Source organism: Adelges cooleyi, unplaced genomic scaffold (assembly GCF_023614345.1).
Source record: "Adelges cooleyi isolate 19-005CV unplaced genomic scaffold, UGA_ACOO_1.1 ACOO_flye_CR_arks_rails_tigmint_CR_PRNA_651, whole genome shotgun sequence".
In the NCBI taxonomy this organism is placed as follows: domain Eukaryota; kingdom Metazoa; phylum Arthropoda; class Insecta; order Hemiptera; family Adelgidae; genus Adelges; species Adelges cooleyi.
The window spans coordinates 2472723-2544811 of NW_026096352.1; the positions used below are offsets into that span (position 1 = coordinate 2472723).

A 72089-nucleotide genomic window follows, 5' to 3' on the forward strand; every position below is an offset into this window, starting at 1 on the left:
CATTAGTATAATCATATTATTATGTTTTGAGTAGACATGACAATCTATTATAGTAATTTTCAGTGCGTATTTTACGGAGAACCGCCATAAGGAAGGACGCGCCCATAGCAAAATCATTTCTGTTGTTGACCGAGACGTCGGAAAGAGCCGTCAAGTATACACACCCTGCACAATGATAATAATAATAATAATAATAGCTGACGACACGAGCAGTTATGGCATTTCACGCCGTAGTGTTGCTCAAAATCGTGCGAATCGCATGTAATGGATGTGGGAAAATATGTATATGTTGACTCATTATATTTTTGTACAATATGTATAGGTAAAGATTTAATTCTGCAAGATCAATGTCGTATATCCGACCGCTCGCGGTAGCGCCCGGAAATGAATTCTGTTTTTATCAAATAATTGTATTAAATGTCTGCTGCTCCTAACGGTGTTAAATCGATTTCGCTATACCTACATAAGTGTTTGGTTTATCCTCGACAAAACTGGTATTTATATTTTACTCGGTATAACATCGCAATAGAATATGTTATAGCATAAAAGTTCCTATGCAGAGCGATCGGTTTAAAGTTTTACCCTCATTTCTTTTGAAAATATTTGCAGTTTTGTAGTTTTTCTTTTTGAAGACATTTTAGTTGTACATATTATTTTATAATATAAAATTACAAAAATTCTGTTTTTTTATATATTCCATATTTAATTTAAATTAATTTTGAAACTTTTAAGGGTAACGCTCATATTTTTTTCACCTTTTTAATTCAGAATATTTTTTTTAAAAATGGTCGATAACCAATTTTGAATAATTATTTTTATAGTTATATAAAAGTTTTAAGTTTCAAAAAGGGAGTAAGGTAGAATCATTCAACCTAAAAGTATTTAACCTAAATTATTAAACAGTGCTTATCGACCAGTAACATTTTTCAAAAAAAGATTCTTATTATAAGTAGTTAACTAGATATAGACGTTATCATTTAGATTACAAAAGTTGATGGCGCTATCTGGAAAATACTAAAAAAGGTAAGTATGTTGCAATATCAAAATATAATGTTGTAAAATAACATAAACAAAAACGTTTTTATAATCATTGGGTGTGTTACGTTAAATGGACCTTTCTATTACGTTAGCTGTATTTGTTTTTATCTGCTTCGTTCTAATTATTATAATAATCTATTATTTATAATCAGCGTGTTTATCGTGTATCAATACAATAATAGATGGAAATACCGAGTTAAATAAGTATAATTATTTCACGAAAATGGAAGGTGGAAATAGTAAGTGCATATTATATTCTATTAAAATTCACAATAAAAAAAATGTTATACCTATCAAAGATCGTCATTTCTTTAATACATGTTACATTTTAGCGGTAGTCACGGTACGTTTTTATCTCACAAATTAGGATCTTACCGAAAAACAAAATTCTTATAAGGAAAAATACTGTAAGACAACTTTTTAGATTCTAGGTAATATAATATGTTATTTTGTCTTTGTGCTTTTCCAGTCAGGAAAAGCTTTATTGGCAAGTTTCGAGAATCGGCTATTATGAAACGCAGTACTTCGAAAAAGACCTAGTCACGATAGTGGTTTCGTTTAAGGGTCAATATTTTAAAAATTTGCTTGTACTCCCTTCTGGAATTTCTAAAGAGTATAGCGCACCACTGAACAGTTTTAATTTGTAATTGTTATATTCTATGAAGAGTATTAAAGAAGAAACGTTTTAATTATGATAGTTTGCGAGCCATATTATAGCTCTATGCCATTGTTTATACTATTTTATGTGCAATACCTATTATAGCTTCAAAATAATTATGATGTTGGTGTTATACAATTATTTTAAACTGTAGTTAAGAAGCTTTATTGACATGTATTATTAATTCTATTAGTCGATTAGTTTTAACAGTCGATAATCAACGAAAAAATTAAAATAATTTATCGTATGTTATTTATTTGTAATTTACTATTAAAAAAATCTACTTATCCTATCAAACCAATTGAGCTCATTACGAATGAAGAAAACACATAATTATTTTCACCCACAAAACAAAAATAGTATTTTATTAATGTCCTTTTATCCATAATTAAATGTTAAAGCATATAATATAATTAATGTTGTTATTGGATTAAATTATGAAATTCATTTAGTATTTATTTAATATTTCATTTTAAAATCTTGCCATTTTGTTTCACTTTCATCCATGAAATTTTTAAAGCCTGGATTTAACATCTAAGACACCCCCTAAGTACTGCAGCACTGGATAGTATTACATTTGAACTATAATTTTATTATAGCCATTTTTATTTTGTACATGGATGACTTAAATATTTATTTATAAGTGACTACCTACCAACCATAGGTCCACTATATTTATATAGGAGATCGCCGGGAAACGGTAGGGTATTAGTAGTGTATTGGTATAATGTCGTTTAAATAAATAACTTTGACTTTCGTTTTGTTATTATATACGGTTCACTTCACTTAAAAGAATATTAATAATAAATTCATTCAGCAAATATTTCTATTTCCACAAAGTTTCGGTCTTTAGATAATAAAAAAACAGTTTCAAACATTCTAATAAATTATTTTCATGTTTTTTACTTAGGGTATTATAGTTTTAGAAGTAACCGAACTAAAAAATTGTCAAATGATTCAGTTAAAATATACTGGTAGAAGTGGTTTTAATTTTAAATATAACTATAATTTAAAGAATAGTTTACAAACGCAATGTCTATACCGTATAACGAAGTTTTATTGCCTTTTATTTGTTTTTACTGTAAAGCCATTAACGCTATAAGGTAATTTACATTTACATTTAAATTAGAATATTAGACAATCAGTTAAGATTTGACTTGTTGTTTATACCTATTTGGTGTGATCTAGAGATAATGCTGGTACGGGGTACCGCTTATTAGCGATCCGTTTGGCATTATTGTAATTATTTTATGTGTCTACTGACATTAGCACATTGGGCCACTATTTCGGTTAAGTTTTTTTAAGCATTTTTGGGTTTTAATAACGCCGAACTACATACAGCCCGATAGACGTAATAAATTGTATGTTATTCTACATTTCAGTCGAGGATAATGTTGTTGCAAACGAGAAATTCGGCGATTAAAGTGGGTAATATATTTAAATTAAGAAACTTTCAACTTTGTGTAGTATCGGGGAGGGCTTACATTTCGGTTATCTAAATACGCCACTGGTTTTTAGAAAAAGATATCCTTTCGGCTATAAAACCTTTTAACGAAATGATGTAAACGGCAAAAAAAACCCAATATGTCGCTGATAAAAATTGACGTTGCCAAGCGTAATCTCACTTCGTCGTCCATCAATTCTAAGCTTTTGCCGTCTAACCTGTTTAGAAAACAATTTTTCTCTCTTGATCCTATTGCGTGTCGTCCAAAGTGATGGAAACCAAATTATGGTTATGCCAAAAAGGAGATACGGGTAGATCCGAAAAATCCCGATACTTCCTCTTCGTGTAATAATAAATCGTTTTTTATTAGCTAAAAATAAAAATACGTTTGCATCGGTGTTTGATTTTTAAAATACATATAGGAATTGAATAGTATATATAGAACTGATTGATGAAATATTGTAGTCTTATTGTAATATTGTATAAGTATTGAAAACGCCTAACGTTAGTAATTATAATATGACATAAATGTGCCGAGTCTAGATTTCAAGGCATCCACTGCATGGCAATTGCAGAGAACGGTTATAATTTTCACTTAAAATTGTTTAATAGCTCATAACGATATAGATATATTCATTTATAGATATAGTAAAACCTCCAAAGAGTGAGTGAAGGGAGGGGTTAAGGTACACTATGACTCTCGTTTGAAAATGCTCTACCTACAGACCGTTGTGGTATGATATTTAAATATAAAGACTATTTTTTAATTGTTGTCTTAATTAATATTTCAGACACTTTAAAGTAGATGTAATAATGGAAAACCTTTGAGCTAAAAATGTGTAGTGGGTTTTTTATGACTTTATTTACTGAAACTTGTCGGCTGAATTCGTTGAGATTTTAATTTAGTTAGTAAATAAGCTGCCTCTCTCATCTTGTATGTAATATTTATACTTTTTATCGGGCTTTTAACCGCTTGTAGATGCTAAATGTATTGACATCGACCGATGTATGTATACAAGCGATATAATAGCAATGTAATTACTGATCATAAAAAATAGATAGATTTACATTTTATTAGCATAATGACAATGCATAATAATAATCTTTATTGCAATGTGCTGTATTAAAAATATAGTGTTATTATACATGATTTTGTGCATTAATCGATTGTATTATACAATTATCAAAATATTATTGTCAAAACTATAACAGTGTATTCAAAATAATAATATGTATTTATTTTAGATTTTGTTCTAAAGCAGAATAATCGTACAACATTATGATAATAATGGTATAAATGTATACAACATGTTTGCCAAACAAACATGTTGTTGATCAATAGGTACAAAATATTATACCGGTTGATCTGTTATTTTGTGCAGATAAGAAATAATATTTATAATTGTAATAATATTAGTAATTAATAATTAATAAAATAACAATTAATAAGTAATTAATATTAGTAATAATAATCGTATAGGTATATTTCGTATTTAAACTTAGGGTGTTCCGGCACCAGACTAAACTAATATATGGGTGGACATCAGTGAGGTATATAAATAAGCGCCTAGTTATCTAATTTTGACTATCTCAAAAATTAAAGACTTAACCTCTTAGGTTCGAAAATTATAAATTAAAAAAAATTTCAATTGTAATTTCGTAACCTGTGCAAAATCCTCAACTTTAAAAAGAGGTCACGTCATTTTCAATATCTTACGCTTCCAAGTTTAAAAATAAAGTGACTCCTCTTTTTAGATGAGTATTTAATACCAATAAACAATATTAAATGTCAAAAGATTTCATTTTTTTTTCTCAATTATTTTAGCTAATAATTACATGTTTTTCCTTACACAACTTGTATTATGTTAGTTATTTATGAGTTATGACAAATTCATTTATGGAATTAAAAGTACCTGATATTTTGGGCTTTTAATGCATACAAATTGTACAATATCCATATTTATAATTTATTATCATTGTTTAAATTTAATAATAACAGGTAACCAATAACCTTATACATAATTATTGTAGCTACGTAGTAACATCCCTTTTTTGTTACTTACTTTACTTTAAGTGCGCATATGTTGTAGTAATATTTATTATTTGTACTTAATTTTTAGAGCATACTTAATAATTAGGGTGTCGAACAAACTTCATGGATTAACACAAGCATTTAGTCAGTTTCGTTTAAATTTAATGGCACACAACCCATATATTAATTTAAATTTAAAAAATAAACGGTGTACTTAAACGGCAGTATAAGTTTATTATCTTGATAATCAGTTATTACGAATGTTACATATTGTAGTTTTTACCCTTCAGTCAATATACTGAAATATACACAAAGCTGTATTTCATCTTGAAGGTGCTAATGAAGAATTAACTACTTTGAAGTCTAATTATGATGATATTGTTGGAATAATTGCCAAGAACCTTTAAACAGAAAATATATTTTTAATTTAATTGTGGACATAATAGAATGGTAATTCATTATTATGAAGAGGTTGATAGTGCTCGAAGACTAAAAATGACTTTAAAATAAAATAAATTTAATAATTTTAAAATAAATGATTAGTTAGATTTGAAATGCTGCATGGTTTTGGGCTTAAAGAAAGGTTTAAAATGATAATAATTTAGTTATATAAAACCAATAAATCGAATTATAATCGATGAAGAATGTCTGGCTAAACCATTATACGATTTCGGATTTGCACATACAATATAACAATGAGACAAGCTCAGATATCACAAGCAATTTTTAAGATTAAAAATGGCTTTAGTCTTAATAACATAATGTTATCATAATGTTATAACATTTAGTGGAAACTAACTTGAACGTCATTTTTGGTTATTAGCTTATTCTGATCATTAATGAAATAACAGCTCATGCGAATATATACATTCTATAGTTTTATTTTTCTATTAGGAATAGTGAATAAGTAAATTATTTAACTTAAGTATACAAAAACAGCTAACGTTGAACGAATAGTAAAATAAACATTAAATTGGTTTTTTCTTCAGTTTTTTGCATTTAAAATGTACTAGGTAATCTATACTTCCATTAAAAATATGTGCTTATTGAATTTTAATTTTATTTATTACATATTAATTAGAGTACTTTGTTAAGTACGAGATGTGCGGTGTACTCTTAGACATTTTTGAGAAGCAAATTTTAAATTAGATTTTAATTTAAAAGCTGCCAGTCAATAAAAAACGTTGTGCCTGCAAAAACTAAGAAAGCGACTTCAATCTTGTACCTAATTATTTTGTTTTTTTATGATTACGTTTTATTAATTATTTATATCGAAGCTTCACGAACGTCTATAGAATAATATTAATTAATAATTACAGTTTGAGTCCAGTTTACTCTTTTACATTTTAAAGGTACAAAATGAAAGGGTTTCGTTAAAAAAAACTTATACCCATTAAAAATAACAAGAGAGATATTTCTCGCTATTGTAACAGAGGAAGTCTGTATATTATATGTATAGCTATATATTTTTTATAGCAATTAAAACCCCACACAAAAATTCCGCGAGCCCACACTGCCATTATAATTATATTGTCGTTTGACAATATTCAAAAGTAGAACTACACGATCAAAAAAGGTTGACCGGATAAACCGAAATATTTTCTTATTTTTCTCATTTTTTCCCCAAAGTCTTACTAAAAGTTATTAGCAAAACCCTTATCGACCAAAACTAGATGAGTGTTATCTTTACATTTTTCTTTTTGTTTCCACACAGACAATGTTAAATATATGGAATCCTTAATTGTAGGTTAAACTAAATCTAAGGTGAGTTTACATGGCGATAATAAACGGACCTTAGTGAATATGGACTTTACACCATTTACCAATGTTCGATTGTTCGAACTTATTCTACATAACTAATTGAATTTATGTACAAAATATTTCCATAGATACTGAGGTTCTCGGATGACATAAACCTTATACCAACAATCAGTAATAAATTTGGTTTTTTTTACGATAGTGTTCACACAATTAGTAAGTTAGTCTTTTCCTTGGTTTTTTTTATCTAAATTGACAACTTCTCACACAACATATGAATTTCAAACCACGGTAATTTAATACATGTTTAATTTGATAACCGCAATTTAATAGCATTTAATAAAAATTGTTATTGAAATATTTATAGAATCATATACATAATAATGTAATAATTATAGAACCCGTTTAGAATAGTAGCGAATTAAAAACATTGTATTGTAGTCGTAAGTGTAAAAGTAATTTTAGATAAACATGTAATTAAAATCGACATTTCCTCACGCTACCATTTGTTTATGCTCGTAATCCGAGAAGTAATTAATTCAAAATTCGTTATTGGCCAGTCATTGTTTTCATTAAGCAGCTCGCTATATATTGTATATACTTTATTTATTTTGCATACCATTTACTTAAACATAGAAGACCGTATTATTATATTATGAATAAGTAATGTGGTCTGTGGATTTATTTATTTAATGTGTTGCGGCTATAATTTTTTTTTTAAATCTATCCAAAGTCATTTTACTGACATCCGAAGAGTGTTCTACGGTTTTCATTTAAAAATTCACTATATAAGTAATTAATACGGAATTATCAATAATAAAACATTTGAACGCGACCAAAAAATGTTGATAGCAGACTGAACTGAAACCGCTTATAGTTTAAAAATGAATAAAAATTAACTGGATCTTCGGGTATTACGAATTGTTCCGTCTATTGCGGTGACTATAAACGCTATCAGAAATGCAGGTACGTATAAAACATATATATTTATATGCCATAGCTGTGCACTGATATAGGTACTTTGAGGCGAACGATCCCGAGTCGACTAGTGTTGGATCGTGCGGTATGCGCGGCTGTTGTGATGCAATAGGAATTATATTATGCATGCAGTCTGAGATAGTATAGGTATAGTGTAGCACACGACACGTTTTCGCCGTCGATTGTATATAATATCAACTTATATATATATATATATTGTAATATCGAATAGTCATAGACGTCAGAATCAAGCGAAGCTGTTTTTTTATAAATACATTGAATCCCGCATTTTTTTAATCGTTTCAGACCACAACCCGCGCATAACGACGCCACGTGCATTTTTTCAATAAAATAAAATAATAATAAATTATAAAAATATATACCATCGTACGGCTACTGTTAAAATACAAATAGCGGGTTCTGTAAAAAAACAAAAAAGGTAATTGTGTATCTGTAAATCGTTTTATATTTTGTTTTCCTTTACATTGAATATAATATAATATAATTAATAATAATAATCATAATAATTAATAATAATAAGTAAGTATAATATAGTCATAGTAATAATATTGATAGTAGGTGTAATAAAGACAAACCAACAAAAAGTAAGAGAACCGCGTTGACGGCTGAATTTCTAAGCAGAAAGGATGGGTGGTCAACTTACATTGGTTATCCAAAGATGATAATAATAGAGTGTACTAGAAATGCAACGACAGTTTACAGAAAAAAATAATAACAAAAATAAATTATATACATAGGTACAAATGTTTTTGTCTTAAAACTGCTATAATACATTTAGGGTAAGTATACACACAATAAAACAATATTTATTATTCTAAGACTAGATTGTTTGAAAAAAAAACTATCGTCACGTTTTCACAGAATATTTGTCGATCTATAATAATACACGCGCTTTTACAATAATATGTATATCGCGTATAATATATAGGAAACAGTCAGTTTTTTCGACGCCCACGCTTTGCAATCGATTCGATGGCTTAGAAATAGTTAAACGCGACAATAACAACACAAACAGCAACTTGCCCGTAAACCGAGACGATAATAGTCAATAATCCGAATACACAAAGTGAATCAGTATAAACTGAAACACGGCGAATTTCATTCTGATCCGAATTGTCAGCGATACACATTGGCGTTTGCGTTGTAATGTTATATTTACTATTCTAAATAATTGTTGTAATTATTAACTATATGTACATTGTTCGTACACGTATACTATATTTTATAATGTCATTATGACATACAATTAATAGAATACAGTAAAATTCTAATATAAATCAGGGTTCGGGGGGGGGGGGGGGGGGTAATAACTCGACTTAACCCACAGCAGACCGTCGAGTTACTAAATAGTTATTATAGTAATAATAATAATAATAATAATAATAGTAATCCTATTAAACCTAAGTGTTGAGAGAAAAAGTGAAATCCGTGATGGGAGGAACTTAGGGTATGGGCGTGGGGGCGGACCCACGACATAAGAATCAATTTAAGAATCACGAAAACGGCGTAAGGAGTGTGGATGGTAAACGCGGCAACCGGATGACTGTTGCTGGTGTTGAAGTGATCTCTGTTTGCTATTGGAATGACTCAGGGTTTGGACGCCGTTGTTGTATTTACAGATTTCGCCAGAAATGTAGGAGAACCCGGTAACGCTAGTGGTCCCGTCCGACGAGGAACCGCCACGGAAAAATCGCCTGTCGGCGGCGGCCTGTTCGGCCGACGTCGAGGCGAAAAGCTCTAGCTATAGCTCTGTCACCGGTATAGTGTTGTCGTTGCGGTGGGGCAAGGTATTTTGCTGGTGGTAGAACTGCTGTTGCTGCTGCTGCTGTAGCTGATGGTGGTAGAGGTTCTGCTGCTGGTGGTGATGGTGGTGGGCATAAGGCTGTAAAGTCTGACCGCCGTGCAGCTGGTGCGGTGTTTGGTAAATATGCTGGTTGGGCGGCTGCTGGCCGTGGTGGAGATGGTGGTGTTGACGGCGATCGACGGTGCCGGATACGCCGCTTGCATAGGGTCTGTGTTGGCCATGTTGAGCGGTCGAGTTCCTCACTATGTACTCTTCGTCTGAAAATGTCTTCTGATACTCGAGATCCTTTCGGTTGACCACCGTTTCCTTGGACCAGAACGTCTTCTTCAACGAGTGGTGCAACCGTTTGCGAAACCGGTACGCCAGAAGCATCATGAGCGCTATGAACGCCACGGTGCACCCGAATACGGCACCCACTATAGCCTGCTGTTTGGTGTAGAACTTGGCACACGACAGGTCTTCCGAGCTGAGCGAATTGAGCGACTTTCCTTTGAGCGGTACCGGACCGGAGCATACCATTAGGCTTGTGTTCCGACGGACCAACAGTTCCTTCAACCACAGCACAGAGCACTCGCACACCACTGGGTTTTCGGTAAGGTCGATCTGCTGGAGTTCTTGCCAAGTGACCATCGATTCGGAAAAGGACGTAAATGCGTTGTTGCGCATAATCAAGTTCTTAAGATTGGGCAATCCTATGAGAGCGCCGCTTTCTACGGTGCTAAGTTGCTTGTTACTGCTGAAGTTTATGGTTTCCAGATTCAAGTTTTCCGTGAAAACGCCCTTTTTGATTATCGACAGTTGAGCGGCGCCCGATATGTCTAGTGTCCGCAAGTTAGACAACCCTTTAAAAGCGTTGGGTTCGAGAGTCGTGAAATCGTTCTGGCCGATGGACAGTTCTTCCAGACGGTTGAGCTCCGACAGTTGCCGAGTGGGTATAGCCGACAACCTGTTGTCGGTCAATACCAACCGGCGGAGCGCGGTGAGGCTTTTGAACGCGTCGGTGCTGATATTGATAAGGGCGGCACCAGTGAGGTCCAACACGGAAAGGCGACTTAGGCCGGTAAAGCAGTCGTTGTCCAACGTGGTGAAAGCGTTTAGGCCGATTCGCATTTCGGCCAGGTTACCGAGGAATTTGAAGGAAGGCGTAGGCACGGCTCTGAGTTGATTGTCGTCTAGGTACAGCACTCGGAGTCGGCTGAGACCTTGAAACGCTGCCGGATCGATGCGAGATATACGGTTTTCTCCCAGGTCAAGTTCTTCGAGTTTGGGCAAGGCCGCAAACAGCCTGTCGGGTAAGTCTTCCAAGTAGTTGCCTCGCAGGTTCAAAATTGTAAGCGAGACCAGACCGATGAACGTTTTATTGTTGATGGACGAGATCTTGTTGTGGTTGAGGTGCAGTTCGATGAGCTTTTCCTGTGCCTCGAACCCTTTGTTCGGTATGTTGACTAGATGGTTGTGCGATATGTCCACGTACTGGAGAGCCCCGTAGAATTGGAAAGAGGCGTCGACGATCTTAATGCGGTTGTGCATTAATACCAGCCTCTGAATGGACGGGTTCAACGTGATAGGGATGACATCCAGGTTATCATCTTTGCAGTACACCACTAGCGTGTCGTCGTCGCATGAACAATTGGACGGACAGTGGCCCTGGATGACTACTACTGCGGTCATCACGATAATCAACCATACCGCAGTCGCGGCACCGCGGCTAAACATCATTGTCGTTGAGGTACGTCTCATTGGGGTTCACCGTCGGCTGTCACACGCCTGAAACACACAAAAGCAAATCACACATTAAACCCACGGATTGATTGTAGTTAATACGTTTAATTTGTCAATTATAAAAAAAACAGGCTCCTAATATTAATATGGTTCTTTATACAAAGTTATGATTATGATTACACAACGAATGCGTGACAAAATAAAAATTAATATTGCTCGCGTTTTTTTTTAAGTTCTTCATTTATAGTCACAAAACGATTACAGTATGCTTATTTGCAACGTTGACGGTTAGATATTGTTATAACTTATAACACACTGTTATTGTACAAATTGTATCTCAACACAGCCACCGTTAATCGTTAAGAATCTTATCTCAACGGGTTTTTTTGCATTGACCTAACCTCTTGAGACGATCGCCGGTTAAAGTGTAAACAGATAATGATAGTAATAATAATAATTTATTTCAATAATAACGCCACAACGCGTACACATTAAATCCTTTTTCGCCGTCTCATTCTACACAAGAGGGGTCTGCCACCCTCATTCTCGCCATCCGCCAAGCTTCCCTAACCATTCGTCATATTATTCTCGTGTACTATTGCTATCCATTTACCACCCCTACTACTTGGTTTCCATTGCTTTGAACCTTTTTAAAATTTCAAATTCTTTTCTCCCGCCCCAGCGAGCCCAAACAATAATCTCAGCGGTATATTCCTTGCTATTGTTGCTCAGCAATTATACTCCATAAATTATATGAAATATTATATAACTGTAATTCTAGCTGAAAATTATGTGTATGTATAGTGTACACTCATACTCATACATATGGAGGGTGATGAAATATGTGTCAATTATCGTTTTTCCTCCCCCTCGCTCGCCAATATAGTTTCCAATCGGTTCTTTTCGAAAGGGCGTGAGGGCGTGAACAAAAAAAAAAAAAAAAAATGATACGTTTCCGAAAAGATTTCACAAAACCCTCTTCTCGGGTCAGGTTGGGGGGGTTTACGCGTGAATATACTATCATGATCCGATGATTGATGAGTCTTCGGAATATGATTAAGTGGTTTGTGTGTACCTGTAACTCGATTAAGCGTTTGTATACACGGTCATTTAAAATATATATTGTTTCCAATAATCGTTTACCGTTTGGTATTTCACGACCCGGCGCGCAATCTAAAAGGGTAACGGGTCATGGCGACGAATCCTACAGTAATTTTATAATATTTTTTTATCATCAATCGTTTCAGTGTTAGGCTGTAGTGCTTTTAGTCGCCGCCGAACGTGTCTATTGCTTTATCGCGACGATTGCATAACAGATTACTTGATTACAATGCATTATTAATAATACTAATATGTGTTCACGGTGAACAGCGAAATGTCGTGTGAAGATACTGTGTAATAATAGCATAGATAACATACATAACAGCGGTTACTACAGTGTAGGGCCGGCGACAATGTCGATGAAAACAAAAATGTATAAAAAAAAAAGTATATATATAAATATTGTAGTGAAAATTGACGGAAACTCGGCATGTGTGTATTTAAACGAGACGTTTGTAATGTTTTTTTTTCCCTGCGATTCGTTTAAGCGTGGCGTGCGTTGATGACCCATCATCTTAACCGGATCAAGAAAGGAACAGTGGGAAACGAGAAAAAATCTTAAGAGGAATATAATATTATAGCATTACGGTCGTTCTGAACCAGGGTTATATTTAAACGACCTGCATGTACAAAACATTATATTATCGAAGGGGCACGTACACACGTGCGAGACGTTTTTTATCCGGCTTCCGAAACGCGTTTACGCTCCATAAACTATTGTCTTTTTATAAAGAAAAAACAGTTCTTCTGGGTTTTAAACGGTTTAATCGTTCGCTGGCCGACAGAACGGTCGTAAAATAGCAGTTAATAACCGAATAAGTTCAGTTGAGTTTGATATTGGATTTCTTTAGCGGAAGATAATATGCATTTTGTCAACTCTCGCACGTGTCTATTAGTGTCGTTAAGCCTAAAGAGCTCTATTTGGAAGAGTTACAAAGAGATTATATTATAAGCTTTGTTTAATTTAATTTTGAACAAATAAAAATGTCGGTTAACCTAATTTTATTAAGTGAAATTAATACATCATCATTATCTTGCCCAGCCTTGCTGATATGAGCACTTTAAAGACGTGTTTAGTCATGAATTAATTATTGTTATTATTAGTTTCATGTTCTGCGTTGTATGTACATTGTAAATGTTTGTCATGTGACCGTTTCACGAAATAAAACGTCGACATAATATTACAATATTATTATGTGTTTCACAATTATTATTATATTGTGTGGCCTATAGACAATTATTTTTTACATATTATTTTACTCGTTACACGCCTATCGCACACAAGTCGTTAAAGTTGATTGTTAATATTTGTCTAGTAGCTTGCGATAACGTCGCGTTAAGTATAATACAATATTATCAACAGCAAGCAGCACTTATAAAATTACAATAATACATTTTCCGACTATAAAAAAAAAATATTATGACAGCCAGATCATTACCATAACCAGGCGCCGAGTGACCATCAATAATTATTCCATTAAAATAATATGCTACAGTGGTGAAGCTGCTGCATTGGCGTTTCCAAAGTAATAAAACGTTCAACGTCCAAAACCCTACCTTAGGCGCTGTACATAATGTAATATTATGCTCATCTATTTTACAGCTTAATCTGTAAATTGATTGATAGTTTGGTTACAAGTGTATTGTATTTCAGAAACTACTCGTCGATGGAGAAAACAACGAAAACGCCGGCATGTGGGTCAAGGCAAGCCGAAGATAAAATCAGAAGCTCGATTCCGAGTATAAAGAAGGGGTAGGTACTGTCATTTTAGGGAGGCGGGCCGGGGGTGACCGATTTTACGATTCACAAATGATTAAACGTTACGGGGCCAAACTCTGAAGTATTCGGGCTGATATTGTAACATATAGGCTCGTCTCCAAACGGCATAAAGATCTATTATAGCAAACGATCGAACCCCGTCTAGGGTAGTTTCTCGTTTTTATATTTCCCTCGCTCGACGCCAGCATACGACAATGTTGTCCAACGCTTAGGGCCAGTTGGGTATAATATTAAAATTATATATTAATTAATGTCGGACGGACCAAACCGTGCGTATGTCGAGGGCGACACGTTGGGCTAGTCCTATACATTTTAACTTATGCACCATATAATAACGTTGTAGTTATTATCATGATATTATTATGTTTATGAAATGTCCTTCTGGGACGGTGTTTATTGCGGTTGTATTTTATACCGAGGTAGGTAGGTACACACTACACACACGCTAGCGGATATTAGATTCCGGGCACTGGCCGTTTCATACATAATATCATTGCGCTGCGTATGGACCACAAGGGACGTATTAAACACCACACACACAACCACCGTTGATTTACCTACGTATAATGTATGATAATAGTAATATACAACCGCTGTTATTGCAAATACGGCCGTCGGACGCGTTCATAAGTGATGGTGCAAGCCGAATAATTCATATAGCGTGTCCACCGTCAACCAATTTATCTGTACCACTACTATATACGCGATATTATTATTATGACATCCGAAAACAGCTGCAACCGATCTGCGTGGTGAAACTCGCAATGAAATATCGATAGGGTATCGTCTATTTGGCAGTTTTTGATGATTTTCTATACTTCCCAGACGCGTTTCTTTGCGAGTGTGCGAGACTACAAATAATGTATTTTTGAAAACCCGAAAGCTTGCAAAGACCAACGAACCGTGAAAACAAATTAGTCTCATTTTAATGGATGTTTCGGGGGTGGTCCGGTGGAGGTGGCAACTAGAGTGTATACAATTGTATGCTGTGTCGGCGCCTCCCCTAGCATCTTGTTCCCTCTCCGACTACCGGACGATCTGTCTATTCGGCTTGGGCGATTTGTGTTTGGAACGCCGTCGTCGGTATTTAACGGCCGAATGGAATTTACCCGTCGTCGGAGATGGACTGCTTTACTTGTAGTGTCAAGTGTACATGTTATTAACTATAATGACAATATACGAGTAATACAACCGCGGCGTGTAGCCAAAAATACAGCGAACTTTTTTAAGATACACAGAAATAAATACATATTTGGATCAACTAAAATTATGGAGGGACACAATAAATGTATATGTTCGAATAACTAAACATGTAGTTGCGGCCAAACTATTTACTTAGTTATTCCAGCTATAAATATATTGTGTCCCTCCACACCATAATTTGTTGTTATTCCAACCCTATATTTTTCCATGTTCTCATCACTAAACCATCGGAAAACTTGAAATGTGACAATATAGTTTGTACTACAACAAAGTAAAAACTCACAAAGTAAAACGAAGATGCCACATTACTTATGGATGGCGACAATACCGCATTGTCCCGGGGCCGGACATGTATTATGAATAATAAAACCGTAACCAAATTGCTAACCAAACACTCACACGCTGAGAACTTTGTATCAGACCGTATCATTATACAAGTAAGTAACTCGCAGTCTGCACCTATATCGCATACATATATAATATAGTAAAATAACTCAATACACGTTATAGTATTTTGTTTTTTTACCCATGCATTACCCGTATCGATGGGTCTTGGAAATCTAAAATCGCTTTAAAAAAATTGTACCCATATAACCCGCTGAAACGCAACTAGGAGTATTATTAAAAATCCAATTTCGTTAGGTTTTAGCTATATACCTAGCATAATATATTATTATAGCAGGCGTCGTCACCGGATACACTATGTACCCCATAACTTATGCGTTATCTCCGGGTCGGGCAATTAAAATGTTTGTTTTTTTTTTTTTTTAATTAAGCGTTAGCGTTGCAGCGTTTGTCGTTCCTATATCATGATGATTATTTTATTATAGTACTGAGCACTGGCCGCGGTAAACCCGAGTCTGTGAGTATTCAGATTTCCAACGTAGGTACTCTTTGCGAGTTTACGACCAACTAAATTAATTTATATAATATCTTTATGACCGCTCCCGCTAGTTGAGTAGATAGACATTATATCAAAAAATAAGTGTAGGGTGATTCTTTTATCATGGACCACTCAATATCTCACTGGGTTTAATTTTTTTTTCATAGTATTTTTATATGGTGTGATCTCAATTTTGTTTCTATCCCCCTCCCAAATAAGTTTTTTTCATATAAACTTTTGATTTTAAAATGGGATGATTGCAGTATAGAATATCTGCTCTCGTTTCTCATGATGTGTCCCAAGTATTGGAGCTGTGGAAACCTATTGACCATTGGAAGCTAAGACGTTCCTTCCGCCCATAATATTAAAATGTATGTAATCAGGTAACTACACATCCAAAATTAAAAATTAAAGTGCACATGTTTTATATATAGCTCTTCATAATTTTAACAAAAAATAAATAAATACATTTTTGCTATTTGAAAATCTAAAGTTGCTATCAAAAAAACAAATTTGGGAGGCAGGGTAGGAACATAAAAAATTGTGGAAAATTAAGATCATGTTATATAAAAACACCAAGAAGAAAAATTCAAATATTAATTTAACCCAGTGAAATATTGACAGGGCCATGCTAAAAGAATCACCCTGTATTCGCTTTAGGCTAGTACTCCAGTTGTAAATACACGGTGTTTTTCGTCACGTTTCTATATTATTCGGATCGTCAAAGACATTTGGCAAAAGTCCCAATGGGGCTATACGCCGAAATAATGTAAAAACTGATGATACAAAACAAACCCCCTCGAGCTTTGATATTTTACACCGCCGCGCCGGGTTTGTAATGTTGTTATTATAATACAATTATAGACGGCACAAAAGCAGTTTGCCAAAGCGATACGAACGTTACACGTCACGGAATTGGAAAATATATAAAAAAAAAACAAAAGTGGAAACTGAATTATTAAACTTTTTTTTGTATGTGTCAGATAAACAAGCGCGGCCGGGCACCGCGGAATGGTGGGTTTCGAGGGCACCGCTTAATTGGACGATAAAGATAATAAAAGGTTTTTTACATATTATTATACAGCAATACAACACACATACACACAAAAACACCTAAACAATACCAATTACTTATCGATAAAGATTTATGAGTTTTAGGCTCAACACGAACAAAAAAAAACAAATAAATAAATAAACGAAGGGAAAACCGCTGCGGCGGCCGGCCGTTGCGCCTCCCATCGAATGCCGCGAGGACGCGGCCGGGTGCAAGTAATAATAATTATTATCATGAACCGAAATGACTTAACGGTCGATGGTTTACACAACGTACGATAGTAATTATTATTTATACAATACACACACGCATGTTTTATACCTACTCACGCGTATGAACCGCACATTCGGAGTTTGCACTTCGACGTCTTGGAAACTACTGTGAAAAACCACCGCGGCGGATATAGGTCCTTAGGGGGGACACCGTGAAATTCCCAAAGGGCCGAGAGTGACAACCCCGGATTACCCTCGAGCCGAAATTAAAACGAATAAATATTATACCTTCCGAATTATTTTTTGCTTCCTTTCTGGTTGGGCCAGTCGTTTACCTAACGCGTCCGCTTTGCAGTTTGCTCATTACAAGCCGCCACTCACAACAACATATGACAGTTTTGCCTCCCACACACACTTGCACGTGTGTATTTCCCGGGGAAGTCGCCGGGACGACAATGTTATACATTATTATTATTATTATTATTGTGACATCTGTGTGGTGTTTAGTGTTCGTATACGGTTTTTTTATTTAATACGCTATTGACAAGTCGAAAAAAATAGGGGGGGGGGAGGTCTGCCCTTTTGTTTGACTCCTCGTTGAAAAATATTACTATATAATAATATAATGTATTCTATATTCCTATTCCTCCTCACCAGGCTGGCCTTGCACATAAAATAATTTTATAATATTATTTAAATCCTATAAAAAAAAAAGCGTAGACACAGACACACTAATTCACATAATATTATAATAATAAGCGTTTCCTTAGACTTTGGCTCGTGTTAACGTTTCAACCGACAAACATAAAAAGTACCTAAAAAATGAAAATTCATATTTTTTGTAATAAAAATTATGTACATAATATATTATAATATAAGTGACAGAGTAATAAATCAATAAAAAGCACGTTCACCTAAAGATAAAATTTCCTTTTCTTTTTTCTTATATATGTAGATTGTGTAAGACAGTATTATGTAATTGTATAAGTGCATTACGACCGAGACCTAGATAAAATATTTTTTCCCGTTACTGTTATTATTATAACCTAATAATTATTACCTAAGTAATTTCGGTCAGTTGAAAAAACTTATTAGTGTTGTTTTAATCTCCATATTTTTTTATCGGTCGTGACGCGGTTTTATTCATCTTTTATAAAACAACGCGATATAATCTCCTCCTATGCCGTGAGGGTCGCCGCCGCCATCCATACAAAACAAAATATAATAATATTATTATTGTATTATCGTCGTTATTCTGCCAAGATTATATATTTATTTTTATTTTTTAGGGTGAGACTAATGCTAATCCTATTGTCGTCGATTCGGGTCGATAGATGGGTTTAATGCAACAATTTATGAAGGAGGGGGGCGAGTACTCTACGGCCTTTCGCATTTATTTGCTTATGTGTTGTGCGTTATAGATTTGTATTTATTTATTTTTCCACGTTGCAATTTCGACCCCTACGGGGGGGGGGGAGGGGGTATAGATACCGAACTGTATTGCAGCCGAAACGAATCGTGACTAATGTATTTTTTAAAAACAAAATCTAAAACGCACGACAACAATAAAAACAAATCGCCTTTGACTTTGAACTGTACAGCCTGTGCTTTGCCTGACTTACACTCAAGCGAGAGCGGTGAAATGATCAGATCCAACACAATAATATCCGTCTCGGTTTCTTTGTTTTCTGTACAACAATAAATATTACACTGTAGTTCAACGGCCTCGAATACTATATGCTTACTGACTGAAGATACCAGAGGCCGGCGGAGACGGTCGTTCAGATAGTTGCTCGTTGCATGGTTATTATTGCTACTACATGGGTACCATGTATATTTTGTGTGATCAAACCGGCCTATTATGTATTATGAATATTATATTATATGATGTCGACAAGTCGGCGTAGGTGAGTGTTCGGGTACACCTTTTTGATTTACAGCCTCGGCGGACGAGGCGTCAATAATGATATTTAATACTCTATAATACTGTTTATAATACTACATATTATTATTATGTCTAGTTTGGAAATCGACTAATAATGTTTACATAAGAGATTAGGAAAGCACGACGTTTTATGTGGTTTTTTTTACACAATACAAGCTATATCTTGGTCGAAACGCATAAAAAAAATAATATAATAACCGTCCGGGTTGTAGTTTTCGCAAACAGATGATGACCGTAGCGAAAGGAATATCTTATACGGCGTATGTTCGATGCAAATCTTAGGTGGCTGGTAATTAAAATACGGCTATTATGATACACTGCTTTGTGGTAGTAGCTAAATGTAAAATAGCTAGTGTTTCGAAGCGCCGGTGTTTTATCGCATCAAAGGGTTTGAAGAGCGCACGCGAAACTTATACCCATTGTCGGGTTAATCCACAAACGATTGCTCAGGTTTGTTATTGTTATTCACAAACCGTTTTACATGCGGTCTATAATAATATCAGTGTAATATTGTATACCTATTATAAACACACGTGACGGTTAAGCGACGGTTCTTGGATCGGGCGCAAACATCGTTTTCTACTTCGGACAATATAAAAAACATAATTTACAATAATTATTACCGACTCGGTCGTGACCGCGTTGTACAACAAACCTAACGTAACCGGTATACATCCCATACATGGACCGTTGTATATTATATGGAATATTATTATTATTATTATATTGATTGTGTCGGCTCTGCGTTTATTGAGAAACGGTCGTTAAATCGTTGTATGCAGTGCGGTGCGGGACCGGTCGGCCGCGCTTGTGTGATAATTAATTATTGCTCCTCGGGGAGCCACCGCATATAACGGCGTCGAGGTACTTGCAACGTCTAGTCTGCGAGGGGAGAAAACTATTTTTTTCCCGGATAATGTGGTCCAGTGATAATGAGAAGGGACGTGGCGGCAGGCAAAGGAAAAACCGGGGGCGGACCTGACGGAGAGGAGGAGGTTGGCACGGTACCAAAAGCCGTTTTGTGCCCGCAATGTTATACACGGTTTTGTAATTTTGGCCGAGTCGTACATCCGAAATGCGTTGACGGATATTAGTTTTTTTTTTAAATTTAATCGTTTATCCAAAAATCGAGCCGGACCATGAAAGTGACCACAGTATAGCATGGGGTAGAGGTCTGTGGAGGATATAGGTACAATTTAAAGTCAGGGAGCGCTAGGCGACTGGTCTTGCGGTTATCGATTTACAAGCGCAAAAAAAAAACCTTTTAACCCGTTACCCACCGTCAACTCGCAAGTACGTATATTATAATAATATAATATGAAAACATCCGAAAAATACACTTTTTTTTTTTACCATAAACAGAAACCGCTTTTCCTCCCCCGCGTTCGCTCTGATCGCCGTTCTTCCGGGGGTAGGGGGCCCAGCCTCGGATAATAATAATAATATGTAAACGCAGTCCTTTTGCGGCTATTTTCACCGAGATATCGACTCGGCGAGAACACTACCAGACCCATTTATATATAGATGAAAAATGCCGATGTATACTTGTCGTTTATCAAAAGATACATGCAATATTATGGGCTAACACGTATGTAGGGCCCCACAAGTGTACCTAATATGCCGTGGTTGTCACAAATAGCACGTCAGTATAAAGGTACGTTACATTAACGTATGAGTATACCTATATATATATATATAGGTAAGGAATGAGGCGTGAGTAGGAGAAGGAGAACTAGGGGAAGGCGTGACTGGGTTCTAACAAACGCGGAATCGCGGTTAATGCCAAGGATCGTTTCTAGTCCTTTTTCTCGGCGGCCTCTTTATACATACAACATACGAGTGTATATATATACATATATATTTTTTTTCCTACACACCACACACACACATATATATAATATGTTATTACCTCTATTCTTTTTTTTTTCTCTCTTTTTGCAGTCGCTATATTATAGTCACGACAACGACGGCCAACAACGGGCGGAGAGAGAGTGAGAATACACCGGACCGAACGACGGCAGCTGCATTATTAAATGGGCTCTAAAGCAGGGCCCACCGCCAGTGTTACATTAATATTACACATACATATATATATATATATATAGATATACATAATATACGGTGCACATCAAACACGTTGCGGTATTACTACCATTGCTGTTCCTGTATAGAATGTATACATACATACATAGATACGGGACCTCCCTCTTACACCGGCGATTTAAAATTTTTTTTTTTTTTTTGCGATACACGTCAAACGTTTTACCAATCACAACAGACATGGCGACGTTTTCTTCTGTCCGTGCACAATACAAAATATGCATATATATTATATTATATACGAATGTTATTACAATAACATGATATATGACGTTTTGATCGGTACGTATAAACCATCCACTCGCCTACTACTACACATACGCAGTGGCACGAAAATCATTATAATTTCACTAAAAGTACATCACCGTCTTGTTGAGCTTTTTGGCCGGTCACGTGACAATTTAACATTTTAATATCATGCGATTTATATTATTATATAATAACAATACCGTCGTAAAGGTCTAGCCGGCGACATATTTTAATGACGCGCTTATAATATTATTTTGTACGGGCTTTAATGATTTTCGGAGAAGAACGCGTGCAGATTACAGCCGAGATCCCCGAGCCATTTAATAACGTTCATAAGCTGCTGTTGTAATATAATAATACAAATTACAATTATTGTAATACGAAACGGTTTCGTGCGATCGCCTTGAACCGCCAATGTCGTTAAATTGCGTGCATAAAAAATGATCAAGTTAGGAGAGCCCACTGTGCGAGCATGTTAAATTACCAGGTTGTAGACAGTTAACAATCTCCCTAAAATGTAACTGTGGCAACGTATAGCTCAGCGGACAGACAGACAAATAGACGGACACAACGGGGATATAAGGTGTCTAAACTTAAGTTTAGAAATCAAAAAGTTGTTTCAAATACAGCGAAATCGATGATTTTTCAAAAAGAAACGATTATTCGTGGGAAAGTAGGAAGTAAGTAATATGCATAGTATTTGGCAATGAAACAAAAAAAACCTTTTAACCAACAAAAGAGTGTTAAGTGCAAAAGGATGGAAACGGCTCTCCCGCTTCGGTTCCAGACAGGGATTTTATTATGATTGTAATTACCTATTTGAAATTTTTTTTTACTTTTGTTATCTCGTTGACAGTCGCGGCTTACGGTGGCTGTTTATGATCCCGTACACCGCACACGTGAATGTATAATAATAATATGATATGCGTGCAATGTGCACAGTGTAATATAATACTACGCTGTACAGACGGCGTAGGACGATGGTGTAGCATAGGTACATTATCGGTTCAGCTTTTATGGGAGGTGCATACAAGCGATAACGGTGATCGTAAAGACCAAATCTACTATCATTTCTGTACAACATAATGTAATATCAGTTGAATACCGGCGAATAACACTTTATGTCAAGAATAGAGTGTTTCAAATAGTAAGATTATTAGCTACAGTGAACCCACGCCATATGATCCAAAGATTCCTAATCAGTTTTACACGATTAAAAACGAATTAGAGCTAACTTTTTATAATAATAATAATAATGGTGATAATTTTATCAGAAAAATTGGCCGGTCTTCGTTGGAAAATAACTAAAGATCGTTTATATAATAAATAAAAATAGAATAAAAGGTTTTCGATCATCTTAGTCTTTAACAGGTTCGGTTTTAAAAAAAAACACCTCTTTGTTAGGATGTACTTATCGCATCGTCGCGTTCGAGTGACGCACAACTGTACGTGTCAAGAAGCTTCTTTATCTTTACAGTTGATTTTTATATAAGTATATCTATATTATATTTCCAATGTTTCTTTGAGCAAGAGTATCTCCAGAACAGCGCAGCTACTCGCTAAAAGGCGTGGAGCAAAACTCGTAAAATAAAGGAACACCAGCAGTAAGTACTTCAGTCCGGGGACGTACTTATAACGTAAAACACACTTGGACGTTTGCCAAATGTTCGAAAGGATAGCCATGCGGTTTTTTTTTTTTTTTTTACTTAAGTCAAATTCAATTCGCTGACAGTATATACCTTAGTCATCGGTTTCCTTTTCGTTACCGACGGGGAGCCAAGGAATTAAAAACCAATCCGTCCTGGTGTTATTATATTTTCTGTACTGCGTAGATAGAGCATTATTATTATTGTTGTTATTATTATTATATATATATATATATATATATATATATATATATATATATTTCTACATAATATTTATCCGGCAGCTGGACTCTTTCTTTTTTTACTACCACGTAGGTCTATCATTGTTGCATTGTTGATGTTTTTGTTATATAGTATATTTTGATGTATTATTATTATTATTATTATTGTGTACGGGGCACACACATACACACACATTAAGGGTAAACATAACATTTCGTCAATATATCCTGCCTATCCATGAACGTCTCCTTTCCGGGCTGTACACACAACACGCACACGCACACATAGGAAATTGTAAAAACGATCAAAACAAACACACTCGGCCGTCGAGTATAATGTAAAAAATAAAACCTACTCTAGCATCCCGTTAGGAACGTTTAAGTGGACCCCCGTTGTCGTCGTCGTCGTAATCATCGAGACATTAAAGGAAAGAGACTAAGGACCTTTTTATTATTTCAACTCCCCCGGCCTCACTCAGACGTCGAGATCGCCTGCTTATGTCTGCCTATTTCGTATTTAACGCAACGGTGATCTTAGAATTATTTAAAACAAGTCGGCCTAGCCAAAATAACATTGGGTAAATTATAATAATATTACAACTGCGAATATATGGACACTGTCACAGTTGGATCCATATTGTGTTGATATCGGGTAATGTTTTTTTTTTTACCTTGAGAATGAAAAATATTGTGTGTAAAAAAAAAGTATATAGTTTTCTACGAATTAACAGCACTATCGCGTTATAGTGATTTTCGATCATTTGTATTGTACTCGATTTTTGCCAGTTATAAAAAAAAACATCTCGATTATAAACTAAAATATATTCAAAGATTACACACAATGCTTGTACATTGTTTGTTTTCTTCTTTTTTTTTTTATAAAAGCTCTTATGCGTGTTCAAACGAGTGTACCTACAATAAATTATTATTGTATCTACACATTTTATAACTTTTATAAAACATCCATGTATTTATAAATTATATTTCATCTAAGTAGCTTGTTGTGGTGATGGAGAAGTTCGGAATAACAAGCTCGGTGATTCCAGCTCACTTCTATATTTTTTTTTAATTATAATATAACCAACCACTGGGACCGCATTCCAAGAACACTAGTACAAAATATAAAAACTGCATACATAGCCTAATAAAAATGTAACATCTCATAAAACTTGGACTATCCTATTAAGGAAACATTTTTGTTTAATTTTGTTGTGCTAGATCTATTATTATGCAACTACGGTACCTTTTACCATCGTTACCTTATACAGGGAGAAGTAAGCCGACAATTTAATAAAATACTATCAACTATTAAGCCACGATGTTTTTAAACATTAAAAAAAATTCTAGAGAATATCGAACACAATATTTATGGCCCGTTAAGTCTCGCGTGGCTCTGAAAATAATCTACAACAAATAACTTGATTACCAACCCTATAGAGAAAAAACTGCATAAATACATTAGTCTAAGGATATGGTTTTCACTGTCGATGACAGTCTGTACATTGTTATAAAATGGCATACAATTTGAACGCTGTAATTTATGTTTGTCTACACAATATATTATAATAATGAAAATAACATTATACAAATCGTATCAGAACAACGTCTTGTCGGTTAGACAGCTCGTGTCGGAACTATTGCAATACAGTAGATATTATGTTCCATTTGTGTGAATTGATAATGCGTTGTATCCGATTCCTATCTATTCCCATAACTGCTGCTGCCCTACCCACAGCACCGGCCGTCTACTAATACACGCATTAATATATGAGCGATGCCGAACCCAATTAACTATTGTGCACGACGACTATGTAATTAGACGATGGGATGGAAATTTCGGCCGTATCCACCACTGTGCAAAGTGTAATCACAAAATCGATAATGCCTCGATGCGCTTCTAAGTCGATATTATTATTCTTTTGAAGCGCCTACGCTCAGACGGCAAGTGAGCTCTCCTCTCACGCAGAAAATATGTTTACCATGTTCACTTATATTAATAATTACAGGTGTCTTATGTAGTACTTATGTGTGTGTGTAAACGATACGCGATGAGATGCTAGAAACGCGTACGGGTTTACTGGGTAATGGGCAGAACGGCGACCGTATACCATACCATTAAATTATTATTATTATTATTATTATTATCATACTGTACCCGAGGGCATATAATATATTATTATAAAGGCAATAAATGGACGATGATTGTGCATGAAAATTAGCCTATACTCACTATTCGATTTTTCACTACAGCCACAACAAACGTGCACGGTCATAGTTGATGCGCCTAAAGTTTAATACACAAACACACACGTGTGTATATATTCATAAGAGCCGAGCGCCAAACACTGTGGATCAATAACATAAAGCGTGCTGCCCAAGATTGTCCTACTGCCTACAGACTACAGGGTGCGGTGTACTTGCCGAAAGTCGTCCTAAACTGACGACGGGCCAAATTCCGCAGAAATAATTGTTTTAGTTATGAGAATAAATAAAAAAACACTTCGAATGAGTTTAGATGAAAACAAAAACGGTTACTTAGGGTAACAGTTGCTATCACAATCGTTTGTTGTCTCCCTCCCACTCTCGACTTTCTTTTGTATACACGTGTTTGTCTTCTAGAGTGATATTTGTGTTAGGAAACTATACATATATAAAGCAGTAGCAATAAGAATCTATAGTGAGCAAAGGAAAACTATGCCGAAACTATCTTTGACACATACCTCTTGTGGCGATGTCTCAAGTGTGAATAGTATACACAAACGACTTGCATTAGGCGTGGAAATACCGTTTCATTGTTGTTTGCAACCGAGTTGATCATAGAAGACTGCGTCAAGTGTCAATACCGAATTGCTTTCTCAAAAGGATCTCCTCGGAGCATTTATTTTTTTCATGGAAAAATCAATCCACTAAAATAATACACCTATAGTCTAGCACCGTTTTAGAAGTGACCTATCTAATAGTTAGTTAAAACCGAGAAATTCTTTCTAGGGATGCACCGTTTGTAAGTTAAGTTCAAGCCAATTATTCGGCTACCTATATTTTTTTTCTTGTTCGGACAAGCAGAGGCCGAAATTAATTGTTACTTAGAGCAAAACCTACATGGGTTGGTCGACCTCCATAAGAACAGTAATCAAGTCCGTTAGGGTTGCGCACTAATTCCTTCCTGGTTCCGTTTCTCCCCTTTCTTATTCGTTTTTGGCGCATATGGCAAACGAACACCCTACTTGTGATTTCTAACGCCGTACATTGTTAGTACAACAGCGATGCCACCACATCGGTTTTCTTATGTTTATTATTATTATTGAGCGCCACATACCGTTTACGTTGGCATTTGGGGGTAAGTTTTGTAAATAACAATATTTTTGTTATTATTATCGTCGTACCGCGAAACGATTGCCTGTTTTTTTTTATGTTTCTGCCAGATTTTTGTTTCTTTCGGGAGACCAATTTTTTTTTTTATACTTCTTTGAGTTACCATTCACATGCGAATACGATATGATAGTAGTTTTAACGATACTTGCAATAACTCTACATATAAATGTATCTGATAATTTTTTTTTTCATTTTCCGCGTGACCTACATGCGATGATGTCATTGTAAAATGGATTCTTTTTTATTTTACTATTATATTTTCCCGGTTTAAATCCGAAAAAAATGCGTACCAACCACCCTTGGAGGGCTTAAATTTGTGGCAAGACGGAATGAGGCGTTATACAGTGACGACATCCGTCTGAATGTGCGCTTGTAATAATAATAATATTGCGCAGAGGTACCACCACGCACCGGGATAGAGTATAATATTATATGAATATATTACAATATAAATATATATTGACGTTGAGGGGGCTGGGAGGGTTACGCCAATCCTTTATCGGTATTCTCCCTACATTATAGTTAAGTCGTGTCCGTCAAACGCGCGTCGGGCATTATAGGTTTAAGCGGGCCGCGTCTGCCGTTCTTCTATTATAATAAAAATAATAATATTATACATACGACATTATGTATAACGCACGGTTTTACAATGTATTATTACAAGCAACAAAATCCACAAAGGTTTATGTGAGCACAAAAAAAAACGCCCAGAATTTTCTTTTGGTCCGGATTTCCACGTCGCAATACTAATAATGTCAATACAATATTACAATATACAAAATATTTGACCAAGAATTAGCAGCGAATCAATGTTAGTATAGATCATTTTAGGGCACTCGTTGTATTCGAGTGGTTTGGAACATTACCTATCGTCAAAGTCAACAAAGCTCCAAGGCCAGAATATTGTGATGTATCATAATATACAGGGCCATTACGAGCCGGATGCGATGGCATAAAGTACATTATATTAAATTTATTAATTACAAAAGCCCGACCGGTAATACCTACTCATAGTGGCGCTATTTTCATCATACACAATAATAGCTATAATAACACGACGGTCTCCGACGACCGGTAGCTGCATTCGGATCTGTTTGATAACGTATGTATGTGCGCCGCCATTATAATGATGGGTTTTCTGACAAATAATCCTAGTTATTATACTCGCTGGCTGTGCTCCGTGTTTAATATCCTAATATATTTCATGGATTATAACATAATTATTATATCGCAGCCTGCGGGACGGTCGCACAGATCGTGCTCGGATTATTATTATGTATATTCGCTCACTTTGTTCAGTCTCTCTTTATTTTTTCCCCCCGACTATGATAATATAATATTATTACGCAGGCGAACCCATCGACGCGAGCGAACCTAATCGGTTCATAACTAATTCATACAATATCATTATCGCAACCACTGTAGGTTTTTGTGAGCGCTGTTAAGCAGAAAACGTGTAAACGTAACGTTCTATAAATCTAGTGTACAGTTGAATATTCAATGAATTTTGTCGAAAAAGGGTGAATATCATATCGGCTGTGCTCGTAATTAACTGTCATTATATAATAATATGCGGTTGACGTTTGTTTGTTTGATGTCCAAAACACGGAGTGATGACGAAAAGATATTAAACGATCGAAAGCACGATACTCGTTCACCGAAATAATATGTATTATTATTTGCGAAATTGAAAAAATTATAATTTGTATATTTTCCATACGCTATCACTTTGAAAACCTAAAAAAAAATGCACTGACGCTTGACCACAAAAGAGTTGTTTTATTATGAAAAAAACTTGATTGTTATGATTGATTTATCGTCTTAGATTGAATGTAGTTACTATTACTATATCTTATTGATGAACCCGCCTTTTTAATTAGGTATATTGGCTTTAAAAAATTATTAATTATTATAATGTTTTTATATACAGTTGCAATTACAAGTGCGCCGTTTCATAGAAAATCAAAACCGAGTAAATTAAAGTTTTAGTGTAATAATAATTATTGTAAAAACTAATCAGCGATAACGATTAACGCGTTTTGCCCAGGGGCAGTCACGATAAATGCGTTGTCTTGCAGAAAAGAAAAAGCAAAATATTTATACTTATAAATGAATATATAGGTGTGTAATGTGTATGTGCTTAATCGGCTCTAGTACCTACACATGCAGCATGTGTAAACTCGATTTCCCGGGGAAAAAAACTCCGACGCCAATATACCTATACCTGATATTGAGTGGCCCGTGATAAAAGAATCACCCTGTATGAAATAACGGACGAGGATCCGCTTGAATTATTGAATTAGAAAGGTCCGTCGGCGCTACATTGTTGCTTTATTTTTCATTAAAACGTTTAACGAAAACAGTGTACGAGAGAGGAAAACATTATCCGCATTGGGCAATACACGTGCAAACCGTGTAATACTCTTTTGCAGAAAAACACTACCATAAGGGTCAAGTTCGGGCTCGGTGGTCGATCTGGCGATTGAAAGCTCGGAAATAACAATACGAGTATAAATATAGTGTAAGCCGACTGAAACGAATCGTGGACCAATATAGCAATTGATATCATGATTAGCCACAGTTGTCCGTTTTCTTCAACTTTCAAGCCGTCAAGAACAGCGACTGTCAATAATTTGGAAACCCAAATTTGTTTAGCGTAAAAGATTGTACATAATTATTTCCCTCTTTCAGAACTGAAAATAGCTGTTCATTTGCCGATTCACTCGTCCAAGTATGTTCTTTACAACACTGTTGAATTTTCAAATTATGCAAAAAACGTTCTGAAATGAAAACGCTCATCTTAAACTAATCCTCGGGGTTTTGTAATTTAATCGTTGCCCTCCAAGTCAATTAATACCTAATAGGTAACCTTAGGCACGTGCCCACATTGCCGATGCTACACGGAATAATTATTGTTCGACTATAAAGCTTTTTTGTGTTTATACATAGTTTTTGTTCGCCGTGGCCCGTGGTCTTGCTGGTCGTGCAGCTAACACAAAGAAACGGTAGTGTCACACATATTTTATTATAAGTTTGGAGCGGCTTCGAAAAAACACAAACGGCGTTCATTGTGAGTACAACATAGTCACACAAGCCTACCGGCACATTAAATATAACGTTCTATACGCGATGCTATATTGCAATAATAAAAAAAATGCAAGCCCATATCATATCATATGTGTGTGTGTGTATGTGTGAAATAACTAATAAGACATCAGTCGTACAACAGCGGCAGCTCTACATTAAATTATTGTATATAATATACAACGTACCAATTATTGTGACGTCTTATCGTTTGCGGTTTGGGCTGAGATCGTGTTCGTCCGACGGTAATAATAATAATTAATAACATTGTGTTCGGTAATGTATAGATTTATACTATTATTATTATTATTGTACATATATATATATCCGAGTCCCGAATAATAATTGATTAACGACACTGACCCGTATCGCTTATTGATGTTATCCGGCAATCTTTGCACCGCGCAGACACAATAATAATACAACACAATAATTTATTTAGGAAAACAATTTGTTGCCGACCAGAACACATGTCAGTATGGGATTTGTCGACCAGCTGCCGGGACCTCTGCGCGATCATGACATGAGGTCGGCGTTCAATGTAATATTTTATGATTTTCTTGCCTTTTTTTTTTTTTTGCGGAACTAAATCCATTTACAATCGTCGCCGTATGAATTATCTATACCGATACCGTTAAAAACACAAAACGAATTGTTGACGGTAAGTTTCCAACGAAAGAGCTCAACTCAAAACAATTCGAAATGCCGATAATAGTGCAGCGCTCGTAAAACACACTATAATACCTAACCAGGTAAAAATGTCCAAGAAATTATCACTTACACGTTTACATTTAATATTTAAGTGAAATTGTAATCAATCAAAATTAAAATTATAAACACGAGAATGGAATCCGTTTTAAAATAATGTGTTTTTGTCCATAGGTTTACTCGATGAGCGCCTCTTTAGATTACAATTAATAGTATTATCTAGTTGGTAGTATAAGAGTGTGGTAGGGGGAGGAAAAAGTAGAAAAAGTTTATTCCTTTCTTGAAATCAGGAATAACACTTTTAACCAGGTTTTTTTTTTTGGTTGAACTTGAACATTTTTAACTCTGTAAGTACTATGAAATGCCGTGCAATGCTCGAGAAAAGGCAAATGAAAGCGGCCGTGAAATTGAATTATTAAACGATTATTATTGTTATTGATAAATACAAGTACGATTAATCGTTCATTACACGGCCGTGATGTGCGACAGTAACCTACACGACCATAAGAACCGCCTTGGTCCGAGTTGGTCTGCGGTTAAGGTCAAAATAGTCTCAAACGGCTTGTACTTAGAAGCCAGAAGGTCTGTCGCCGCCGCGTCTGTCTATTTGAATGATTAACAAAAATAAAAAACTGTCATTATTTTTCCATGGTTTTTGAAACATTTTTTTTCCCTTTATTCCCGACTTTGTGATGGATGATCGCCGGCCGGTCGGTGGATACGGCCATGACGGATTCGCTGCAAAAACTCGGACCGTTTGTGTGCAATTTTATTCAGTCACTCCGACAATAGCGGGCCGGACGAAGGTCATTTTGTCGGCGATGGATTGATATTATGACCTGCACACGTATTCGAGCAAAAAAAAAAACACCCTTTTCATATTATTATTGCTATAACAACAACAACAAATGATACGGAGTATAAAGTTTTTAAACGGTACACAGGATAAAAGCCGATTTTCACCGGCCGCCTGTAAAAAAGGGCTAATCGACGTCGAGTGGCAAAATACATATAATATTGTATAGTAAATGAAAATATTATGCGTATTGGTGGAAAACGTTAGCCGGCCAACCGCACAGCAAAGACCTTGCGGGTGGTTTAATACCTGTGACTTGTGGACATATTGTGTGTGTGCGTGTGTCCGATTATTATTGTTTTATCCGGCTCTGGTCGTCTCGTAGCGTTTTTAGTATAATATGCTTTTTTTCCCATATAACTCGTCAAGTAAAACTTCTAAGTCCGAGGTCCGCGGTCGTTAAATTTTACAGCGATTTTAAGAAAATTTACATAACTTCCCGACTAGGTGGTGTTCCGTACCTACGTCACATATTATATTATGGTAATAACAATTTTTATTATATGATATACTTAAGGTTTTGGTATAAAATGTATACATTTATAATAATATATATAATATACGCGTGATGTTCCTTTTTTATTTTATACATTTAATACATCACGTGTATATTATATTGTCAGGATAAAGCACGGCTAGTCCGGCCACAACATAGCAAAAAAAAATAACGACCCCAACTATTATTTTGTTTCAGCAGCGTTTTCTCTTGTGTGGACTGAAAACATTTTTGTCATAGCGCGCGGAGGCGGTATATATAACCAGGTAAGTGTTATTTTTATAAAATATATAATATATAGCTGATATACACACATAGGACACACACACACACCGCCGCTATGTTATAATAATAATAATAATATGTCGTAGCTCGTCTTCGGGCGAACGACTTATAGTGTGACTTTTGGCGAATGCCTAAAGAGAAAGCAATGGGCTTTGGTTGTCTTTAAACGTTTTCGTCCTGCGCGTGGGCGTTTGGATAATATTAATAATCGTATACACGGCAAGGTAAAGGTGGAAAGAAATAAAAAAGAAAAGAAAAGTCACATCCAAAACTAAAAAGCCGGCGGCAATATCAGAGGACGAAAACAAAACCCCTTAAACGACACTCGAACGAAAATCGCAATGTCGCAATCTAAAAGAGCGACACAACCATACGTCTTTGTATATTATATACTTGTACTATTATTATATTATTTATTTGCGTGCGACACACACATAAGTATGTACATATTATATAAATGCGCGAAAAACGCTTAGGTGTTTATATTGTGTACAAACGGCTTGTGGTCGTGCCCAAAAACGAATGTTCATAACGTTTGCGTTATGCAACGCGAACACCGTGTCGGCATATAGGCGTTTGCCATATTATTTAAGCGGTCTGTTCCTAATTGGGAACTTTGTGTGTTGATGCATAGTTAATTTCTCAGATCATACCGATGGGGCTGTACTCGACCTACTGACTGACTATACTCAACAAAAACAACCCCCAGGATGTTAAGATAACCGTACGTAGTAGCCGACGGGTTAGGTATTTGTTTTTTTTAACGTTTTTAGTGTTTTTAATGGCAACTCGGACTTTGATCGATGAACGATTGCGAATGTGTATGTATAATAAGATTGGGCGACAAGTTATGCAGGCGGTAGGTCGAGACGAGCCGCAGCTCTAATCCAATACATTAATGAGGCGTTAAATAAGAAAGAAAAAAAACAAACCGACCGTATTATCTCAGCCAGACACATTATTATTATTATATTTAACCGTTTGTCGGCCGATCTATGCTTTTTTTTTTATTCGATTCGTTACGCGTATTTTTTTATGCGGTCGCTATTCGATGGAATAAAAAACCGGATTCTTTCACGGTTGCCGTTCGTCTCGATGATGAGAGACGGATTGGATCGATCGCCTTGTATAGAGTGTAATAACAAAAAATAATAACAACAATAATCGTGCTAGTGTGTGTGTGGTGGTGTGTAACTTTATTATAAGTAAAAAATAATAATATATTATTAATATAAGAGAGACGGTCGGGGTGGGCGCAATCGTAGCGTTTTTAACGATTGTTTTGGTGAGTACAGATTGGATTTTCGAGAAAATCGATTGTCAAAGGCGAATAGTATCATTTGTAAACCGTACCTATATTATGTATTGGATACGACGACAATATAATGCGTTTTCTCATCGCCGAAACGCTATTGTTTTTTTTTTAGCCGCCGCCGCCTCCATACAAGTTGTATATTATATTTCACGCACGAAATCGGTTTTGCACCGAGTAGGTACATGTAGAGAGAAAAAACACAAAATATACAAACACATAAATCCAATAACACATTTACATCATATCAAAACCGCAAAAAGTCTCCAACGTCGACGAGGGGGGTAGAAGGGGGAGGGGGAGGCCTTTAGGGACTATTGCGAGCGATTCGACTTGCCGGGTGAAATGGCGACATTTGTCATAACATTATCCCGTGTGTGTATATGTATTTTTGTTTTACCCAATATTGTAATGTTATCATACTAAGGCGCACTGTATACAACCGTGGACAATACCTAATAATATGACACGGTGAGATGGGATTTTTAAAAAAGACACAACAATAATTATTATTCGAGAACACAAAACGGGAAGTAATAATAATAAAGTACAACTCGTTAATGAAAGGTTTTGGCTGTCTCACGGTAAGTGTTGTCGGTTGCGTTTAAAACTTTGCGGCGGCGGCGGTTAAAGAGAATAATAATAATAATTGAACTTAGCTTTATGTTTTGACAAAAGCGGGATGATTTTCCGGGAACGATTCACTGTTGTATCTCTCTCTAGTCTGTATCAATTTATCGCACGGTAACAATTGTGGATAAATGTAAAATATATTATTATCATCTTGTCGTTTTCTTCGTAATTATTATTATCCGCGTACCTACCTATAATATTGTGTCCCGCGGTGCTTGGTTCCCGAGAAAATGGAAATTACATTAAATTGTAGTATAATATTTATAATATACTTCTGTTATCAATTTTGGCACGTTCAATTATTGTTTATCGATGGGAAATTACTTTTACACAGTTTTATAGGAACTTTCCATGCGACAACAAGATGCTACTTAACGCGACAGAAATGTTTATTTTTTTTTTTTTGATTTTAATTATATTTTCGGGCGGAATAGTCGCGGTAATTAATATCGCGTCGCTCTAAATAAAAACTTAAAAGCTTTAAATATACTTTCTATTGTTTATATTTTACTCTTAACAATTAATAGTAATTTATTTTTTAGACGTTCTTTCGGATAAATTCGAATGTAGTAAAACTATTTAGAACTATTTTACAACTGAATCCCACAGTTTACCGGCGAATAAACAATTTTAACGACACACACACACACGGACGGCTCATTTAAATAACTTAAAATAGGTGTTAGGATGAAAAAATAGTAATATAAATATAAGATGTTTTACCGTCGACAAACAAGTCCATGACGATTGGCCTCGAATGCTGGTGTGGAAGCTGATGACGTTTGGCTGCCGGTCCGGTTGCTGAGATAATTGTGGAACGAATCGTGCCACAATTTTGGCCGGATGAAATTTTTACTTCAGAATATTAAAATTTAGATTTTTTCGTAAGCCGCAATTATTTGATAACGGCAAAAGAATAAAAATTCACCAAAAGAATACAATAAAATAACCAAACGAACCGATGATAATATTATTATTATTGTTGTTGGAAAGGTAAAGCGAAATTTTCATTTAATATCGTTTGTAAAAAATAGTCAAAATAATCCTTTTTTTTTTTTCGCCCGTCGACAACGCCAATTACGAAAACTCGAAACTCGAAAAAATCGGTTTCGGAACACCTGCGACTGCCGTGGACAAACACCGGAGACGGACTTGGGCGAACTGAAGTCTGAACGCCCGGCCGACAGCGACGAGTAGTGAGTCCTCCTAGCGACGAGATGCCGTGCGTGTATGTGTTGGTGAGTACAGAGCACTATAGCGCCAGCAGCAGTTGCCCGCCGCGACCTATCCGCCGGCCGACACCCAAACCGTCCTCTCGTCGCCCCTGCCGTCGCCCCCGTCCAGTGCTGCCAACGATACGCGCGCGCCACACACACACACACACACACACACGATCGCGCGCTCACCGAACTACAACGTCGTATCATCGTCGTCGTCGTCGTCGTCGTCGTCGCCGCCGCCGCCGCCGCCGCTCATGCTGCTGCTCTTGCCACCACTCTATGTAGCCTACCGTTCCCTTCGCCCCGCACGCCATTAGGGGACGTAAGCGTGGGGGGGGAGCCGCGTGTGCCGACGACGCTAATATATTATATGATTCCCGACCGAACCAAGGCGGCGGCAGCATCCGGCGACAGCGGAGCGGCGGCAGAGGACCGCGTTAACGTGGGGTGGCGACCGCGGTGGGATAAGCCATCAAAACTCGAACCCCTCGTAAAAGAGAGTAAGCCGCCGCCACCTCTGCTCTGCTTCGTTCCGCATACTTCGGCGGCGGTCCGGTCCGCTTGTAACAATAATAATATTGGACCGCATACATATTGCATTTTGGCGTCCGGTCAATAACGGGGAATTTTGCCAGATTTTAAAAGGGAATATATATTTTATAATAAGGGAATATTAACAATACCCGTCATTGGGTGATGAACAATTTTGACATTTTCCAGATTCGGTTTTCCTACTACATAAAGGTATTTTTGAAGAGCAATATACAAAATACAAGTAGACATTTTTAAGGTATATAAAATATAATACTTAAGGTAAAAAAAAAATTTACCTATAGGCATTTAAATAATTATTAAAAGTTACTGAATACCTGTTATTATTTTGTAATAACTAAATGATAAGACAGACGTGCGAACAAGATTATAAATCATAATTTTTTCCTAAAAAACGCGAAAAATAAAAATAATTTTTTTTACATGATTTTGAACAAAAATGTCAATAACGTTATATTCTTTTCCGTCATTTTACTCGGGTCAGATAGATAAAACAATTTTTCCATACAAAATAATTGAATTGAGAAGCAGATGGGTCCTAGTCTGTTATTATAAAATTGTTGTACATATAATAACAACTGTAGTCAAACTTTTTTTTTGCGGCGGTTGTCAAAAACACAATTTTCCGTTATTTCCCTCATCCAAATCTTTTTCATTTTTTTTTTGGTAAGAAAAAAATATTTATATGCCTACACAGGAAGATTAATATCAACCAACGAATTTATACGTATTTTAGATTGATGTGTTAAAGCAATAACAAACGATCACAGAGACAAAATATACAGTGGCAAAACTAGTAACAATTGACCTTAATGTAAAGCAAATAGAGATAAAGTTAAAAGCGTTTTAGAAATGTAGGTATTGTTAATTTAAAAAATTAGAAATTTGTTCTAAGACTATTTTGATTCGTTTAATATTAATTGCATAATTTAACATTTTTTCAAATTTCAGTTTTGATCTTAAATTTACTGGACAATTTGTGCTATTTTGTGATTAAATATTTTCCTGAAATTTTCGATAATAATAATAATATTTATTTATTTAGCAGTATTGGAGTTTACAAGAATGAATAATATATATTGATATTGCACTGCATCGTCTATCATTAAGGATATAATCTTTGTTTTGATAGACCTGATTCCAAAATATAATAACAAGAAGAATATAATATTATTATAGTAATAATACGATTAATAATATATAAAAAATATACACGTTTCAGTTTATAGTATTAATAAAATTGTTTTACAAAATTAGTTCATTGTTTAAATTTTAAATGTATTTTATTAAGTTTACATTCACTTTAATTATTTCAAACCAATTATACAATTTTAGTTAACATCAATTAATTATTAACGACGACAAACATAAAACTCAAACAGGAACGATTAGGATTGAACCAGATGTTGCTCCTCCAATAAGCAGTTGTTTCCAATTTGCCATTCTCACTTGAGGCGGTGCATTTACAGCAAAATTTGTCCATTCGGGAATAATTTGTATAGCTTGCCTGGCCAATGGCTGAGCTAATTTTGACAATGCCTTGCTGGTTTTCAAAAAAAAAAAATGTATCATTTGTATCGGAGTATAGTCTACCTTCAATTTGGAGATAAGACAGTCCCGTGACATATATATAATATATAATAGCGCGGTACTCTTAACGACATACATTTACTTGAACTTTTTACATTGTCTATTTTTCGACTTTGTGGGTTCTGTTTTTAAAGAAAATGTAAACATTTTTTAATTATTCCTTTCATCTATGCGATAGATGGGTAAAAGCGTGGATGACTAAAACCATTTTCTTTAGCAGCCGCAGGTAACCCGATCACACGGTTTGGCGCACGGCCAAAGAACCACAAAAACGCACTTAATAGCTCGGCGTCGCTCCAATCGTCAGGTTATCTCAAACATGTATATATGATAACTGGCAATTTAGTAATATATAATAAATATATATGTATACATCTAATGTATATATATATATATTCTTTTTACGTTTGATATTTTAATGGGCAACATGAAATGTGTGTAGCGCTATAGCAAAGAAAACCCGGTCGTGCGAAAACTGCTTTCCGCCAGTGTCAAAGGAAGCACTCATGTGTGTGCTGCGGTCGTCGGCTTCGGTAGTCAAACGCTATCATATTATTATTATTAAAGTTCAAACCGTAAATGATAATGGCAAAAACACACGTGCGAAAACCGTTCCTTTGAAAACGATCGAATTCAATTTTATAGGTTCTCGGTGGTCATCTTTATAAACATTTTAGTTTTATATTATGCCATTGTTCGTATAGGTACACAAGAGCTACAGAAGCTACCATGTTATAGTTATGCGCATACCAAAACTAATAATATGAAATCGTGGATACACTTATTGATAAGGAAGCTATTAACATCAGCTATCAGCTATTGTTTGTTTTTCTCGGATAAATATCTAGGTTAACCGAAAAGGTTTGAAATAGCATAGTACTTATACAAATGTGTTAATTGAGCGCCACACAGTGTTGCCTGGAAGATTTTTCCCACCTCTTTATTTTCACTTGATAACTTGTGCGTGGAAAAATAATGATACGCAGAAGCAGCATCTGCAGTCGAGGTCAGCAATAATATAATTTTAGGTACATAGTAAAACAGAGATAATGTATGATGTGTCACGGCTCTCGAGACGGTGCAGACCATCGCTGCGGGATCGATACTTCATGTAGGTAGACTTTTTTTCATTTCCTTGTTATAACGATCGCAGAATAAAGTACACCAACTTTGTTACAAAATTTCCAAGTATACTATAAATAAAACGCTAAATATACAATTTTTCGAAATTTAAATCACCACGCATATCAACCTAATCAAAATACTACAGAATACGTCATCTTGTACCACAGAAATATATTAGTTTTACACACAATACTATTTACTTGACTCGAGTGTTCCAAAATACTATGTGTCAAAACTCAAAAGTAGGTATAGGAATCAAAGATAATATAATGTTTGGTATTACCTTACTGACTGGCGGCGGCTACGCTGTTGGCTGTATTTGATTTATTTGTCGTCGCACGGGATAACACAGGATCTAATGTAAATTCTTACTACCTGACATTGAGTTATGTAGTCAAGCGTAACAATATTAAGTCTTCGGAGCACGTTATAGGAAATCGTGGCAAAATACAATTATTCAAGTTTTTTGCAGTTTTTTTTGTTCACTGGAGAGTCGTGTTTAAAAAAAAATATTCTCATTTACCATACGGTTGTATGGCAAAGGCATTGGAGACTAAAATATAACAACAAATATTAGTTTCAATTTCTAGGATATCCGTCTATGCTTTCCAAGTCACATGAGACGCAATGTCCAAAGACCATAACGGTGCAAATGGATGAAAATTTGGGGTGATTCTAATCGTACACCTCAAAGACTATTATTGTACTTACATTAAGTCGCAATATCGTAATAAGATTGGTTTTTTCTTCTTCAAAAACTGATAGCTATCGTAAAATCACAGTGTCGCTCTGCTACAACGTCGGAGTACACAAATGAAGATTGTATTGAGGAAAATAAAACCCGCTGTCCGTTTACTATTGACTATTGTGTAAATTATGTGTTTGTGTGCACCGGAAACTGTCTTTGTATGAAAATATAATATCGTTTTCCTATCGGTTTTTTCATGTTTAGTCCGCACAAAACGTTTTTATGTATATATATTGCAATCACCGAGTAATTCAATAGAAATGACGTTTGCATTTTATTGCAACAATAATTTTTCTATTATTCGAACCGTTCGCGAGCTGCATGTAACTTGTATTTTACAAAATGCTACTGAAATTTTATTATAGTAAGTGTCTGCTACAGTACCTTCCCTTCCATATATTTTACAGTTTATCCATTATTGCACCTAGTTGATCGCTTTCCCCAGTTGAATAGCAATATCCAAGCAGGGTTCATCCGAGGACCTTGAGCAACCGAACTCGATTCACCGGCACATGCCGGTTTAAAGGTAAACCCAAAATGGAATAAACACGGGTTTATTTAATACAAATATAATATTCCACAATCCACTAGCTTTTGAATGACATATTAAAGTAACAATTAGAGTTGGTTTGTTTTGAAAAGAATAACCCAATAAAAAACTATAATATTATATAATATTTGTGGTGGTAACGAACAGAGATTAATTCCTTATTTAAGCTTAATTAATACACTATTTCATTTAATTAATCAATTAAATTAATTAAATTAAGGTTATAAAATTATAGTTATGTAATTAAAAAAAACTTTTTATAAAAAAAGAAAACTACAATAGAATAAAATATGTTTTATTGTGGCTTTTGTGATGACATGGGTATTTTAACAGGAGACAGCGAAAGCTGTCATGAGCTTACGAGCACTTTCTTTAGCCTGCCTTCAGGATTTAATGATACAAAATTGTATTACTTACAGTAAAAAAATCAGGACAGTGGGGTAGTCTGTTGAATAGCCTACAGATAGAACAGCACTGACATCTGCTCTACATGAACACACTCGAATTAATAATGACATATATTACCATAGTGGAAGAGTAGGACAAAATATAGGTATGTATAAATTGCCGAAACCAGAGTTCATGTGCTATTTTCTAGCACCTACCTACACAGAACGCGCTTGCAACGGTCACGCCGGATGATTTGGCTGCTAAAAGCTTATGATGATGATGATGATGATTATGGAAATTATAGGCATACAAGTGTAATAGCGGTGTGACCTACCTGCTAAGTACTGTTGAATGAAGTCAATTGCACAGTGCCTCGGGCCATTTCTATATTATTTCTATTATTTCAGTAGGTCAGTGCCGGCTTTCCGGGTCGTTTTTGCTCGATATTATCAATTTTACCGTCACCTAATGTATAATATTGTGTTCACCGTGAATACCGACAAACCGACAAAGGCGGTTCGGATCACCCTAATCATAATTTAATACAATCGAAATAAAATTAATATTATTTATGATCTTTGGTGGTGCGCGTAGGCGTATCCTGCGGTACATACATGCACAGTGATACAATAATATTATATACCTAACGTACAGGTGCGGTGCACCACTATCAAACCGCACGTTGCATCATATACGAGACATCAGAGAGATCAGACCCAGAGAAGTCGGTCCACCCTACAACTACACACGTGTGATGACTGTTATACACTGTGTAACAATATTAATAAAGCATGTGTACCGTTGCCGCCGCATCGGTCGGTTTAATAGGCACCTTCAATACTCCAATACTTAGGTCGGCCTAATAATAATTACACGGATACCCGACCGAATCGGTATTCGATGTAATATTAAATATATATATATATATATATATATATATATATATGTATGTACAATATCTAATATCACACACATCCATCGTGTCGGCGAACGGTATCTCGAGGGATTTGCGGTCGCTTTTGTCGGAATCATCTATTTTAACGAATTGGTCGAAAGATTACACTCGATCCGTATAGTCCAGGATGGGATGCGGTAGTATGTAAGTAGTCTAACGTGGAGAAATTCATCGAGTCATCGCACAAAAGAAGTCTAATCATGTCATCGTGCGTGGCCCGTGGGACGTTGTGGTCCGTTCTTACGGTTTGTGCGCCTCGAGAACGTTTAACTTATTATTTCCAAAGGGTTTCCGGGCCGTCTTGGAAGATAATCGACTCGACCGGCGACCACTGCAGCATAGCTACACAGCTTCGTCCGGTTTTCAATTAAAAATGACCGATCATTATCGCATGTTAGGGAATAAAACAAGGTGCATAGAATTTCAGAGTTAGGTTTCTCCGACATATTTTGTTTCAGTCGAATTTTTTTCTTGTTATGTTAATTATACAAGTCTAGCGTTGTTGTGCAATGGCCAATTTACTTTGTCGGACCTCTGTCAAACGCGCAATTCGCATTTGACGGTGTATATAATAGACTATTTTTCTTTTTGTACAATAGTTTAAAAACGCGTCGTTTATTAAATTCCATACCTCATCAATATGCATGCCATTGTATTGTTGTCCGGGCCGTATTTAGTGTTTCCTTGATTGTGATCTCCAAGTGGCCACCAAGTGTTCCGTTACGGGAAATGGTTCTGAGCATATTAACGGTGAACTCCAATTCCCCTTGTCGCACACAGCAACTCGGCAACGGTGAAGTTGTTATTAGCATTTGTTTTTCAACTGGGCCACGGCTCCATTAATTTTAATAAAACTACTATTCCGTTTGAACTGAAATAATGCAATTCAAGAGCATGCCGCTGCAGTGCGTTACCATATGCAGGACAATATAATAAAATACAGTAGCGAATTTGCATTTCATTATAATGGCATTTATTGCCGCCAGTTGTATATAAAATGAAGCCACTCACGATAAAGAATCGATGAGAATAATAATTGTGGGCATAAGGAACGACTAACAATATAACGACTAGGTCGGAAAATAGAAATCTTAATGGACAATATGAACCGATATTTCTATGGATTATTTTTTAATTGCTACACACTAGAGGCAATGTCGAGCGGATGTAACACAATACATTGCGTTGGTGTAAAAAACAAATGCCATTAACTAACCCTGTGACTATTTCTACTTTCTAGGGAACTGCGATACTCGGCTAAGAATTAGTTTTCGCGGAATTATTAAAAAAAAGAGTCTTTCCAATTACAGCGTTTCAACAGCGAGTCCAATACGCCTGAACGCACACTTTTGAAAATAAAAATAAATAAATAGAAATGGTATACGGATGACCCAGCACGAGCAAACAAACAACGCGATGTAGTAGACTGAAGCAATACTAATATAAATGTTAAAACCGTGGAACAATGAAGTCAGTATCGCGAAACGTTTTATATTACAAAACACAGTCAACCTGTTATGAACAATGCCATCGAATTGATTGTTCGGGCTGTGTATTTTGTTTTGCCAACGCCTTACGAACACGAATGTTATTTTATTTGCTTCACTTGTGCTGTTCCAGCATCAAAGAGACAAGACACGTAGATTTCTTCTACAGTGAGAGGATAAAAGCCATGATCAACTGATGGTCATTCTACCAGTGGGACGGATTAGTCGCATCGAATGTGATAACCAGAACTGGATAAACGGTTGACAAGCAACCGTGTAGATTTATTTGAATTTAAATTGTTACTTCACATTGCTGATAACGGAATACACGAGTACGTAAATATATGAACTAAAACGAGCAGCGAACACGTTGAAGTGTTCAAAGTATCCAATTGATTTAACTAGAAAGGGTATACGACACTTGACGCCTATGGATTGTACAACCATGCGAGCAAGTGAGTGTAAGGCTTCTTAACTATTATTATTGGTGAATACATGTGTAACGTGATACCAATGTAGGTAATGCATATCGAGACACCGAACTACTACAAGCATGGCGATTGTACGTGCAGGTCTGGTTAACTGTGTTTCAGCAAATTAAAATTATAATTTCAAATTAAAAACATCAGTGACGCTCTTTAGAATGAAATGGAATGTCGACGAGTAATTTTGTAAATGTCGGTGGAAACCAATCAGTTATGGCTAAATAACCGCACTTAAAACGTAACAAAAGGATTTCACAACTATGGTAAATGTTGACAATATGAAAATAAGAAACCTTAGCTGTTGTCGAGCGCGTTTTGTCCAGTCTCACTAATTGTATTTATTCAGCCAAAGAGCCCTGGTGACGAATCTCAAGTGGCAGAGTCGAGGAAACAATTACCTCGCCTACGTTTTCAACGGTTTCTTACTAAATGAAAGCACCTATTGTGATTGTGTTAAAACTGCTCGCTTGTTTTCCCCCTCTTTTTATTTAGTATAATCAGAGGTACTGAAAAGACACATTCTCTCCGATGCACGGATAATATCGAATTGTGGATACGTGTCAGACTTGATAAATGTCAAGGAGGAATGGGGAGCATTCCTCCTTCTTTGACCTATCCAACGGTGTCACGAAAATGTATAACGCTAATTCCAGATAGATCCCTAGCCCAAAAACATATCCATGTTAAAACTGTGAAACAAAGTAACCTGTTATCAATGGCATCCATGTTTGACTACACTATTGATTACACTATTAAATGTTCCATAAAATGACGAAGATAAACGAAGAAAATAAATAAAGTCAAATATGATTTACTTCTATTAGACGGTCCACAAGCTGGTAGAACTTTAGAATATTAGTAATGGACTACAGTCTACAATATTTTCTTTAACGTGCAAAACACCGTCAATGGCGGTCTCATATTTTACCCTATTGTTTTGTTTTTCCCTTTTTTTTGTTTTCATCCATTAAGCATTCGTCTTAAGAAAAAACAACATATTATTATTATATTTTATACTTATACATTAACACGCACATACAAAAGGCATCCGGAGCCGTTTTTAACACCAACCAATATTGTTATGATATCTATTGTCTTTATTTAATAATATAATTACACGTACACAGCCTATTGTTGACCGTCCGTTCGCCAAATAATAATAAAGCATAATAAACCTAATTTTTCTTGGCATTTTATTTTTTTACCATTTCACATGACAAAAAATAATTATAATATAATATACTATTGTATTTTTCAATGGAAAAAAAAACATTAAAATATACGCTGGCAAACATCTATAACCGGTGACGACGGCTAAGAATAAAATAATAATAATTATATTTTAATAGCTTAATGTTTTTACTGGTCGTAGATGAAAAATATATATCTGTAGAGAAATTAATATAAAAAAAAAAATGAAACAAAAGTTTTCTCAAAACGCGCACAAAGATGCTGTTTAACATTCAAGTCCTATACCTAACTACGACCGATCACGTACTTCGTCACTTTGTCTTTTCCGCTGTTAGCACGACCAATACTCTTGGAAGTTTGTTTTTCTTACAAAAACTTTTAAACGAGCCGAATCCGCGCTTTGTTTGTATACAGCTTAACCAAAAATTAGATGCGTTATTGTTATTACATAATATTATTATTGAAACAACACTTGCCCGGCGAGGCTCGGCCACGTTTGTTTTACCAATCAATTTACGCCGTCGTCGTTGGTTAAAACCCCAACAATCGGTTTTGAGGCTTACTAAAAAACAAAATATGACTTTGTACTTGGCTGTTGTAGTGTGTGTTCTTATTTATATTTTTTATAATTATCCGTCCTCACCCGAAGCTACGCGCCCGCCTTGTTCGCGCAGTCAAATATATTCCCATGGAGTATAATATACATTGCGCTGTATAAAGTACATATTATGTTATTATGTTCGTGTAGAATATGACAAGGCACTAAATTTCTACACGGTCTCAACTCAAACCGATCGTGTATAAAATATAATACAATATATGTATACGTTTACGCTGTACGTATAAATTACATTCTTGCAATTGGTTACCTATTATTCATATTATACTGTATATGTTCAGGCCCGGCGAGCCGGTCGTGATTTAGAGCCGACCAAGTGAGTCACAACGATGGGAACGCTACAGCGGTAGGTATAGAACCGTCCAGTTCTAAACAAAGCGAATATTTTCTATAATATGTATATAACACATAATATATGGCATAATATGTAGGTATCGATGAAATGAGCTGCTAATGTCGATCGATCCGGTGGAAAAAAAAGGCATGAAGCAAAAAACCTGAACAAAGCCATTACTATACACAGTTCAAATAGTTGTGAAAATATAAAACCGATTGTCTACCGCCGCAAACACTGTGGACCCTCCAGGTTGGAAAAGTAGATAAAACAAATAATTTAATAATTATCCGTCAAAACGAGTGATTCGATTAATTGCCGATTGCATTAAACACAGTGAGGTCTATCCGGTTGGCTAATCTGCGCAGAAAGGACGGTTGCTCTATCTGTTTTGTATAATAATTGTGTTTCTCATTAGAAAGCCAACACGGGATACAAAGAGTATATAAAGGCCCAAAGGGTTTAAGTAATAACTATTAGGCGTACCGTATTGTACACTCGGGTGGGTCGTGGTAACAAAAGAAAATTCGGTCGGGTTCGTTAAAATGCAAATATTTAAGTTAAAAAAAAAAAACAGCTTCTAGGCTAAAACTTTTAAATCGACATCTGACTTTTAAGGTGTAGGGCCGAGTGCTTTTAAAAGTACGTTTTTTTTTTAACAACAATATATATATATATATAGTTGGTTGGGTTAGGTGTTAATGGATTATACAAAAAAAAAACAGAAGTTCATTGTAATAGTTAATAATAAATTTGTGCTTTTAAGTGTTGAACAAAATGCGTATACTTAGCGAATTATATCGTTTATAAGATGTGATGCTGTAAGACGGTCAAACGCATGTATATATATTGTATAAGCCATGCATAATATAGATGAGACAATTTATATGCTATTATGTCGTGTGAGTATTTTGTGTGTATTCAACGAAGCGTCTGAATAATATATAATTGTAGATAATTGCAACGACAAATCTTGCAACACTGTTTGTTGATTGAATTCATTTGTGTAGTGTTTACCAAAACAACATACAATGACGAAATGGCATTTCACTTAATGTAATGGCCTATAACGAGAAACGTAAAAAGCGTACACTTAAAATGTATAATCATTGACTATAGAGGAATAAATAATAATAATGTTGTAATATAGGGATGACCGACTGACGTTTAACATTTTTAAATAAGAATAAATTGATGAAAATTACGACTGGTCCGATTGCCAGTTTTGAATAACTACTAGTTGTAAATTATTCTCAATTTAAAAAATTTGTAAATACATAAGGTACTATTTAAGTTTTAAAAGATGATAAAGCTTTGAAATTAAAAAAAAAAAAAATAGACATTTAAAAGTCGTCTAATATTGTTAAAAAAATGTCTCCAAAAATTACTATATTGTGAAAAAATAAGTGTCTTTCACTAAATGGATCACTCTGAAGCAACGAATGGGATGTTTTTTGGTCGTTGTTCGATTCCCTAGGTTACAGCCACTGCATTTTTGTTATGCCCACGTGTCTTATTGACGCGGGTTAATCGTTAGCCTAAACAACCACTCTAATAATTATACACCTCATACAACTATAGTACAGCACAGAGCTGTTGTTTACTGTATGTGATCATAAGAAATTGATATTCGGTTAAAATACTGGTGGCTCGGGACGGCAACAAACATGTCGACAGTGTTCAGTGTTCGTAATATTATATTATACACGATGTGTGCGGAAAGACAATGCAACATAATACTTACAAGGGCGTACTGCCGAGTGATACACGGTTGCACTTTACCACCGCGTTAAGTTAATTATTGTTTATAATTGCTATAACAAGAATGGCAGCCATGTGGAATAGAAGAGCCATAAGTGCATAATCAAAGCAAACGTTTGGCGGCGGCGGCCGAAGAGAAGGCAGGGGTAGATATGCGTGTGTTTTGCACATAACCTAGCTCAACACATGGATTTAACGTTAGGCCAGGATGATATTCCCCTCTTAGAAAGTCAACGGCGGCTGAGTGAATATGTGAATAGGCATTGTGCGAAATGAGGAAAAAAAAATGTACTCCTTCGTAATACAACACAATAGGAGCTAGATGATGATAATAATAATAATAATACACTACAAATGGGTCGTTGGTCGGCGTTGTGCACCGCGCACAATACCAGCTGTACTATGATATTCATAAATTGTAATAATATAATAATAATTCCATTAAAGCGGTCGAATACATTTTGGAATCGGTGTCTCGAAAAATTGGTACCAGCTCAGCGACTCGAACGTTTATTTATTGTGCCAGACCAATACAGCCGAATCCGAATGTCAAATTCAGGTAAACATATACACACAAGCTGCAAAGGAGTCATGAGTGTTGGTGACAAAACGCGAGGCACTCTTGGGCACAATCGATTGTGCCGGATAACAAACACTGAACCGTAAACACGAAAGCGCCGTATTGTGTATTGTTCACTCACGTGTAATATTGTGTACGGCTGAGATGGTGAATATATCATAAAAAAAAAAAGAAAAAAAAACTCCAACTCCATTTAGTGATGTCAACCAAACTGTATTTTTTTTTTAACAAATCCTCGATATAGGTTAATTTTGGAAATTCGCTAAATGCCGGTCAACCGACAACAACCGGTCTAGTAGAGCATACAAGACGGAAACGTTGTAATCGCACAGCGGCTTACAGCAATAATAATTAGGTATCAATAGACGCCTTTTTTTATAAATTATGTAATTTAGTAAAGATACTATATTATAGCAACAGCCGAATTTATGCACTATTAATTAACACTGCAGGCCCTACAAACGTTTTTGGAAAAACATTCGCCCACCCGACATTGAACAACAGGGTATCTGGTACAATTCCATCTCCATGTAGCCCCCACAATGAACGGTCGCCGGAATTCCAATAAAGTATAAACTTCGCGGTAAACAGACGACGTCGAACAAAACCAAATTAAGTCGCTCACACAATCACAGCTCAAAGAATTCGTTAAGGATATCCAATTATTAAATACTGCACGTGCCTTTAAGGATGTAGATTTCCAAGAAGGATAACTTCTAAATGTGTCGAATTTCGCGGACCATTCGATAGATGATAATGTTGAAACGGATTTTGATGAGACAAATCCAAAATCTTATAGGGACACGCAATAAACGTTGGCTGAATCCCGGAATTCTACACTAGCTGACAAGTGACTCAAATTATTGCGTCGTTTTTGCAAGCGCGGTGGGCTCACTTTCTTTTATCATCCAATCAGTGTTTTTAGATTTGTAGTCTAGCAGTGCACCGATAAAATACGACGGCTATGACCGGTCGATGATGGATTTAATGCAATGATTGCAATTGAAGGCAAACATTTTTCAAGACTGATCACAAGTATTGTGAAAAAAATGTAAGCAAACAAAAATACACTAAACATAGCTTATCGTTTAATAGTATTGAAAAAGCCCAAGTTGTGATAAAGACGAATGTTTAAAAAACTTAGAATTCAGGAAATTAATTTTTTGAAAATTATAATCACGCTATATACTGTAGATGATTTTTGCAGATGATGAACTAATGACTTCTGTATAAAATGTATAGTTTTATATTTTAAGCATGATTTAAGTCGTATGTCTTATACTCGCTCTGTTGTCAGGATGAGATGTACTTATGTAACTTGTTTTTAACGGACATTAAGTCAATGCGTTATTTAATGAGGTTCTTCAAGTCAAATGAACTCTTACTAGGATATAAAATAAAAGATTGTTAAGTGTAAACCTAAACGTTAATGGCCATTAACGGGTGCGTACGCGGTAAGGAACAGCTGTAATTATAGCTGTTGTAATTTAATAACTCCAAAACGATTATCGTTAACTTTAAAAGTATAGAGTTAAAAATTGTTTTTATGGATCCTAATTTAGCATATAAACGTTCCAAACTCAGTTTCTACTCGTTTACACTTCTGTGTTTGAACGAATGTTGACCAATTTTTAAACTGCGTGAAGCCTGACCAAATCCTCACTCCAGGAGTCCTACTTACAGTAATACAAACTGTTTTGGCAACATTAGCCGTTGTATGCAGATCTAATAATGCTTTTTACTACCGGGACTACACCCACAGTAGTAGACTTACGGTAATGCGTGCGTTCACAAGAAGCGGTAAAACGAATAATAGTTTTCGAATCCGTAACAGTGCTCAGTCGCCAAACCAACGACATAAGTAATGTTGCAAATATATAGGGTATCTGCATGAGCGAAAAACTTTTTTGCATAAATGATTTCCATTTTTATGTTGGTCCACGAGAAAGACGAGTGACGAGCATGAGAAAAAAAACAAGCGGATCGATAGACGTCATAAAATAAAATTAAGTGTGTAAATACTAATGACAGTATAAAAAAGAAAAGAAAACTCATTTTATTTTCGTATACAACGCTTTGCTCGAGGTTAGAACGTGTATAAAATACATAAAAATTGCTTGTGTTTCGAATACACAGTGAAAAATATTCTCAAGAAAAACCATTAAAAAACAAATTTTTATTCGTCGACAAACGGTCACGTTTTTTTTCCTAAATAAATTACCATTTCTTAGTGAATTTTAACACTATTATTATGTACATTACTTTATTGGCCATACGATGAAAACCCGGTAAAATAGGTAGGTACTCTTACATTTATTTGGTTTTAAATCGTTCATATCTCTGCTGATAAGCTAAAATTGAAAAAAGCTCTATTTGTTGTTAGTAAACTTGTAATCAAGTTTACTGCCATTGAAGTATTACTGTAATCAGTAATACTTCAATAACATCGTGATAAAGAGCTAAAACAATTTTTTATAACTGTCAAAGTAGTATTATAGATTTTTGTTTTGTAGAAATTTAGTAATATTATGTTTATTCTCTAATCCCGTTGATATGAAGTTTGATGGTTTTTCGTTGACTAATAGCTAAGAATTTTAAGTTTATTCTTAGTGTCAAAAACTATATTTTTATGGTAAATCATGTTTTGCGTTCAACTTTTAAGCTCTCGTGTCATAAAATACGCAGCTTATGACTTTGAATTAGATTTTATTACGAAATTCGTACATAGAATTCTTATTAATTTTGTCGTTAAAATAACATTTTCACCGTCATAGTTCAGAGGGTTTTGTATGGTCGCAATCAAGGTAGTGTTGCTTATAATAATATTTCATGAGAATGTTGCAAAAACTTTGCAATAAAATGAAAAAATCATGTAATGTCTCTCTGGTTTCAGATCCCCCAATCACTTAATACTATTTTATTTCAATTTATCATACTTCTTTCGACATAACTATTTGAAAAAGTTTTTTACCGTGTAATTCGCTTACAAAGAACACTATTCATCACTCGAATTATTTGATTTTTTCCCATTCAAACAGTTTTCATTGAAAAGATTATTAAATAATTCTAGTACCACGCACAAGGGGGCGGACTGCGAGGCTAATGCTCATCGCATAAATTTTGTTATCATATGTGAAATTATTCTAGATTAAATTTTAGGTAAAATTTGAATATTTTAGTACTGTTTTTTTAAAAAGTTTATAATACTTTTAAATTGCTAAACATAAATAGTGAAGAAATTGTTCTTGATAATGGAAATTTGGTACTTACATAAGCTAGCCCTCTCTCATTATACAATCCTGCGTACGCTTATGGTTATTTCTGTCATATTCTGGAATTTTTTTTAATATCTAAGTTATTAAACAATGTTATGCACCGATTACGGGTTTTTAAGTTATTAATGTTATTTCATCAGGTAAGGTACTTTATTATTTTTTTTATACTTAATAATCAGTAATAAACTTGTAAGGATCAATAAACTGAAACTAACCACTTAATCTTGTCCACATGTAATACTATAATTACAACTCTTACGTGTTACATATTTGTCTTTACAATGCTTTTATCGATATTTAATATTTCAACTATCGATTGGGGTTCGTATGGAAGTGTTTATTTGTAAGTGATTTTATCACTTTTAGTTTTATAACTAATCCTGAAAACCTGTGACTTGCCTGATCCAAATATGCTCCTTTGCCACTATGCCCACCACACTGTACTTGTGTTTTTTTTTAATTTTAATTTTTTGAAATATCCATGTTTATGCACATACTGTGTGTGTGATACAATACTGAACACTGACCGTTACTGAATCGGGACCAGTTAGAAATAGGCATGAACCGTCATTGTATACTGACTTACTGAATTACGTTATAGTGTATCGTTATATTTTCAAAAAATATAACAGACGTTATCGCTTTACTTGCATGAGCGTTATCGTATGTTTGGTAAACAATTACACGATAAACGCATATATAATAACCACTTAAAATGGGGTCTAGAGTGATTTTTCTTTCTGGACCTTACCTGAGCTACTACAAAGTAACACGCCATGCGTCAAATCGCGTGGCGATCGCCTGACGGATTACACTACTTAGGGTAAAGCCCCTTAGCTTTTAGTTTTACCTTAGGTGTATTATTATCCACATTGAATAAAACATTAAACGTTATTGGATTTTTATTTAATATTATAAAGAATAATAACGTTTATACATGGACCACCTCTGAAGATACCAAGCTACAAGTCACCCTATTATATATTTACCTTATGCTTTGTTTATATATTTTTATTATTTTTTGTTTATGAAAAAGCCAACCCTCGATCAGAGATAAAACTCATCCGTGACGGCCGGACAACGTCGCGCATTAAATCCGATTCGATGCCTTCGCGCAAAGACCGTATAATTTCAAAAATAATTTGGTATCACTAATGTCATTTTGGGCTTTTATTATTTTTCGGTAGATCCATATCAGTAGTATTGTTTTTTTTTCTTTCGCCGACGTCCGGTCCGGGCTGGTGTGTTTTTTTTGCTATTTACATTGAAAATTAGAGGTTGCGCTCGCCACTGTACATATAGCCGGCCGGATGACCCAAAGGAATTCGTATGACAACTCCCCCAAAGTATTTTGGAATAGGATTGTTGTTCAGCGTACCGAATCGTAACGCGAAAGACTAACGGTTGAAATGAATAGTCGGGGCTGAACGCAGCGCTGTCGGAACGCACGTTATTTAATGTGTCCAAGAGTGTTGTTGGAAAGAAGACCGAACTATTACTCCGGAAAACCTGTCAAATAAAAAGCATTTTGAAATTCCATATGAATTATGAATGAACGTTACTCGCAAGCTTCGTCTTCCGGCGTGTTCAGTATAAACTGTTGGCTAGACACATCAAAACTGATTTCCAAATTTATAACACATGATTATCATACACCCTTATCCGTGCACCGTAGCGGCGAGGTTGTCTCGACCATTTACTTTTTTTTTTTTGTACTTCTTGCTAGTGAAACGCAGTATTAAGAGTCAAATTTCTCATTCTAAACACTGCTTGAAAATCAATGTAAGACATTGCTCGAATTCGAGTATACTAATAATAATTATAACGTACCTACAGGCTACTACGTGGTATTAAATGCTGTTATAACAAAGTGTTTTCATTTATGTAGACACTTACAAGATTTTTTTTTTTCAGTTTTTACATTGAATTAAAACAAACACACTATAAACTGTGTTATTTGTGTACACCAAAAGCATTGTATTATAGTGACCGGATAAAAACCAATATCTCTGTGTTGTACATGATCAAAACATCATGTACCATCAGACGTGTAAAGAAGATTCGTTTTCGGTCAATTTTGCGGTCAAAAATATAATATGACTATATAAGATCAAAGGATGGAGTATAATCTTATTAGTTCCATGGAAAACCACAAAGAACATATGCTGTATTATTGTAGTATAAAACAAACATGTTATTATATTCTCTTACTTGGAATTGGCCGATATAATATTATGCAGGTGATATATTTTGTTTCTTTGAATCATAAAATAGGTTAAATTTAATCTATTCTATTTTATTTAATCTATTATGTCATACAGGTCGACATGACATGTGCATGCAAAATTGACCTATTAACTTGATGAAATATTTAAATTTATACATGACAAAAAAAAATCACTCAAATATTTTTTTGTCATAATAGACATGTTTTTTTTTTCATTTTATTTGTCAATTTAATAGGCAAAAGAAGTCTTTTAATCAACAGTTTATTGTTTCTATAAACCGCGATTGGATCAATTCTGTGCTCTACTAGGGGTTTGTTCAACCAATAATGTTTTGCGCAATCCAGAATTAGTATTAGTACATAAATATACCAAAATGATGATGTGTATGTCAGAAATCTATTTTATTATCTTTAAAATGTAATTGTTATTACATATTATACTTGTTAAACACATGCATTCAGTCTTTCTCTAACTGTTCATAGATTTATTAAAAACCGTCAGAGATTCTAGCGATACCCTCGTGACGCAATTTAGCATTACGGTAATCTATATCTTCTACTAGCCATTTGTACCCCGACCGAGCATAGAACTGGATTCGAAATTAATATCAGTCATTTTTGATTATTTTTACATGGTACCACCTTTCCCACAAACCTTTTAAGGACTTAAACATCATTGGGACAGTAACCAATCAGCTCTGTGACCTTGAAATATTATAGCATTTGAAAAACGACTTTAAAGTAATCTTTGGGCATAACACTATACAGGGTGATTGGTTAACTATTATCCAGTCAATATCGCAGAAGATTTTTTTATACTTTTATAATTATTAGATTGTCAAATTGATTATATTGCTCATCAATCATCAATATAACCCCATCCCTTATATTAAGTTAAACCCCTATAGATATTTAAATGGTAATGTATAATATATTATCTCATTTTAATGAATTCAGAATTATTTGCTGAAATTGTTGACTGGTCTGAATCTAGATCAACTATATCTAAAAAGTAACCAACAAAAGTTTAAAAGTAATTAGACTAGCTAATTTTTAAAAAGTAATTTTAAGTTGAATAATATGTAATTATTTGAGGTGTTTTTTTGCAATTTAAAAGAAGGAGAGCTGAACTCTTTAAATTTTTGGGCCAATAAAGCAACTTCCAGCTACTTTAGGTTTCGGACAAGGTTGGCCGGCCCCAAAAAGTTGGGATGAAGGCGAATGAGGAGAAGAAAAAAAAGGATAATAAAATAACTTTCAGTATGATTTCTGGTCTAGACACTTGCTACGTGAAAAATATACCTAAGTCAGTAGTTTAGAAGAATCGTGGGTCCAGACATAATAGTAAATAAATTGAACATAATTGTATAAACAATACCAACTCAATTTCGGATCATAGTAAAAAATCTTAATTATGTTTTTTTAATTTTTATTATCAGCAATATAATAATATTAATGAGACTATAAAAAATATATTTTCCAACAAGATCGGGCTGCTAGTTAGCGGTATTATGGTAATTCCAAATCAGATATCTATCGTGTTGTGCGGAATACTGTATAGATTTACACCGCCATGGTGAATGTAGTGTTGTCTGGGGCGTTAGATTTGTTTTTTAGCCAACGGTACGCATAAAAACGGCCGCGGTAAGTGCAATAATAAAAAGCGTCGGACGGAGAATAATATAAAACCGCAGAGACTAATAAAGTGTATGCGGCGCAGAGGACGAGACTAAAACAAAGGGGAAAAAATCAAAATAAATAAATAACACCGACTAAACCTCCGATAAAACTAAATCGATTTTGGTCTTCTTCTTTTTCCTTTATTTTTATTTTTATTACGATTCAGGTGACAGCTCGAGCAGATCCGAACCGCTACCTATGTCTTATTTGTTTTTACTCGTTTGCATATACAATAATATATATTTTTATTAAAGATATTATAATAATGTATTGTTGTTTTGTTTTAAGGTCATATCTATATTGTATACTATGTAGTTTGATAATATTATTAATATAATGTTATTACTTATTATTATTATTATAGACTTCTAAAAGAGACGAACCGGAGATTAGTGTACGTGCGATATCGTATTTCATAGCACACAAGTCGAGCCGTTTTACTCAGATTACCGTCGACTATACACACATACAGTGATATAATATTATTTTAACATGTGGTATTAACCACGAGCCTGTGTGTGTGAAGTATTAAAGTCTCAAACGAGACAAGTCGCGGAGACGATTTATGGGACGCGTTTTGCGCGCAGTGTACTCTCTGTAGGTATGTGTCGGTCGTATATAATAATATGTAGGTACACACAGTAATAACAACCAGTGTAATGTCTTGATCGACGTTATCCGACCGAGTATATTTAATAATAATACTAAGGGTAGAATGTAATTTATCCGCGTCACATACATACCGGGCGCTTAGTATAATATATTGTGTATAGCATAACATAACAAGCTAAATACTAAAATAATATACACACACACACTAATATTTTAACTGACAATCGCGGTCGACTGTCGGAATGACAATGCCTGCAGTGATTAGCTATATATGCATTGCTTAGGCATATTATAACGGACTTCTGTCATGTCACAATAAGAATAACAATTTCAACTTAAAAAGTCGGTACCAAAAGGGTTTATTTAAAAGTCGTTTTCTTTTTATTCGACAGCGTGTGTTGATCATTTGTAAACAACATTGTACCCACTACTAATAGTACTATTGTATAGTATCATTTAGCACTGAAGCGACGTTTGGTTAAAAATACGGTCTATTTAGTTGTCATAAAACGACTCTTTTATTGACTCTTTTCAGGTTGAAAAAAAATATTTACGATCTCAGCTCTCAAGAGGTCAAGTAGCTGGTCAAGTTGGCTTATATATTGATTATTGGCAATATGCATAAGTGGGTTTAAAAGAGAAACGTCAGTTGTACATTATACTTGTATTGACCTATCAATGATGCAATTTCATTTTTTCAGTCGATGATTTGATTAATTTAGTTTGTTTGCATCTAGGTTTGTGGTCAAGTGTGAGAGGTATCTACTGAATATCAGTATTTTTGATAGACGTAGGGAGAGTATCTTGGATGCAGAGCCATATTTCCCATTAGGCAAGATAGACACGAGCCTATGGCCCTCAAAAATGGCCCCACTTCAATTACACACTCTTTAATCAAACAGCTAATAGGTTTTCCGTTTTTCGTATAGTATAACCAATACAATAGTCGAACTAAAAACGAAAAATAGTAGATAGTCGTATAACTAGTGCGGGTTTCTTGAAGGAGAGGGTGTTGGATTTTAGATTGATCACAGTCGCTGCTGATAAGCCAACATCGCGGTCCGTTTTAGATGTGTCAACGAAGATTAGCGCGAATTTTATGTAATTTGAAAATAATACATCTTAGTATTGTGATCGAATAGTGTTTAAGGATTTTTCTTGTTTGCTGTAGGATAAGAGTTCGGTGTTATCTTAATTTATTTAAATCTTGGAAAATTGATTTTGCTCTTGAATTTTGTGGAGAGATTGATGTTTTATTGATGGTAATCGCCTTTTACCAACTATTTTTAGCGTATATTGCTCCGAGAGACTTCAGCTGCACTAAATACGAGCTAAGTAATACACTATATAGGTATATAATAATAACATGAACACTGTGAATTATTGGCCTCGGGCCGTCTAAGTAAAAAAACGTTTAAAATATGCAATGCTCAGCGTTGTCAGACGTTTTAAACAAGCTTCGAAAACATGCAACGGGGTAGTCAATTAAAAAAACGAATAAGAGACAGTGGAAAATAGGCTAAGTACCAATAAATAATCGTACCAAACGACACGCGCACACATGTTGCTCATTACTCGCCGGCCAAGATCTTTATAGTGTACACATCACATTATGTCGCCATCGTAGATCATACGCATTATATAGATCCATCCAGCCGGCAGTCGTGATGAACGCCACCGGTACCTCCGGCATGTGTGATGTGTGTATGTTTTGCTACCTATTAATCACGGTGCCGGCGGTCAGAGGATTTTGGGTGGTGGAGCGAAGCGAGGCTACATAGAACGCACAGGGCACCGTCAACCGGGCCCAAGGAATGGCAGTGCGGCGATCACTGTACGGCTGCAGGGACGAGTAGATGCATTAATAACGAACCGAGCTCCTACCGTCTCCTGATTACCCTCCAGAGAATGTACTCCCTCTCGGTTTACAAAATAATAAAAATAACAATATGGAATTTGATTATACATATTTCACGACCACACACAAGCACATGCGTTTAACGACTTACTGTCACACAACTCGGCCTTGTCATTTTTGTTAAAAAAAAAAAAAATGTTAACATAATAACATGTTATTTGACGGTTGCTTAATGCACTAAGGGAAGGACAACTCCAAAATTTGATTAAACAACGGGCATATTTTTGAATTTATTTTATCACAATAATACATAATATTGTTTAAATAACCAACCCTATGTATGTACAGTTTTGACGAAATTACAGCAAACATTCTAGAAAAATTACTGACATGAAAATACACTTCAGATAATAAAGTAATCGTGTGTCCCAAGTACCAAACATCAATGGTATAATGGAATGAGTTTTTTGGCCAGTTGTGCTGGCATTCAAAGTCATTGAACAAATTTTTCATTATTCCCTGTCAATGAAACCAACGGATCGAAACGACATTTGATTCTAATCTAATGTGACTTTATACGGTCAAGGAGTTTAAAATCTAGTCTTTATCCGCAAAAGCTAACGTAAAGTACCTACATATTAGGTATTTTTTAGAGTTGAACAATTTTCTTGCAGCTTACGTATACTAAGCAAAAAAGGAACTTACATGAATCTAAAAATATGTACAGAACTGAAATAATGCAAATTGTCCACAAAAATATACATATGTGTCACAGACAACTTATAATATGTCAATATTTAACATATCTATATCATCTATATAAATGAAATGTTGTTCGTTGCTGATCGCATAACTTGAGAATGGCTGGACTGATTTGGATCATTCTTTTTTTAAATGTTCATAATTATCCGAATAACTTTTTGAGGAGAGAAAAACTGTAAAAGTTGGCCGGAAAATTAAAAATTTTAGTGAAAGTTTATTCCAATAGATCACAGTTGACAGCTAATCAGCTGACATATTACGGACAGTTTGACAGCTGATCATATTTATTCATAGTTTCTGGTCAAAAAAGGCATAGTTTCACATTTCACATTTCATAGTTTACTTAGTTGCCCATTTTCGTCTTTCATTTTAGTTTTGAAACTAATCGCATGACAAAGAATTTGAATAATCGTGCACGAAGATAAACAAATGTTTAAATGTCTACACAAAAAGTATACACCAATATTAATTTACAAAAAATAAAATTTGATGAAATTTTAACACGAATGAATTATAATTTATGAATAAATAAGATAGTTTGTTTAGGTCATTTATTTGTTAAAAGAGTTAAAATTATTAGAGCCAGCAACAATTTGAATAAACAATCGCTGGTAACACAATTTAACAAAGTTGGCAAATGTTAAACGATTGTATACCACACATATATTTTACAATCATAATTTTGTAATAGTGTTTTTAAATAAATACCTACCCAATGTAGGAAAATTAAAATAATAAATAATTAAATATTGTTGTGGTTATTTATAATGCGCTCTACAACGGCAACAATTTACGCGCAGCAAAAAATACATGCCAGTGGGCTATCTATATTATTTAAAATCAATGCTCATATTAATGATGCCTTCATTTTTACAATCTATTCTAAGTTATTACATAACTTAAGCACATAAAAAATGTACATAGGTGTATAATTTGTGAGTATTTTGTTGCAATAGTATTTCTTAACCCGAGCGAAGCCAGTAATTGTATAATAATTATATTCAGTGCATCAAACACCTAAATTATTTTATTGTTGTATAAACGTATTACTTACTTATTCACAGCCATATTTTATATAATAGATAAATTGATATACATTCATATTGTATTAAGTTAACCATGAAAGGTACAAATACATAATTTATTGATATATATTTTTTTTAATTGGTAACCAATTATTCATCCTAATAAATAAAAATAATTTCACAATTAAATGAATGAACTAACTGACCAGGTGAATTTCAAAATACAATTATCTTAAAATATAATATTTGTACCATTTTTGACTATTGTAACTTGTATTTTAATATTCTGAAAAAAGTCTATTTGTGAAAACTAAAAATGACGTTTAACTGAAATATAAACGTTAAGATAGCAACATATATATATATACACATTGGAGATGATTAAAAATAAAATGAGATAATTTTGGCAAGCTATGATAATAGTATAAATCCTAGATAAGATTAAGTAAGACTTAATAATAATAAGTATGTAGTAATTGTATTATCCTGGCTTGTAAAACTCGTTAGCGTGCGTTGAATATTTTTATCAGATTTATCTAAAACATCTATCGACTTGTTTCTAAATGGTTACAAAAAAAAAAATAGTGGTTTGTTAACAAGGTGAATAAAATAAATGTCAGACCGACGGAACGATGATAATGATATTCTTATTTTAACGGTAGTCGGTATCTTATTAATATTTAGTCTGTCGACAAAAATGTATATAATAAGCTATAAGCTGTATATACTTTAAGCTCACGGTAGCAACGCGCTTCGTCTGTAGATTTTCTTCCAATGTGCAGTCGGTCGTATTGGCTTTCTAAAGTTTTCTGTAAATCTGAGCGCACGTTCTCGGTGCGAATTTCCACCGTTTTTAATGAACCCCAACCGAATTATCCGCATTTCGAATCGCAGCACACGTTGCAGCACTGGCGGTGGCCGTTTTTGTGTATATTCGCCTGCGAGGAAATTTTAATTTTCTCTTTTATTACTCAAGTTGCGCCGCTTTTTATCGCGTTCGCCGTACCGTCGATTGTATACAAAAGACGCGTTTATCCTATAGCTACACCGGCTATGACCTCGGCCGAAGTTCGTTAATAATGATAATATAGCATGATATTATTATTGTTATTATAAGAACTGCACAGGAAACGACCGCGAACGGAATTTAAAATAATAATATACTCACTGGAACAATAATAGGTACGGAGGTGGTGATTTCGTTGGGCTGTTAATTTTCTTTCTCGGTCAATTGTGTGTACCGTATTATAGGTAGCGTTAATGTGAATAAAAATGTAAAACTCATTCGTCGCTGGCTGCTGTTTGCATTGGCTCGATCCCTTTACGTTTGTTCAGTCGAACGAGTCGGAAAACGCCAAGCCGGAAGTACTTAAATATCCTAAATAGAAACACGGTACTTCGCGCAATTTGAACGTGCCAATCAATTCACGGAACTTATATATTATTATTTTATTTGCACCGATAAGCTGTTGTTCCAGTTAAATGTATGTCTACAATGGACAGAGTACCTATTAAACATTTTCCGCTATGATCATTAATTGTGCGCAGACAGAGATAATGAGCCCAATTGCGTACAACATAACACCGGCCAGTTGTAAACCGAGTGAAAGCCTCTTAAGAGTTGACATTGTTTGGAGTTATAACAATGTTTCAGTAGCGCAATTTATTAATGCATTCGTTGTTTATGTAATGAGTACAAAATTTCAAAAAAAAAAGACGTGCTGCTTGATCGATAGCACCCGAAATGCACTGTTGTGCTTACTACTTAACGGTTGAATCGGTCATTTCAAAAACGACACAAGTCATAAAATTTAAATTTTACACTAACCACGAAAAACTTCATAACTCAAGTTTTTTTTATTTTGCACTTACACCTATTTACTTATTTATTTATTAGTTTTAAACGCGACCGACCATATTTTATACACTAAATTGTTACATTTTATTTTTACAAAAAATTATGATTTAACCGCTTATGATTGGCAAACAAACATGGTCTCCACTAGGTTTCGGTCCGCATTATAGAAGGATCTGCGATGTTATCGCTGTGACACATGTATACGGTTTATTATTGTTATTGAGTTAGTCGAATTAAAAGACTTTCGGTTTGTTTTTAGTTTTTACCGTATTATTTCTACGACCGTACGACGTCTGTGGGTTCAGCTATAGCTACGGCCGGGATGCAGAAAAAAAAAACTAAAAGCAAACACAGTGTGTTTACGTTGGCAGCCGGAACGAAAAAAGCTGACGATGAGAAAAACAAGTTAAAAAAACAAGAGGGAAGTAAGTTGCCGCTATTATTTTATCGTCGTCCCTGGTAAAAATGATGTTATTATTGTTGGGAAACGCTGCACGGGCGACTTAAGCATGATTTGTGTTTCGAGCAGTGCGTACGATAAATTGCAACCATTTAAGTAAAGAAAAACGTTGCGTTTGATAAAGATTATAATCTCGTTCCGGCTTTCCTTCGCCGCTCTGGTTCTTATCATAGTGATAATAATAATAATAGAAATAATTGTCTACAGCTCCTAACGTTTTTCTCTTTCTATAGAACACGTATGAGATAATAGTTCTGGAAGGCACACAAACAATATTATACATTGTGTACAGACTTACAAGATGGTCACAAATATAATAAAATGCATAATAGACAACACAAATAATGGTTAATAATTCTAGTATTGAAAATAATGTCTGCGGTTTATGTATTACTATGACGTCTTGTCTACAGTGATAAATCAATGATTATTTACTTTAACAAAATTTTTCCCAAAGTTCAGTTATTACCATGAGCAATCCATTACAAAGACTTAAATTCTACATAGGCCGTAACACAATTTATGCAATCTGTGGTAATCGAGAAAAGTAGACAATTCTATATCGTACTTAGGTATTTCAGTATTGTGCTAACTCATTGAATTCAGTGGCGGCTATCTTGCAAAATAATGGTGTATCAATTTTAAAGCCATAAACCACCCACCCTACCTAACACAAAATTCTAAGGACTATTAGTCCTTAATATGTACAGTACATATTCATAACACAAATATAATATTATTTAATTCTATAATTGTATGACTATTATACAAGTCACTCATTCACCATGATCATCCACCCAATTTTAAAGGTGTATCGACGGATACACCTTTAGTATAGGATAGCCGCCACTGATTGAATTGGAGGTTTAGCTTGAGCCGTGGTCAATGTCCTCTCTACACTGACATACGATATTGACCGGAATACCTAATAGTAGAGCAGATAAATGCATTTTTGAATCGGATAAATGAATTAAATTTTCAAAATAATGTCAAACATATTTTTTTAAAATTTATTATCAAGATGTTTTGACAATAAATTATTAATGTTTCACAAGTGTTATTTGCTAAATGTCGATCATGATTAAAAAAAAAATAAACAAGTCATGATTTTAAACCGACATGTACTGTTCGGTTACATAGTTTATAATACGAGTAACACTGCATCTTGTCGACGTAAGACTTGTTCGGATATAATATGTCAATAACATAAAGTAGTCCTACCGCTTCGGTGGTTAAGACATTTTAGGTGCTACTCAACGCGACCCACGCGCAAACTGTACGAATATATTAAAAAAAAAAGGATAGGCCGTAATATGTAATAGGTATATTAGTATGCCGTTCTAATAATGTACTTGCGTGGATAGCTATATACAAAAATTTAATTATCAGAACGGTAATAACTACAATGTACAACCGTATTATAGTAGTGACCATATTATTGTGTGGGATAGACTGGTCCGGTCCGGTGGCTGGGACCTGACTCCTGAGACGTTACCGATGGATCCAAACAGTGTGTATTAACCGTCAACATAGTATATCAACGTTAAAATAATGATAATAATCATTCTCTGTACTTATTTTCTCGCAAACGATAAAATTACAATGTTCGGGACCATCAATTACTCATGTTCATTAATTTGTTTTTATTCTTTTACCGTAGCCGTTTTGGAATGCCGCCATCAAAATCGATTTCGTTTGATACGTTTTTGATTATATTTTCGTTAACTGGCCTGGAAACTGGTAAATTATAGTACTTACGTCGCATGATATCCAGCGTTCAAATTAATTTTGATGGCTAATAATAATAATAATAATAACACAATACCGGAGGAAGCGTGCAGGATGATCATTACTTAAGAATTTCATAGTAATCGCGAAAACGCCTCTTTATATATATATAAGTGTATATATGTATGTATGTACGGTCTAGAATATGTTGTACACTTAGGTAGGTACGTTGAAACATGTTACCTACTAACGTTACTGTTATTATGGTTGTTAAACTACAGCGTAACGTATAATTTCTTATGATTATAAATTTATATGCTTGCTGAATCGATAACACGAGACGTGAATTACGTTGGTTACATAATAAAAGTAATAATTGTTCTAAACGACTTTTTAAGTATTTAAAAAAAAAAAAAAAAATAATGATAATATTGATCACTGCTCGAAATTAAAATTAAACTACTTCGTAGGATAATATTTATACGCAAGTACAAGTAGTCTTAATAAGTGATCTATATTTTCTTACTTTAAATAATATCTAGAAGCCAAAATAAGCTGTAATCTAATCTCCCAAATCTGCTCAAAACCAAATACTCCATTGTTTTGATCTATTGAACGTTTTTGGATCAAAGACCCATCACTCCACGACACAACACAAAACATATCACGTCTGAAAAGTCTTGTCGAGGTACAGAAATAAGTGTCTTCGCTTCGTCTAGTCCACAATATTAGTATGTTATCGAGGCTGAAAATTGACCGAGAGACAGACATTGTCCGACGTTATTGGGCAAACTTGTATTATCAAATATTGTCATGTATAAAGTTTTGTTTTTTTTTTAAATGGTGGCCTCCTCTGAATACAAAAATCACAGTCTATACTAATAAGCGTTATTGCCGTCGAAAACAATTAAACTGTAACAAGTGCGTGTCCCGGTGGATTGCGCATTACACGGGCGAGGGGGGGGGGGTGCTTCGTTCAAACCCGAAATTACCTATTGACCCTTTTTGTCGAGCATCGGACCACCGTAGACAACAATAATAATTATAATAATTATTATTACGGTGCGCGACAACCGACCCTTTTTATAACCAACGCGCGTTCTTCGTAGTACAAATATACAAGACTATAGGTTTTATCATTGTTTTTTTTTTCGTCGGCCATAATAATTACGGGGCAAATCTAGATGGCCCGGTGATATAATAATTTAATAATATAATGTATGTAACGTGGTCGGCCATAGAGGAGAAAACACAAACGTGTCTGTGCGGGAAAGGTCGTAATTTTTACGCGGTCCGCCTGGAAATAATAATAAAAAAAAAAGGTTCGGCTGTTGTGCATATGCGCGTTCGGCCAGGTGTAAAACAACCAAACAAGACGTTTTATTATTTGGGGGTCTAACAGCTATTTTCTTCTTCTTATTATTTTTTTCGCATTGTTCCAATTCAGGTGTTCCCGTGCGTGTTTGACTGTGCGACCGCCATTCAATGAATTTTTTTCACGACCCTCAGGTTGGTTTACCACTCGTCCACCCCGGGGCAGCATCGAAAATCAAGAAACGGTACGGCGATCACATAATCATAATGTATTTGTGCATTGTGCCAGCCGTAGATACGAGTATTGTGTTCCGTTTGTCGGAGATCACGGTCACGGCGTTTTAGAGTCTTGTCTTGTCCGAACGCCAAACGATTCTCCTATAACCCCGAAGAAAAAGAAAAATTGCCATTGTCCGCGGCAGCAGCCATCAAGGCGACCCCAACCCCGTCGACACGTCAACGCCCGGTTTTGGATTTTAAAATCGACAATAATAATAATTTAAACTCTATTAAGTCCACCTTTTGTCAGGTACCTCGATAATACTGGTAACTATTGAACCGATCGTCCGCGGTGCTCGGCCGACCGTCATGTAGTCAGTTCATCTCAACCAACCCTTTGCTAGTCTTTGCTGCTTGTACTTACGCCCAATACAACCGGTTACAATCGTCGTTTTCCTAATTTCAAATAAAATGTCCATCCCGGTTCTGTCGCATACGTTTGTCAATTCATCGATGGACAATCTTGTATTTACCCATTGATTAAAATATGAAAACAAGGTGCATAAAACTGAGAATTACTACAAGTATTTCTCTACAGTAAAATATCTAAACGAGTTAATCCATTTTAATAAGTGGTTTTTGGAATAAAACCAGTAAAAAATGAGTAATTCATTATGATAAAAGCATTTGAGTAAAACGTCAAAGCATTTAGGTTTTGTAGAAAAAGCTCTCTGGCGCCACAGAAATAATAGCACTCGTTTTTCCGATAAATATTCTTTATATTAATGACATTTTTGTTTGCTATACGCGGAGGACTGTTATTCCCAAATTCGTTTTTGGTTAGTAATTATTTTTTGGTAAAACTTTTTCGTAGAACATATACAAAAGCTGCATGAAAATATCAATATAAAGTTATCCAATAGAGCTCTCCACTGGCGCTTTCATATTTTGATTCACTTCTTCTTGGACAAGGACTGATAAATTGAAAATTAGGTTCCTTGATGTATGCTTAATTGACTTGGATTTCATTTATTTTTCATTCCCCCTTGGACGAGCAACATTCAGTTAAGTTATATTGCTTAAAATATTTGTATTGCATTTGAAAATTACTGGAGTGTCTTTAATCAGGCAATATTAATTGAATGGGCAACCTAACGAATTAATTATATTTATAATAGTTACAATGTAATATTTGAATCCATGTAAGCTTTAACACATTCAAATCTAAAACTTATACAGAAAAAAACAATAATATATTGAAAATCAGTACATTACAAACTATATTCGCAAAAAGTATAAACATGCTATAAACAAATTACAAAAAAAAACTGCAATATCCTTATATGTAATTCACTTGTTATTGTTATTATATAAATCAAGGCCTCATTCATGCTGAAACGTGATTTTTCCATAAATACACGCTCCTTCTCTTAAACATAGTCAGTCTATTTAATTTATTATTTAATATTGTTATACTCATAGTGTTTTATAAGTGGATCTAAAAAGTAAAAATAATATTACGTGTAGATTAATAAATATTTATTTAATAAACTATTAATTTTGTTTATCTACATTTTGGATCGAAGTGTACTGTTTACAATGGTTCAAGCATTGGTTGCGTTCACTATCAGCCCATTTTTTCCCTATTACTATTGTCCCTTTCTCAAATTTTTTAACAGTGTGCACGCACAGGCTTTATCTTATAAGTTTTTTTTTATTATTATTACTTTTATTTTTGCATATTTTAAGAACGATTGCCAGGTAATTCAATAGGACCCAAATTATTATATATTATTCAATTCAATATAAAAGGAAATATCATAATAACATGGTTATTATTAAAGTACATAGTTTATAATATTAATTATAACAAAATTACAGAAATTCGCAATGCAGTACTATTTATTTTCTTCCATCCGTGTGAACTAGACAGTAATAATTGTTGGCAGATTGTGTTTTATATTATATAATAATATTGTAATAATATTATGTGTACCGGTTCGCCTCGACTATAGTTGTTGTCGCATACTACCAGGTGCAAGCAGTGGTTATTTATAACGACTACCTAATTATTAACGGTTTGGCGTACTCTGAATGAGCCCACTTTTATAAGTTTGCTTATTACTTATTCCAAGTAAAAATAAAAAAGTCGTTTCTTACAGGTCTGTTTTATGTATACATTATATTACATGTATAAAGTATAATATGATGCTGTGGTCATTCGATTGCAATCGTTATAGCTTGCGTACATAAACGTGTAATAAAACTCAAAGTTGTTCAATAATAAATTAATAAAATACATTGATATTTGAGTGTATAATATGTTATATTTTTTTTACGGGTCGCGGTTTTCGCACGGTTTCTGAGGCTATTAAATCGTATCATGATGATAGTTATAACAACCGTGCAATTGATTTGAGATTGAATCTGGTGTAAAAGTAAAATATTATAAGAAAAAAAACTAAAAACAAATAAGTTTAAGAAGATATGTGCATATAGATTTAATATGTTGAATTGTTGTTATTTTTTTAACCATCTGATATAAGTTACAACACTAGCACGGGTCGTGCCTAAAGGCCACCTGGCAGCCATTACAGGCGCCCAATAAAATTATATAAAATATCTATACATCTTTATAATAATATTATGTGCTCGGTTAAACGCATAATAATTCCAGGACCCACGACCGTGTGCTGCCAATAGTTTTATAGCGGACAAATAAATAAATTCACCGGCCGTAATAAAAATGTTGATACCAAAACTATAAAGTATAAACAGTTAGCAGCTGCTGGGAAACTAGTAAAATAGTTACAGTTGTGGGCCTGTTATTAAGATTTGAATACACTCGATGACGAAACCGCGTTGGTATTGAAAATTGTATTAAAAACGTCATTTAATAATATTATTAACCAACGAACGTGTGGTTAATCAGAACTGGAATTTACACAAGCAAGCATAGTCGTTTAATACCGATTAAATTCTAAAATATACAATGATCCAGATGACAATATCATCTGGATTATTGTATTAACATCTGGAGATCTATTATTTGTATTTCGTGTTGAATCGTGTCGACAATGAACTAACAGGAACTGCAAAAGAGAGTCAAACAACTTCTTGGGCTCGTCAACAACAAAAAAAAAGGATCGAATTAAATTATATATTTTTCCTTTCTTAGTCGAGTTTGCGGGAAAAGTATACAAGCCATTAAATTTATTTGAGATACAAATTATTTCAACAGCTCAAACGAGTTGTTATTTAGGTAAATGTTTGTGCGATAAAAAAAATTTAACATCTTAGAATTTTAATAAAAATTATTGTATAATTTTAAACGGAGATGGAAAATATGGTTTTTGTATATTTCACCGGGTTTAATGGTATTACTAGTATTTTTTTGTTAAAAACCCAAATGTACACAAAGTTTATTTTATCATAAGCAAATAGCTCGACTTTGTTGCAATAACTTCCATTACTAATGCTGAAAGTCCTTAATAGAATTCTCTCTGAGCTCGTAAGTTTTCATAAAAAAGGTACCCATATTTTTAAATAACATTTTTTCACAGAACTGCATTTTATGTTTAGAAAAACAAATTATATTTTTACTATTAAGTATGGTTAAGTACTTATTTGATCCTTTAAGAGGACATTTATAAAACGGATACTTTCATGAGTTTCTTTAGAGTTCAAGTTATTATTTAATGTTATTTTTTAGTTTATTATACGTCATTAATAAGGGTAAGTATTGACATTTTTACATCCAATGATATTATTATATAGCCACAAGCTAAATTAATTTAATTTTTTTTCCACAAAATCATAAGAATTTTTTACATAGAAAGTTGGTATTTATTAAAAATATAATTGTTTGTTTTAATGTTAATAAGTCGACGAATTTGAAGTTAGTTTAGCAAAATTCCATGAATAGATGGAATTGTGATGTAAACAGATTCCTATCATATATTAATACTGACATTTTATTTTAAATGAAAGAAAAATTTAAGTTGTAAGTTTTTGATTAATCATTAATATGTTAAGTATAAACTATATAATAAGTTCTGAAGTTAAACGGAGGTAAATTATTAATATTATTTATTGTAAATTCAACCAGGTCACTCCCGGATATGCAGCTCCCTAAAATAATCTGAAGTATGTTAAACCGAATTTTAACAAGTAATGCTAGAACCAAATCTATGTTTTTTAATTGGTAACTAGTAGAAAGTTTTGGAGGTAAAAATAGTGGTCTAGGCCAGAATATAACATTCCACAGGACTAATTGGTTCTTTGCTATTCAAAAGCAATCGCATGAATTCCTCACTAAACCTCGAGCTCTAAAAGATTTTTTACCGAGAAACTAGCAAAGTAATATTATACTTATTTCTATTATGCCTTTATATTATTTACACTTGTAACTATTTAATATAAGTGTCACCTAAGTTTGTTTGCTTTAGCAAAATTCCTTCGCTAAATAAATTATTAGAATATAATATTTGAGATGTGGAAAGCGAAAAGAGATCTCTTGTCGGCAAAGTTGATTGCGACAGTAACGCCAATTAATAATTCCGATTCGCTAACTTCAAAGTGCAATAACTTGGTAATTTTTTTAGCAACAATGATGTACCAAAACTCAAAAATCAATCAAGATTTAGAAAACAACAACTACTCAATTTCGGAAAATTTCGACAAGAGGACTATTTTCACTATCCGCCTCACATATATAACATTATACTTATTTATTAATTAGTTGACTGCCAGAACAATTTAGACTTAAGCATCTATTAATTATCCACATATTAATCCATTTAGCACCCGTTTAGTATCTGAAGCTTTGAATTCCATATTCGGTACTCGAAGCAGTCAACTAATTGAAAAAAAAAATAGTTAGTATTAATTAAAATAGTATTAATATATATATATTAATATAATATATATTTATTATAGGTAAATTCAGTTTTAAAAATAAGAACATGACAAATTTTATATTTATATACATATATATAATTATTCTCACTGACATTTTTGGAAAAACCTCTAAGCAAACACATTATTCCACCAATTTACTTATTTTTTCTTAGGTTTTTTCTTACTAACATTATTTAACCTAGTTATTATCTAACCAAGCACATAATATACCGTACCTATATCTTGCTGTCTTTTTGCAGCAAATATGTAATAATTGCACTTAGTGTAATTCCGAATATCCTTGACGATTGTATAGTATTTTTTTTATATAATAGCAAACGTGCACTTTTCTGATTTATTTTCATCTAGGTACAATAGAACAATATTATGAAATGGTCTGCTGTGGAGGAGTCACTCACAACGTACGATGCATTTCAATGTTCTTATTATACAGAATTTTTGAATATTATTATTATTATTGTGTTACACGATGTCTAGTGTTATTGATGTCTACCGTTCCCATCCCGACAGTCGTGTATACCACAGGAGAACCCGTTTTTTGATAGATCTTTTCAAAAAGACACGAACAGTGAGCCACTGTTCTGAGAACAATATAATATTATAATAACAGGCGTCGTATTCTTATTGCACGTATCTATAATGTACAAATGTAGGTATATATACTTATATTGGATACATACATAGTTTTGAATGACTCTTCTGTTGCATATATATAAGTACACGTGTACTACAAGTGACACATCTCTTGTTACCCGCCGTTTGTAGGTTTTGACGTATTGACGTTATTGTTGTACCTAGTATAACTGATCAAAAATAGTCACTACTGTGTATGGAATCTCAACATTAATTTTAAGTCAGTGGTAGTTTAGTTAAGCGAGTTGGGAAATATTATGGTTGTAATGTTATGCCAGAAAGACGGACTTTTGCAATTAAACGACCCCTCGACATGTTGAAAAGTATAAGTTTTTGTTAATTATTGCTAGCGATTTTAGGTTTGCAATGATCGAGTAGCTTTACGAACTGACATAGAAACAGATAATGGAGTTCAAACATTAAAAACGCAATACTGTAGGTCCGCCCTTGCACGACCCATGTGATCGTGATCAACAACAGTACTGATGATTGAGTAGTTGAGTGGTGGAAATTCCCGTAGACTAATACAATTTGAAATTAGATCACCAAGTCTGAAACTTGGTGGTACCATTGCTTCAGGCAGAGATAACTGATTGGTCAAAATATAATAAAACTAGTTGGATGAATTTTACTGGAAGTTCTTAAACTAACCAAATATGTGATTACGATTAACAACGAGACAATAATTAAAACGAGATGATTATATATTGAATTATTTATAACTCTGTTCGAGACTAATCAAGTATACAAATACAATACTTTCATGAAAAATTGTAATTTTCTATTTTATTTTCGGTAGACAGTCGATCATAACCTGACATGGTCTATGGGCATAAATATTTCTTTAAAATAATATCCCTTAAAAAAAAAACAGTTTGAAGAAATTGGATTATGTTTTATAATTAAAATCATCCAATAAAAAACTATTTTTTAGAGCCAAGGAGTAAGACCACATATATGTCTGGTCGACTTTGGAATTCATTAATGCAATATTAGATATCGAGAAAGGTAGTGTTATACACAGTACACAAGTATATACAAACATATTATATTTATATACATTTATTGAGGTCATTTACAATTCTACATGAACTATCCGTCCGATGCGATCTAGATATATTATCCTCGTAAGTATAATTTTATTTACTAGTAAAACCTTATGCTATTTGTTTCAATTTGAGTGTTTTCTACGTTTTAAAGCCAATTAATCTCGCCTTCGCTATACTTAGTAATAAATTACTCACTGGTGAATGATAAAATATAATGTCTTGCCAGCGGACGTCCAAAATTACTTCTAGTTTTATTTTTATTTCTTAACTATCAATAAACGTTCGAT

General features: G+C 34.5%; 1 protein-coding gene across 1 annotated transcript; it reads right to left on the minus strand.

The window, feature by feature from the left end:
* Positions 1–8351: 8351 nt before the first annotated feature.
* Positions 8352–35857, minus strand: LOC126844969 (insulin-like growth factor-binding protein complex acid labile subunit). The gene is made up of 2 exons (XM_050583503.1): positions 35319–35857; positions 8352–11500 (listed from the first exon to the last, which is right to left on the minus strand). The coding sequence occupies exon 2, from the start codon at positions 11471–11473 to the stop codon at positions 9671–9673; it is 1803 nt and encodes a 600-aa protein (XP_050439460.1). The 5' UTR covers positions 11474–11500; positions 35319–35857; the 3' UTR covers positions 8352–9670.
* Positions 35858–72089: the final 36232 nt, after the last annotated feature.

Coding starts and splice junctions, on each gene's coding strand:
- LOC126844969 (XM_050583503.1), bottom strand. CDS start 11,473: ATGAGACGTACCTCAACGACAATGATGTTTAGCCGCGGTGCCGCGACT.